This window comes from Nerophis lumbriciformis, linkage group LG23 (assembly GCF_033978685.3).
Source record: "Nerophis lumbriciformis linkage group LG23, RoL_Nlum_v2.1, whole genome shotgun sequence".
NCBI classification, from domain to species: domain Eukaryota; kingdom Metazoa; phylum Chordata; class Actinopteri; order Syngnathiformes; family Syngnathidae; genus Nerophis; species Nerophis lumbriciformis.
Genome location: NC_084570.2, coordinates 18,901,148 through 18,973,236, shown reverse-complemented (window position 1 = coordinate 18,973,236; position 72,089 = coordinate 18,901,148). Strand labels below are relative to the sequence as shown.

Sequence of the window (72,089 nt, the reverse complement as noted above, 5' to 3'; positions counted from 1 at the left end):
GGGTGCTGAAGCCTATGTCATATAAATATAAATAATTTTATAATTTTGCCGTGCGTCACGATCAGTTACTGTCCATTGCAGTCAGGAGTTTTTCCGTGGTTAACATTTATACCGTTTATCGTTACATCCCTATAGGCTAAAGGCAACTAGGAGCTAGCAGCTACACAACAGCTCACAATAGCACAATAGCTTGACATACTGTATGTAATAAATGTCCTGAATTGAACAATATTGCAGTCTAAAAACGGCACATTTGTCAATAACAACAACTATCAAATAATTATAGTTGCACAAAATTGTTCAACATGTCTTCTTATTCATATTCTTTTCAAATATTCTTGTCATCAGACAATATTTTTGGTATATCAGATGGAATTTTTACCTGACATGTTTCGACTGTCATATAACAATTCTGGTAACACTTTAGTATGGGTAACATATTCACCATTAATTAGTTGCTTATTAAAGTAACTTAGACTTAATTTAGAGTTATTTGGACACTAGGGGAACATATAAGGGTTACGGTTAGGGTTAGGGTTAGGGTTAGGGTTAGGGTTAGAGTTAGGGTTAGGGTTACTAATAAGCAATAATTCTGAGGTTATTGAGGGAAGACTCTTAGATAATGACTTACTGGTTGTATAATCAGGCCATGCAGAATAAGGCATTTATAAGTACTTAAAGGGGAACATTATCACAATTTCAGAAGGGTTAAAACCATTAAAAATCAGTTCCCAGTGGCTTATTTTATTAAATTATTTAAAGTTTTTTTCAAAATTTTACCCATCACGCAATATCCCGAAAAAAAAGCTTCAAAGTGCCTGATTTTAACCATCGTTATATACACCCGTCCATTTTCCTGTGACGTCACACAGTGATGCCAATACAAACAAACATGGCGGACAGAACAGCAAGCTATAGCAACATTAGCTCGGATTCAGACTCGGATTTCAGCGGCTTAAGCGATTCAACAGATTACGCATGTATTGAAACGGATGGTTGTAGAGTGGAGGCAGGTAGCGAAAACAAAATTGAAGAAGAAACTGAAGCTATTGAGCCATATCGGTTTGAACCGTATGCAAGCGAAACCGACGAAAACGACACGACAGCCAGCGACACGGGAGAAAGCGAGGACGAATTCAGCGATCGCCTTCTAACCAACGATTGGTATGTGTTTGTTTGGCATTAATGGAAACTAACAACTATGAACTAGGTTTACAGCATATGAAATACATTTGGCAACAACATGCACTTTGAGAGTGCAGACAGCCCATTTCAGGCGCGCTAAGAACATATATTTTTCCACGATTTCAGCACTCAGGTTAACCATACCTAAATAGACACAAAATACTGCATTACACAAGACTACCCGAATGTACTCGAATGATTGAAAAAAATAAATGTTTTTAAGCTAAATTATTGGTAAACACAGTTTATGTATAATAATTTACGTAAAACCGCGAGTAATGAATAAAGTTTTCATCAATTAATATATTCTGTAGACATACCCTCATCCGCTCTCTTTTCCTGAAAGCTGATCTGTCCAGTTTTGGAGTTGATGTCAGCATCTGCTTTGAGTGTCGCAGGATATCCACACATTCTTGCCATCTCTGTCGTAGCATAGCTTTCGTCGGTAAAGTGTGCGGAACAAACGACTGACCATTTCGTCGGCTTTCCCCACAGCCTTGTATTTTGAACAAATTTCGTCCAATTTCTTGCCACTTTCGCATCTTTGGGCCACTGGTGCAACTTGAATCCGTCCCTGTTCGTGTTGTTACACCCTCCGACAACACACCGACGAAAGTGAGAAAATGGCGGATTGCTTCCCGATGTGATGTCACGCTTCGAGAGCGAATAATAGAAAGGCGTTTAATTCACCAAAATTCACCCATTTAGAGTTCGGAAATCGGTTAAAAAAATATATGGTCTTTTTTCTGCAACATCAAGGTATATATTGACGCTTACATAGGTCTGGTGATAATGTTCCCCTTTAATAATGACTAATTAAGAGCCAATATGTTAGTAATGTGCATGTTAATAAGCAACTAATTAATGGTGAATAGGTGTTCCCCATACTAAAGTGTTACCAAAATTCTATCTAATATACCGAAAATATTGTCTGATTACAAGAAAATTTGAAGAGTATGCAAAAAATTTATAGGTGCATATTACTTACACATACAAAATGTCCTAGGCAGAAGTGTATTAGAAAGTAACCAGTACCAAATGTGTCCGCATCAATCAATTTACTGAGCTGAAGCTCGTACTTTCGGGCTAAAAAAGATAAGGTTCTGGATCATCATTTGACCCAAAGTAGTCGTCGTCTCTAACAAAGTGTAATATGATTAGTAGAAAACACAAAACACACAATGTTGTTGGAAATAGTGTTCAGTGCTAATGCCTCTATGACATAATACCAGTATATTTTAATTTATCGTACATGTGCTTGTTCCAACATTACCATACAAACTTACATCATGCAAAATGTTGATGGGGGTTTTTTAGAGGGCTTCATAGACGAAATAGGTCGTTCCCCATTACCTGTATTGTTTTTCACTATTTAGAAAGAGGTGCGTTGTTAGACAAAATTCCAAAAGAAAGTTTTCGTTTCCCTTCAAAGAGATTTAATGTACCCATGTGATGTTCCTAAATGTGACTTGGTAAGCATGTCTGAAATTAATAAACCCTACCCTACCAGACCATACGTAACTTGGTCCTCCTGGGGGCACATTTGTGGACACCGTTATTGATTCAGAGATGCGTTTTTCCCCACCTCACAGTCAAGGAGCTCTAAGCAATTAGAAAGCAAGTACAACATCAATCACAGGCAAGCAATTGGTTGTGTGACTCAGATCAAAATTACTCAAGTGGGTTTATAGAGCTTATCGGTCTCCCTTATGATGCATTCTCAGACTGTCACGTGCATGTCTAAACAGTAGAGAATCCAATAAAAAGGGGAATCACTCTGCAGGTCTACTCTCCAATAAACAACCATTTGCCTGTTTTTTCCACAAACAGTACAAAAGTCAAGATGGCCTCATTCACGAAAGCTATTTTTGCTCTTGCCTTGTCTGAACACAAACGACTTATAGGAAAATATGCCGTCTTTCTGCAACCTTCAAACATGGTGGATGAAGAGGAAACACAGACGCTATTGCTAGCGATGTAAAATGTGTATATTTAAATAAATCAATTTACACTACATTTCTTTCAATATGCATCATAACAAAAAGGGTAATACTAAAAAAATGATAGATGTTGATAGTCATACTCATACTTACTGGTACACACAAGCTATGGAAATGATATCAGTAGAAAAAACTGCTAATAATGAGTCATATATTGGAATATGGGATCCATTATTTAAATTTGTTTTAACTATTAAATTAACCTAAAATATGACTTCTTTTATCTTTGTGGAAAATATTGGACACAATGTGTTGTCAAGCTTATTGTCATGATCTCTGGTCTGGATCATGTTTTTTGTTATTTTCTGTGTAAGACTCCATAGTTCCTGTTTGCGCTCCCTTGTTTGGTCACCATGGCGACTCATTGGTTTCACCTGCCTCATTTGACACAGGCACCCGGCTCTAATCAAAAAGACTATTAAAGCCTGTCGTTGCCAGTTAGTCGGCCTGGCGACATTGCTCTGTTGATGTTCTTTTCATGCTCTGTGCTGACTTGTTTCATGCTTTGTTCGTACTGCTTGTTTCATGCCTTGCCAAGTTTTTGTTTATTCATGTCACAGTTAGCAAGTTTTTGTTTCATGTCCATAGTTTACGCTAAGTGTTAGTTTTTTGTTTCCTGCGTTAAGTTGTGCCTTCGCCTTGAGCGCTTTTTGTTTGTACCCCTTTGAGAGTCATAATTAAAAATGTTCCTATCTTCAAGCCTTGTTGTCACAGCTCTGTATAACACAGTTTGAGAGGAACCCAAGGATGCAGACAAACGGTGAGTTGAACAGTTCTTTACTGAAGTTAGGTACTCACAAAAAGGCGCTCCTTACTGGAGGGAACAAAAGGCGACGGTGCAAAAAGGAGAACTCAAAAATGGGCACCGTGGAAAAAACAAAAACTAATATATAAATATAGAACAAACTTGGGTCGGAGTTGCAAGACGTGCTACCGCCGACGTAGACACCAAGCTGGATGGCACCGGGAGTGGCCGGAATGACAAGCTGCAAGAGACACGAAGCATGGAAGCCATCAGAAGTGGAGAGCCGAGGAGTGGAATCACCAAGTGCCATCCAGCTGCCAAGGTGCTGCTTAAATAGCATCAGGGTAAATTGGGAGCAGCTGTGCACCTCTCACAACTCCGCCCACAATGGGAACACAGGAACTCTAAGGGGAAGGAGAAATGAAGTTAAGGTCAACAAGGTCAACTGCACCAACAAAGGGAAACTTAATACAAACCACAAGGTGGCAGCAGGTGGTGACACTTGTCCGATATAGTCCGATTGCATCCCGGGAGAACAAATCTCGCAGTAAGCTGCGAAAACCTCCACGTTATGACAGAATGTCACCAGGATTCCGTTTTCCCGCAACGGCCATGGAGGAGATGGAGAAAGACACGTTGGAGGTGTTACGTGCCATGGAGCATCAGGACCTAGGGTCCTAGCGGCAAGTTGATCCCGATCAGCTCCGTGTGGCCCGGGGATGTTGCAGTGCTGGAAGCGCCGGCAGAGACGGAAGCCGTCAGGGAAGGCTTCTCCTAGCCAGCAGGACACATCACTCCCTCAAGCTCCTCCTCCGGATCAATGCAAGCTGCAGACAGCCCGGCCGCGCCCTGATGACGTCACGCCGCCGCCTGGTAATGATGTCATGGACCAGGATTTTTTTTTCTAAATTCTGTTTCTTTCGATCACCCGGCCCCAAAAGACACTAAAGCCATGATAGAACTTTACCAAAACATGTTTTTGAAAATTTGGTTTTGTCAATCCAAGCCATCTAAACTTCATGCTCCGCCCCCCAAGACTCAAGCCCCGCCCACGTCACAAAATGTTTCTTTTTATCCGCCCACACAACCTCAGGTGGGGGATACAATAAGACTGTTGGGACAATTTAAAGGGGAGGAGTCCACATCCCTCCTGTCCTCCCTCCACCCACCCCTAAAGACGGTTCCAGACCGCAGGGAGCGCGTCTGGTATCCGCTCCTTGAGGGGGGGGCTAGGGCCTGGAGCTGTGCTAGTGGGGTGGCTCAGCTGCGCCCAGCCAGGCAGCAACCTCCGGCCCGTCCACCACCACCGGTTCTTCGGCATGCCAAGCGGCAACCCCCAGCTAGGCCACCGCCGCCAAAGCCAAGGCTAGCGACGCTACCTGCTCCAAGGCTAGCACCCATTGCAGCTCCAAGGCTAGCACCCGTCCAAGTTCCACGCCAAGTTCCAGTAGCTGCACCACGGCAAGCTCCAGTACCTGCACCACGGCAAGCTCCAATACCTGCACCACCACGTCAAGCTCCAGTACCTGCACCACCACGGCAAGCTCCAGTACCTGCACCACCACGGCAAGCTCCAGTTCCTGCAGCTCCACGGCAAGCTCCAGTACCTGCATCTCCACGCCAAGTGCCAGTCACAGCTCCACGCCAAGTGCCAGTCGCTGTTCCACGGCAAGTGCCAGTCGCTGCTCCGCGTCAAGTGCCAGTCGCTGCTCCACACCAAGCCTCGCCGCTTTCTGCACCACGCCAAGTCTTTGTTACTTAGAATATGTTCCCCATACTAAAGTGTAAGCGAAGTAATATACTACGGTTTTTGTGTTGTATCGAGAATGGATTCCCAATGGAATCGTAATCGAATCGTGAGGTGCCCATAGTCTATCCTCGCTGACTGTGGCGAAGGGGTGGGGTATACCTTGGATTGGACCCCGGTCAGGCTATGTCTACACTAAATCGGATAACCCCTTAAAACTAATTATTATTTAGCCTAAGCCTCGTTTCAGCCACACTAATCTATTGTTTAAGGTCCCCCTCCTCTGACAATTTTTTACACAGGTAAGTCAGCCGTGTATTCCTTGAATCTCCGGCTCTTAGCTTTGTATGGATTCATTGATTGTTTACAAACTGAGTTTGGAGAGGAAGTGAAGTCAGAAAGAACGCGCCACAGCCCTCTTCATAACAACCGGAGCTAACTACTGGAAAGATGGAGGCGGGTCATTCAGACATGCCTGTGTTTCTCCTTCTTTTAAATGTACAGACGCTTGTGGAAATCACACATGAATACCTTAAGTGAAAGAAACGTGCAATTGCAGCTTTTTCGGATACTACACATCTCAGACGGCCAGAGAACTTTCGAATGTCCGGGTCAGCTGTGATTCTACTTACCGAAAAATTTTGTCCCTTCCTCCCGTGGATGCGATAAAAAAGGTAGCGTGTGCTTTGTATTACCTGGCCGTCGAGGGAAGACTACAGAAAACATTGAATGCATTTGGACTGGCAAAGCAGACTGTATCAGTTATTGTCCGCCATGTATGTCGCGGACTCAACGTCTAGGTCCGGAGTATATAAAGTCACCAAAAACGAATGGACAATGAAGGTGAAGGCAAAAGAGTGAAGAGTGTCCTGACCAGATATCTAGATCCCTAGATTGATTGATGTAAAATGTTCATTGTCACATTGTTTACTTTTATGTCATGTTCGTTAAAGATTTGATTAATTTATGATGGCTCAGGTGTGATTCACTACAATAGAGCCCCACAGCACACTGGATTCCAGTTAATTGAAATACCACAGCACTGGATATTGTTCAGATAAGTTCAATTTAATTCAAGAACTTGCACACACTGGAAGTGACTATGACGTGCGCATTTTCTGCACATGCTAGAGATGCGCGGTTTGCGGACACAACCGCGGGTCCGCGGATAATCCGCGGGTCGGGCGGGTGAAATTAAAAAAAATTAGATTTTAAATAGATGCGGGCGGGTTGCGGTTAAACCAATTCGGAAATATATATACATAGTTAAATGTTGTTACCCACATACAAAAAACGAGCAGCACTCTTTGAAACAGTCAATTATTCATCAGGCAACAAGTGGCGCAAGTGAGCGCTCCTTCAGCGCAGCAGGGCGCATTTTAGAGGCCAGGCGCTCTCGCATGAATCCTGGCACTGTAGATGCCATTTTATTCCTTCATAGTGCTAACAAAAAAAAAAGTAAGTAGACATACGGTTGGATATGTTAAACGAATTAGTCTACGTTACCTATAGGCTATACCAAATAAGCCCATGTCTAACCTATATTGAGTTCGGTCAGCTGAATAATTGTGATGGTTACATGTTGTTTGGGCGCACTACAATGCAAAGGAATTAAGGCAATTGCGTTGTTTATTGTGTTTTTTTTCTATTCGAGATATACTACTATGTGTGAATAATTATTTGGCCTCGCTTTCAAGTGAAGCGCATCTCCGATTGGCGACAATGTAAGGCTATTTAGCCTGCTTTGTTTGTCGCGACTGTCTATTTTCATTATAATTCAAGTTTGATGATAAAGTGCAGTCTGATGGGTTTGATTTCCCCCCTTCAGCTATTTGCCTTGGCCAATAAGTTGCAGGTAATTTGTTATTATTATTTATTTAATTTATTTTTGTTTAAATAGAGATGACATACATATGTTATTGTATAATTAAAGTTTGTGCGCATGATTGACAGCCTAAGGCTTATGAGGCACATTTTTTATTTATTTTTTTATTTCAACTTAAAAAGGTATGAGCCTATGCCTATGCCTACAACATAGGCTATGTGTTTATCTTTATTTTCCTGACTGTCGTTGACAATGGAGATTGTCTGATATTTTGTCATGGCTGCAGATCAATCAATAAAAGGTTAATCTTTGTCGCGAAATTGTTCACTGCTTCACTGTGCACCCCGCCCTCGTCCCTATTTGAGCATTATAACGTTAACAAGTTAATATTCATTGAAATAAATTCAGAACATTTTTTTTACCTAACGAAAATATAGGCCTAATCTTTCTAAAACATTTTTTTAACTTCTTAAAAGCCTCGTTCTGCTTGCTGCAACTGCGCACACAAAGTGCGAGGAATAGTCAACACTTTCTTAATGGAAATGACAATAATATTATAATAATGATAAATAATATTATCACGCATTAATATCTCTTAGCCACGAATGCGTGGCCAAGAGATATTAATTCGTGTGTGATGATATCGGGTAGAAGGAGACGGCACTGAGACAGGGATAGCGTTTAGCCTGGGGCGTATTTATTCAAAAGGGAATTATATATATCTCTATATAAATATATATATAATAAGAATAATATATATATATATATATATATATATATATATATATATATATATATATATATATATATATATATATATATATATATATATATATTAGATGTGTATGTAACCAAACAGGAAATGGGTGTCAGACTATGTGTGGAATTTATCTGGAGGGTTTTACCGTAAGTGTTGGAGGTGCGTGTTGAGAGGAGCGGTACTGTCAGACAAGGGCGAGGCAGGCAGGGTTTGTCCAGGGGCGGAAGCGTGGTCGGGAGCAGGGGCGCCGAAAAGGGGGGGGTAAAGGATACGGATTCTAGGGGCCCATGATGGAGGGGGGCCCAGAGAGGCCCCTAATGATGATGAAATTATAATACAGAAAAAATAATGATACTGTGTTGGGGGCTCTGTAAAGATTATTTTCATGGGGCCCAAAATCCCTAGCGGCGCCCCTGGTCTGGAGGCAGGTGGAGGATCTCTGGTGGCGGTTGTTTAAGTAGTCGTCCCTCTCATCAGTGCCGGGTGTGTTGATTGAAGATGGAACGCAGCTGCCTGCAGCAGTTTGAGTGACGCGCGCGCGAGCGCGCTTGGAGGTGCGCTCAGCGCGGTTCCCAGATGATTGCACACTGGTGTGCGTCTGGGCCGTGACAGCGTGGCACGCAATGAATGTCTCTGCTGCATTGGATCAGTCTCCTTTCTTTAACAGGCAAAAGCTTTATAACCTCACTAATGCCTTGCATCGTCTATATTAGATATATAACAACGGGCGGGTGCGGGCGGGTGCGGGCGGGTGCGGGCGGGTGCGGTTTTGATAAAATGTTGGTTCGGGTGGATGGCGGATGGTTGACGACTTTTGTGATGCGGTTGCGGATGAAATAATTGCCTATCCGCGCATCTCTAGCACATGCGTACTAGGTCGCGTTGCGGGGGGAGGTGGTCTTAAACGACCATTGCGTGTGTGTGGACACGGATAAGGTTAAGTGGGATTTAAGTTAAGTTGGATAACCGGCTTAGTGTAGAAGGAGCCTCAGTCACATAAGACCAACATTCACATTCACACCTCCGTCCAATTGCCGAATGTGCATATTTTTTGACTGTGCCAAAAAACCGGAGCACCAATGTGACTGCAGGGTGGACACCCCAGAGAGTCAAGATTTTCCTAAACTCCTGGCTGTGAAGCAGACACGTATTGAAAAAGTGTGGTACAAAGTGTTGAAAAAGAGGACTAATAGTGTTTATAATTAGGCCATTAGAAGGAGGTCAGAGTCATTAGGAGGCCTACAGAGGACTATACATGTAGTACCTCGGGATACAAGTTTAATTGGTTCTGTGACGCAGAACTCCTATTGTGAAACAGCGTCGCCCATTGAAATTAATTGGAATCAATTTAAACCAGGCTCAGCCCTCCCAAAATCACCACCATTTTAACATGAAACATGCCTTTTGAAAAGAAAAAAACAACTTTTAGATAAAAAATATTGTATGAAAAACAATACGATAGAATGTACGACGAACAACTACAGTAGTTTTGGATTAAAAATTTACAGCATTGATCTTGGAGAACGGACTGGTGTTATTTTGCTTCAGCAGTGCTTCGCTCCAACTGCTTCGCTAAGTTAGCTAGCTACATGCTTGGTCATCAATCAATCAATCAATCAAAGTTTATTTATATAGCCCTAAATCACGAGTGTCTCAAAGGACTGCACAAGCCACAACGACATCCTCGGTCGGCTCAGATTCCACATCAGGGCAAGGAAAAACTCAACTCAATGGGCTACAATGAGAAACCTTGGAGTGGACCGGTACAATGGACCTCGAGTGGATCTAGTTAATAGTGTGAGAGTCCAGTCCATAGTGGGGCCAGCAGGGGATCACCTTGAGTGGAAACAGGTCAGCAGCGCAGAGACGTCCCCAACTGATGCACAGAGGAGTGGTCCACCCCGGGTCCCGATTTTGAACAGCTAGCGCTTCACCTGTGGTCACCGAATCTGTGCCCCCCTCTCCACGAAGGAGAGACGGCAGATCAACTTAAAGACTTAAAAGCTTCTACTGAGGTAGCATCTCTAACTGTTACCGGGAGGGCATGTTTTTGATCATTTCTTTCTTACATCCAATTGTTATTTTTCACTATTTGTTCTATTTTACAATCACTTCTTTCCTTCAAAGTTATGTGGATCTCTAGCTATAAGCTAACCTAAAGCATTAACCAAGAGACGGCAAATGTACCACGACGTATTCAAATTCTACTTCACACAACGGCGCATGACCACCCCCGAACTGTGAACCATCACTGTAGACACTTTTCACCTTTGATCACTAAAGACACTTTTAACCGCCCTCTCATTTGCCGTAATTCCCTAAAAAATTGACCAACATTCGCGGCAACAACTTGCAACAACATGACCGCCCTTGACTTTTTACTTGATAATGGACAAGGCATATAATGGTCAACGGCATAATGATAATTGGCAATATTGTGGTTAGAGTGTCCGCCCTGAGATCGGTAGGTTGTGAGTTCAAACCCCGGCCGAGTCATACCAAAGACTATAAAAATGGGACCCATTACCTCCCTGCCTGGCACTCAACATCAAGGGTTGGAATTGGGGGTTAAATCACCAAAAATGATTCCCGGGCGTGGCCACCGCTGCTGCTCACTGCTCCTCTCACCTCCCAGGGGGTGACCAAGGGTGATGGGTCAAATTCAGAGAATAATTTTGCCGCACCTAGTGTGTGTGTGACAATCATTGGCACTTTAACTCTAACTTTAAAATTCCAGATGGTTAATCAGACAGCCTCCTTTAAAAATTACCGACATCCCGTCATTTATTTACGCATTTTGGGCAACACGAAGTCAGGTGCATGCGCATTAATGATGTTTGGTTTATTATTCCTGGCGGACCAACAACATGTTCACATAATTAATTTTGATATCTGTGTGCCGAGCGAGGGTAGGTCAGGTGACCTGGTGAGCCATCTTTGAACTGGAAGCACACTGGATGTTTTTTTTATTACCCCCTTGCTCTAGGGCAGGGGTCGGCAACCCGCGGCTCCGGAGCCGCATGCGGCTCTTTGATCACTCTGATGCGGCTCAGCAGCTTACTTGCTGAACCCCCCAATTTTCCCGTGAGACTTCCGGATTTCAGTGCCTCTCGCAGAAAACTCCCGGGAATAATTTTCACCGATTTTCACCCTTACGGCTATTATAAGGGCATGCCATGATGGTACAACATTTGGCACCGTCTACTATCTGTATCAACAGTGTGCCAGCCCAACACTTATTATACAATATACATCTTCTGCTTGCACGCTTACGTGACAACATGCATACTTGGTCAACAGCCACACAGGTTACACTGACGGTGATCATATAAAACAACTTTAACACTCTTACTAATAATGCGCCACACTTTTAACCAAAACCAAACAAGAATGACAAACACATTACGGGAGAACATCTGCACCTTAACACAACATAAACACAACAGAACAAACACCCAGAATTCCATGCAGCCCTAACTCTTCCGGGCTACATTATACACCCCTGCTACCACCAAACCCCGCCCCCACCCCAACCCTGCTCCCTCACACATAAACCCCCCCCCCCCCCTCTCTCGTCGGTTGAGGTGGGCGGGGTTTGGTAGCGGGGGTGTATAATGTATCCCGGAAGAGTTAGGGCTGCATGGGATTTGTCCTGTTGTGTTTATGTTGTGTTACGGTGCAGATGTTCTCCCGAAATGTGTTTGTCATTCTTGTTTGGTGTGGGTTCACAGTGTGGCGCATTATTAGTAAGAGTGTTAAAGTTTTTTTTTTTATACCGCCACCGTAAGTGTAACCTGTGTAGTTGTTGACCAAGTATGCCTTGCTGTCGCCTACCTGAGCAAGCGGAAGCCCCATACAACGTGTGGCTGCTCAGGCACGCTCGTTGTAGTGGGTGCTATATGCTGTACAATCACGGCACGCATGACGCTGACAAGTGTCATACATTTAAAACCCGTGTGCCGCACCAGCTTTCAAATTCCATATAAAGGTGTGGGCAGCGTGTCTGAGACCCCTGGTTTATACATAGCACAAAGCATAAAAAAAACTCTGCATGCAATGTTATCTCATTTAATATTTCAAAAAAATATTTTGCGGCTCCCATTGATTTCTTTAATTTGTGAAACTGGTCAAAATGGCTCTTTGACTTGTAAAGGTTGCCGGCCCCTGCTCTAGGGGTATTTCCTCGGAGTATACTTAGTCAGCAGGCCTACATGTCACATTAAGGGTGGCTGTATAAACAACGCCAACACTGTCATAAACCTGTCCCATATAGTGAGACCGCACTAAACAACAATGACAATTACATTTCGGGAGAATATTTGCACCGCAACACAACAGAAACACAACAGAAACACATTCCCAGAATTCCTTGCAGCACCAACTCTTCCGGGACGCTACAGTCATTTTCCCTCGCTTCCCGCCGTGTGTTTAGGAGCGCACTGCTGTTAGATGGAGACAGGTGTGGACAATATTGGAGACACTTGTCTCACACTAAAAGTATACAGCAAAAGAGAAAAACGATATGATGCTGCTTTCATTTTGACAATACAGCGTCCATCAGGTGTTAATGAGGTGAGGAAACACGCTGTCACTCCTGGTTTTGGTTGTTGTTGGCCAAACTGTTGTACTGAACCACAAGGGGGCGTTGGAGAAGAACACATCGTGTTTATTAGACTTTTATCTTCATTAGCCAAACTGCTTTTTGTTTTTTGTTTTATATCAAAAAGTAAATGCTATGTTTTTGTTTTACAAACCCCGTTACCATATGAGTTGGGAAATTGTGTTAGATGTAAATATAAACGGAATACAATGATTTGCAAATCATTTTCAACCCATATTCAGTTTAATATGCTACAAAGACAACATATTTGATGTTCAAACTGATAAACTTTTTTTTTTTTGCAAATAATCATTAACTTTAGAATTTGTTGCCAGCAACACGTGACAAAGAAGTTGGGAAAGGTGGCAATAAATACTGATAAAGTTGAGGAATGCTCATCAAACACTTATTTGGAACATCCCACAGGTGAACAGGCAAATTGAGAACAGGTGGGTGCCATGATTGGGTATAAAAGTAGGTTCCATGAAATGCTCAGTCATTCACAAACAAGGATGGGACGAGGGTCACCACTTTGTCAACAAATGCGTGAGCAAATTGTTGAACAGTTTAAGAAAAACCTTTCTCAAGCAGCTATTGCAAGGAATTTAGGGATTTCACCATCTACGGTCCGTAATATCATCAAAGGGTTCAGAGAATCTGGAGAAATCACTGCACGTAAGCAGCTAAGCCTGTGAGCTTTGATCCCTCAGGCTGTACTGCATCAACAAGCGACATCAGTGTGTAAAGGATATCACCACATGGGCTCAGGAACACTTCAGAAACCCACTGTCAGTAACTATTATGAGTTTGAACATCAAATATCTTGTCTTTGTAGTGCATTCAACTGAATATGGGTTGAAAAGGATTTGCAAATCATTGTATTCTGTTAATATTTACATCTAACACAATTTCCCAACTCTTATGGAAACGGGGTTTGTACATTACTTGTGTTTTTTTCATGTCACAAAGGTATTACTTTAAAAACCATCTGACACATCATTTTGTTAATGTTTTGTGTGTATAGTTAATTCCTATACGGCATATTTCTGCTCAAACTCTTAATGGATCTGTACCGATACAGCATCTACATGTACATAACATAAAAAATAAATAATTTAAAAAATACTTGCCTCTATCAAAAGGTAAAAATAGAGACAAAGGCATCATGAAATGACAAAAAGCTGACACGTTTATATTAATTATGAATAAAATAAAAAAAACTGTATATGTATGCATGCATGCTTTGGAGCCCCTGCCTGGAAAGAAAATAATGTTTGCCTTGGTGCCCTTCTAACTTGCCTTGGTGCCCTAAAATATGAGCCCTCCTTTAAGGCAACACTTCGCCTTGACTTTAAAAAGTTAAAATTCGAGGCCTGCAGTATACCTGTGTGCATCTTTCTAAACACACCATCATCACAAAATACGATTTTCTTTTCGAGGAAGCTAGCCAGCTTTGGTGTTGTTTCGATGTTTGTTTGTATTGCTGCTATTTTGACACTCCTTTGTTTACGTCAACATTTGATACCTTGTTTTTATCAGCACTCTGCCTGTCGTTGCTTTTTAAACCGACAAAAGCTCAAGCTATTTTTATTTTTGTAGCTGCATAATGAGCCGCACAGTTACAGCCTGAATAATCTTTATTTTTAGCTTACACCTAAAAATATCTTGAATTTATAAGTCGTTGGCTAAACTAGAGCCACTGAATAATTGTATTTTGATAGTACCAATAGCTAGGGTTTAACTGAATCGTCTTGTATTTAAATACAAAAAGTTACATGTTACATATTGCACTGTCAGAGATTACCCTTTGTCCTGTATTTCTATTACCATGAAAATAAAAACATGTCAATAAATTAATCGAATGACAACAGCTTCAAAAGTAAACTGTCACGGCACATGCCCAATCCCGCATGTCATCAGCAGCAAGCTCTGCCGGCACCTCCGCTAGAAGCGTGCCCCTGCTCGCTCTGCACGCATCGCGGCCACGCGCCTGCAAGGCTCCAGGCAATCTACAATCTGCGCACCTGGGTCTGATGAAGACAGACAGCATAAAGACCAGCGGACCTGAAGATCCAGTGCCAGAACGTAGTTCACTCCTCGTAGTAAGCATCCCGTCTCTGGCTTCCCTCCTGCGTATTTGCTCTCTCTCTCTGCCTTCCCTGTTCCCGCGTCTTATGACCTCTGTGTTACCCGCAGTGCTTCCCCTGTTCCCCGTGATCAAGCAGTGTGCCTCGACTTCCTTCTGGATTCCGGACTGCCTCCCTCGACCCTCGACCCCTGCTTGTACACAGACCTCGTTTCTTCTCTCCAGCCCCAGACCCCTTGCTTGCCCACGGACTGCCTTCTCGCATTGCCCTTTTGGTCTGACGAAGGATTCATCCAACACACACTTACAACAAACTCTGGTAACATTGACATTGTTAATCCTACACATCGTCTTGCACCATTCACATTTAGTAGCATACACACTCCACCACTTCATCAAGATCGAGTTCATTAAACCTATTGAACCGATCCCTGCCGTTGTGTCGTCTCCTTCCCCCGTCGTACGTAACATAAACAGGCTAAGCTAATCGATGCCAGAGTGCCTGAGAGCTCCTGTCAAGCTCATTGCAGATTGACTTTTCTGCCATCTGGGAATCAGCCTTGCCTTGACTGTCAGCGACTTTCCCTTAGTTCAGCGGCAGCTAGCTAGCTAAAGTTAACTGCAGAGTTTCTGGGAAATGGGACTCCAAATGTGACTTTTTACCACAATGCCATTTTTTGGTGAAACGAAGAAATTGGGAATGTTTGGAGATAGTTTTTGTCCGGCAGGGAAGCTACATGTGGCTACCACGCCTAAGAGGTACGTGCTAGCTTAGCTACTCTGCTACTCAAAACACTCATTGTTTATCTAAGTTGATAAACATAAACATAGTGTGTTCAGTTTTATGACAGTGACACTACACTTTATGATAGTGACCTTACACTTATGATAGTGACACTACACTTTATGATAGTGACACTACACTTTATGATAGTGACACTACACTTTATGATAGTGACATTACACTTATGATAGTGACACTACACATTATGATAGTGACACTACACTTCATGATAGTGACACTACACTTTATGATAGTGACACTACACTTTATGATAGTGACAGTACACTGATGATAGTGACACTCCACTTTATGATAGTGACATTACACCTATGATAATGACCCCACACTTTATGATAGTGACACTACACTTTATGATAGTGACATTACACTTATGGTAGTGACACTACACTTTATGATAGTGACATTACACTTATGGTAGTGACACTACACTTTATGATAGTGACATTACACTTATGGTAGTGACACTACACTTTATGATAGTGACACTACACTTTGATAGTGACACTACACTTTATGATAGTGACACTACACTTTAGGATAGTGACACTACACATTATGATAGTGACACTACACTTTATGATAGTGACATTACACTTATGGTAGTGACACTGCACATTATGATAGTGACACTACACTTATAATAATGATACTACACTTTACGATAGTGACACTACACGTATGATAGTCACACTACACTTTATGATAGTGACACTACACTTTATGATAGCAACACTACACTTTATGATATTGACACTACACTTCATGGTAGTGACACTATGCTTATTATAGTGGCATTAAACTTTAGGATAATGACACTACACTTTGTAATAGTGACAGTGCACTTTATGATTGTGACACTACACTTTATGATAGTGACACTACACTTTATGATATTGACACTACAATTTTTGATACTGACACTACACTTTATGATACTGACACTTAGGTCCCCAACAGGTAGGTAGTGATACAGTAGCCATAGGGTGAAATATTTGCGTCAACTCTTAGTATTTTTAAGTGTTTACAACAAAATAGCATAAAGACAATGACCACGTTTCTAAAGTGAAAAAAAAAAAGAAGAAAAAGAAAGGTTGCCTGTTATATAAATAAAAGACAAATATCACAGCTCTCGTTTGTTTTTGTCAAAATAATTTCCGTAGTGATAAAAAGTTGGAGACTGCTGCTTATCATAAAGTTGAACACTGAGTGTATACTTTTTGAAGTTAAGCAGTAGGTCATGCTAACGTTAGCATGATAACAGTTAGACTATTTCAAGTATTAAGTCATATGGTTGCAAACAATAGCTAAAATAGTTAGCATGCTAATGTTAGCATATGTAAAGTGTGAAGTTATATGACTGTGGAGTAAATGGTTACAAAATTAAATTGAAAAATTAGCGTACTAACAGTTAGCTTGCGTCACCTACCAAGTATAACTAAGGTGTATTTACAGATGTTTATTTTTATTCTGTTTAAATAAACAGGAAATACTGTTATTTAAGAAAAATATTAATTTGTATTAGTTAATTGTGTTATTTTAACAAATGATTTGCCTTATATTTGTATTATTCCAAAACCTGTGCACTTGTTTTCTGATTCTGGTTGAGATCATATAGTGTAAAATATGTGAGCAGGATGTAGATGTAGATTGTCAGTCATCAGGTCATATAATTAGGGTGACCATTTCCATGACACCAAAAAGGAGGACATTATGCGCCATATCAATAAATTACTATGGTGTACATGGGACTCTGGTATACTCTTATTTATAGTACAATTTTGAGTGGTTTAAAGATTATGTTTGTGTGGCTGAATAGGAAAAAATATTAAAGTCAAGTGTTTGTTAACAGTATTTGTATTTATTCAATACATTGTGGTGTTCAAAAAGTGACCACTGAGATGAATCTTTTCAAGTGCAGAGTACCACAAAGCATAACATGTGTGGACTTAAATGTAGTTAACATATATAATTTAAAAAAAATGCCACAAAAAATTTTCCACATCAACATCAAGGCTGCTTGCTGCATATCTGGTTGCATTATGCAGAATATGGGCCAAACAGTTTGCAGGGAGCACATCTTTTTGGCTCAGTTTCAACTTCTGATACACACTGTTATGTTTGCCACAATTGACACTGGCATTGTCTGCTGCATATGCAGACATGTTTTTCACCTCTAAGCCAGACATCTAAAGTTTTGCCAGCAGCTGGTTTGTTATGGCTTCTGACGTTTCGTTGCTGTCACTATAAAAATCCAACAGGACATGTTGGATGCCTTCATCAAAGTGAAAATACCTTACCACAATGGGAAAACACTTGTTTGTTCCTTTATTTGAGGCGTCGGTTGCCACGGAAAAGGGTAGGTTGTTTTCTTTTATGTAGTCGGTATGTTCCTGTACCGAATAGTGAGCGATGACGTTCTCGCACAATGCCTTGGCTTTTGTTCGGCCACAGGCCATCCCTTTAGCTGTGGGATAGTCACTGAAAATCTCCCGGTCCACTTTCATGCCGCAGTCTAAACTTCTGTAGGACTGGTGATGCTTTACAGCAGTGGTTCTCAACCTTTTTTCAGTGATGTACCCCCTGTGAACATTTTTTTAATTCAAGTACCCTCTAATGAGAGCAAAGCATTTTTGGTTGAAAAAAAGAGATAAAGAAGTAAAATATAGCACTATGTCATCAGTTTCTGATTTATTAAATTGTATAACAGTGCAAAATATTGCTCATTTGTAGTGGTCTTTCTTGAACTATTTGGAAAAAAATATATAAAATAACTAAAAACTTGTTGAAAAATAAACAAGTGATTCAATTATAAATAAAGATGTCTACACATAGAAGTAATCATCAACTTAAAGTGCCCTCTTTGGGGATTGTAATAGAGATCCACCTGGATTTAGGAACTTAATTCTAAACATTTCTTCACAAAAAAAGAAATCTTTAACATCAATATTTATGGAACATGTCTACAAAAAATCTAGCTGTCAACACTGAATATTGCATTGTTGCATTTCTTTTCACACTTCTTTTTGACAGACATTTTAGTGAGGGTCAAACCATCATGGCATGGGGGAAACTCTGGGTTTATGGTAATGAATGGAATAGCCGACTTGATTTGATGTTCAGTTTATGAACTTACATTACATTACATACCCCCAGGGTACCATTTGAGAACCACTGCTTTACAGCATGGTACACCTTGCACAGCTCGCAGCGGTTATCTTGTCATCCAGGGGCGACGAAACTTCACGAAAAAATGTCCTCATTGAAGAGGTGCCGCACGTTTATTACTTTTATGTTTATCCGTACCCGTATGCCGTTCAATTGCAGCTTTCCCCTGACTACTTACGTCGACATCACATCGACAAAGTGTGCAGAAGCCATGGAATGAGTCTCGACTGCTTTTCGTTATAAATTCGTGCTCTTTTGTCCATTCAGAATTACACGAGGTCTTGCGTTTTGGCATGATGTCAGCAGCACATGAACCCTTGTTTACTTTTTTAACCAATGATAAGCAGATTTGTATCCGACACCGCTCTTAGCCAATCATTTGATATGTTACTGCGTTGGGGGCATTTTTTACGGTCTTTGATTGGCTATCGCACTGCAGCCCAGCAAAGATGAAAAAACTCCGCTCTTCAAGCCTAGTGCCTCAAAAAGGAGGACAAATACATGTCCGGCTTGATGCTGCGCCGGACGCCGGACAGGGCATAAAAAATCCGGACTGTCCGGCCTAAATCCGGACACCTGGTCACCCTACATATAATCCACAGGGAGACGGCGTGGCGCCGTTGGAAGAGTGGCCGTGCCAGCAACCTGTGGGTTCCTGGTTCGATAACCACCTTCTACCAACCTCGTCACGTCCGTTGTGTCCTTGAGCAAGACACTTCACACTTGCTCCTGATGGGTCATGGTTGGGGCCTAGCATGACACCATCAGTGTGTGAATGTGTGTGTGAATGGGTGAATGTTGAAATAGTGTTGAAGCGCTTTGAGTACCTTGAAGGTAGAAAAGCGCTATACAAGTATAACCCATTTACCATTTACCATTTACAAGGGTTTAACTGATGCAACTGGACTCTTCTGAAACAAACAATAACCTTTGCGGATATTAAAAAAAAAAAATCCTTTCACACAAATAAAACAAGCAAAAATAATTGGGTCGGCCAGCCTTGCCAGGTTTCCCCTAAGCTTTTTTCAGGGAGTTGGCAACCCGACAATTAGTAGATGATTAATCAAGATCGTCGATGGCTCGGAGACTATCAAATTAGTCGTTAGTTGCAATCAACCTTGCCTGGTGCGTTGCCTGTGGAGGGGGGCGTGGCCTGCGGGCCTGCAGCGAAGCGGGGTGTGCCAGGACTGGCCTCGAAGTCAGCGACAGGTGTGTAGATGGACCACCTGGGCCTTGTTATCTGATCACCTGTTGCTCTGTATAAGCATCAACTGGGAGGAGAGACGTGGTTGGAGCTGGAGGGAGAGCGAGAGACAAAGGACAATTGCTGAAAAGCATCCTGCAGACATTTCGACAAAATAAACTATATTGTAACCCTGAACCGGGCTCTCATGTCGGTGATTGGTGGTCAGAAGGACCCCCTGGAGGGCAACTGCCTTACACAATTCTGAACTGTGACATTAAGAACAAGTGTGAATTAGTGAAGTGAAGTGAATGATATTTATATAGCGCTTTACATTGTGAAACCCAATATCTAAGTTACATTTTTAAAACAGTGTGTGTGGCACTGGGAGCAGGTGGGTAAAGTGTCTTGCCCAAGGACACAACGTCAGTGACTAGGATGGCGGAAGCAGGGATCGAACCTGCAACCCTGAAGTTGCTGGCACGGCCGCTCTACCAACTGAGTTATACCGCCCCAACAAGGCCAGGTAGCCAACACATGTTGGTGTGCCGATATACTCCTGTGTTTCCATGACAACAAGAGTTTTTCTAATTACAAGCCGGCAACCACCGGTGACATCAAGATGATTTTGAAGTTGTTTTACTTCGAGGTCAAATTACCACACAGCGATGAATAAAACATCGCATTTAATCATCTCGGGGTGCGAGCGGGTCTCGAGAGCCCGCGATTAAGCACACACAAAATGTCGATGGAGGGGTTTGAAGAAAGGCAAAGAGGCGATGAATCACGGTCGTGTCCGACGGTCAGCTGCAACCTTTCTTCCAAAGCAGACATTTTGACACATGGTTACAGGGAGTAGCGTGTGGTACCTTAATGCTTATTGAAAGCGAATCGTCACTGACTTGAATATTAGCGACACCTTTCCCAACACATGCACACGGTCATCTCCCTTTAATTGCATGCACCACAAACACCATTTGTGCATATGAACGAGTGTAGAAAATGCAGACTTTGGCATTTCCAACACTCCGTGCCTCTATGGTCCCTTGAGGCATGGGTGAAAGATTTTTAATATTGCCTTCCTGTATAATTTATGAAGGAATGACTGTATACTGCAATGTTTATCCTTAAACCAGCCATGAGAGAATATAATTGTGTCCAGTCTGTGGTTAGTGTTGTTGAACGTTCGCAGCCTGAGCCCATTATTGGGGATAGAAGTGCATTTAAAGACAGTGCTCCGCATTCTGACATCAAACATTAGAATAAGAATCCGTTTTATTGGGCAAGTATGTTTCACTTGGTAGACTGTGCTCTCTTTATTCAACGAAAACCACTGTTTTTTGCCACCTCAGAAAACACTTCATAATGACAAAATACAGTAGCGTAGTATGCCTAAGTATTCATTAAAAACAAGCCAGATGTTTTATTTAACAAGTATATTTAATATATTTGGCCATTAGCGTTGTCCCGAAACCAATATTTTGGTACCAAAATGTATTTCGATACTTCTTTAAATAAAGGGGACCACAAAAAATGGCACTATTGGCTTTATTTTACAAAAAAAATCTTACGGTGCATTAAACATATGTTTCTTATTGCAATCTAAGAACAATTTTGTCCTTAAATAAAATAGTGAACATACTAGTCAACTTCTCTTTCAGTAGTGAGTAAACAAATAAAGGCTCCTAATTAGTCCGCTGACGTATGCAGTAACATATTGTGTCATTTATCATTCTATTATTTTGTCAACATTATGAGAGACAAGCTGTAAAACTTTATTATTAATCCACTTGTTCATTTACTGTAAATATTTGCTTATTTTCTGTTTTCACATGTCATAGCTACACTTCTATTAAAATGTAATAATCACTTATTCTTCTGTTGTTTGGATACTTTACATTAGTTTTGGATGATACCACAAATTTGGATGTTGATCCGATACCAAGTAGTTACAGGATCATACTTTGGTCGTAATTTAAGTCCGCATGTGTCCAGGTACATATTTCCTGAGTTTATAAACATAATATGAATTCTTAAAAAAACGAAAAAAGATTTGGTGATTATAGAAAATATCGATATTATCATAGTAGTATCAACTAGATACGCTCTTGCACTTGGTATCCTTACAGTGCATGTCAGTTGTAGGTCCACCAATGGCGTTTGTTTACATTGTGAAGCGCCAGCTTGTTAGCGGTGACGCCGGTGAGCTATTGTATCCTCCTACGGTGTGTAGTGAAACATGTTTAGCTATTCCTCGTCCTGCAGGGATGATACTTGTAAGAAACGTACTTTATTTGTCGCAATGGACGCGAGGATTAGTGATTTAGAAGTAGCTAAAACACTGCGGATGGACGTTAGCTGCTAGCTAGCTAGCCATGTCTTGAAGTACCTCTTGCTGAGCAGCGTTTCGATGTGATAGCATCACTGTCAGGTTCAAACACTGAAAACATCTATTAAACAAGACAAGAAGCAAGGAATTAAACAGAGACAGAATTAAATTTGGCTCAATTGAGGAGAAACGTCTGGGCTGTACTCTTGCACAGTCTCCCAGCACGCTCTGACGAAAGATTGTACGCCTCCTCTTTTATTTGGACTTTCCCTGATTACATGGCAACAGCTGTTTCTAAGGGAGGGGGTCGTAAACAGCTACTGCCTTTGGTTACAAAACAGTTCAAAGAAAAGGTTGTAAAACAGTTCAAAGAAAAGGTCCCTGGAGCTTGGGCCGGTCCTGCTTCCTCTCCACTTTGTAGATCTCGGGTCAAGACAAAATCTTTCTGTGGATTACAATATGTATATGTGTGAAATTATTAACACATTACCGGAAAATATCAAATAATCTTATTTAGCTCATTCACGTAAGAGACTAGACGTATAAGATTTAATCGTATTTAGCGATTAGGAGTGACAGATTGTTTGGTAAACGTATAGCATGTTCTATATGTTATAGTTATTTGAATGACTCTTACCATAATATGTTACGTTAACATACCAGGCACGTTCTCAGTTGGTTATTTATGCGTCATATAACGTACACTTATTCAGCCTGTTGTTCACTCTTCTTCATTTATTTTAAATTGCCTTTCAAATGTCTATTCTTGGTGTTGGGTTTTATCAAATACATTTTCCCAAAAAATGCGACTTATACTCCAGTGCGACTTATATATGTTTTTTCCTTCTTTATTATGCATTTTCGGCCGGTGCGACTTATACTCCGGTGCGACTTATACTCCGAAAAATATGGTGTATATATATATATATATATATATATATATATATATATATATATATATATATATATATATATATATATATATATATATATATATATATACACACATATATGTAGGGACAAGTGGTTAAAAATGGATGGAGGTAAATTCCTGATCGGAACTTCCCTAATTTTTATACTTTTTTGATCAAACTTTAATTTAATTTGATTTATCTTTTGTATTAAAACAAATACATGGGGAAGGAATTGTTTAATAATTTATAATATATTAATGAATTTATTATTATTATTATTATTATTATTATTATTATTATTATTATTATTATCATTATTATTGTACTTATACTTATTTTTATTATTGTGCAAAATAACACATTTTACATAACTCAAACATAAATTTGCATCTCTTCCTGGCACATCACCGGCCAGGATTCGACCCGAGTGCACCGGGTCGAATCAATGAGAATATCTGGGGAAATTTACGATTATGCAGGAAGGTGCTAGAAAAACCTTTGCAGTAAAAAAAATCCTATTCGTTAATAGCCATTTTACATACAAAAATAGCAAATATAACAGATCTTTCTGAAACATCCCAGGGTGGGTTTCGATTCCCATATATGCCAATTTGCATACCTAAAGCATCACGGGAGGCAAAGAGCATGTTTGGGGAAATTTGACATTATAGTCTGATTGGTGACAAAGCAGGAAGGGGCTCGGAATACCTTTGCAGTAAGATTTCAAATTAAATGTCCTGTCAATCATTAATTGATATTTTACATGGTTTTTTTTCATGCAAAACGGGGCTCCAACTGGTTGCTGGGTAGGTAATCTGTTATAAGGCAGGGGGGAAAAAAGGTAGGGGTTTGCAAAGTACATTTTAGCCCAGATTCCCGTGTAAAAATTCTCAGCTTCCCGGCATGTGCTGCAAGAAGTGTTTTGCCGTCAAGCCTTAGTGGCGCTTTAGAGCGGAGTCGCATAGCAACAGCAGCTCACACGCAGTAAAAGTGTTGGGTGCCTCTCGTTAAAAAAAACAAAAACAAAGCACCTCACGGACACTGAAGATGAAACAGCTCATCATTGCATCCGTCCTGCTTATGTCAACACTCGTTGAAAGTGGCTGACCCTAATAGCTGACCCAAATAACCGCCTGCAAGGCCTGAAAGTGAGCAACGCGGCGAATCCTCTGCCCGTGTTGGGTAAACTCACTGAATGAATTCTTTCTGATGTCTTCCTCCTTCCTCCCCTGCCTTCTTGCCAACTGACATACTTTCTTTTAATTCATCAGCAGCGGGGCGAGCGACGGCGGGAGCGTGGGAGAGGGTAGGCGGGGCGGAGATGGCAAAGAAAGTGTTTCAGCATCAAACGCCAGTCTTGGGGTACCGGGGGGAATTTGTTGACTTTTCTATGTGCTTTTTGGTGACGCCTCTCTTGTTTTATGAGCTCTGTGATACACAGCATGTAATATTCCTCCCCCCTCTGTCTCATTAGCCTCTTATTTTGGAAGATCCACTTCCTGCCGTCGGCTGGCGGTCTCGGATGGGACTTTTCCAAATCTTTTTTTTTTGCTGCCAGATAATTAGCTTCCCTCAAAGAGGCAACCATTAAACATTTAAAGTGCTGTTTGCAAAGTCTCCATTTGACCCGTCATGTGTGCCCTAGAAACAACCAATCGGAGGGTGTCGCACCAAATCCTGGGCCCTTTAAGGCCCCCTAGCTCACCTTAAACCCAACGTCGCCGCCCCATACACACACATGTTTAAATGCGCTAAGAAACATACTACAGTAGAACCTCGATCTACGAACAAGGTTCGTAAATCGAAAAGTTCGTATATTGAAGCAAATTTCACCACAAGAAACAAAGTAAATATGAATAATAGGTTCCAGCCTCGACAAAAGTCCATATTTTAGACTTAGACTTAGACTTAGACTTAGACTTCCTTTTTATTGTCATTCAAATGTGAACTTTACAGCACAGATAAGAACGAAATTTCGTTACATAAGCTCATGGTAGTGCAGGATAAAAAAGCAATAAGGTGCATATATAAATAAATAAATAAATATATATAAATAATATATATATAAAATAAATAAATATATATATATATATATATATATATGTATATATATATATATATATATATATATATATATACATATTTAAATAAATAAATAGATTACTGTACAGATAAATATATTGCACTCTTTTAGTGAAATATTGTACACTTTGAGCACGATTTAAAGTGCTATACAGCAATGTTTTTCAACCACTGTGCCGCACACTAGTGTGCCGTGAGATACAGTCTGGTGTGCCGTCGTAGATTATCTAATTTCACCTATTTGGGTTAAAAATATTTTTTGCAAACCAGTAATTATAGTCTGCAAATGGTGTGTTGTTGTTGAGTGTCGGTGCTGTCTAGAGCTTGGCAGAATAACCGTGTAATACTCTTCCATATCAGTAGGTGGCAGCCAGTAGCTAATTGCTTTGTAGATGTCGGAAACAGCGGTAGGCAGTGTGCAGGTAAAAAGGTATCTAATGCTAAAACCAAAAATAAACAAAAGGTGAGTGCCCCTAAGAAAAGTAATTGAAGCTTAGGGAAGGCTATGCAGAACGAAACTAAAACTGAACTGGCTGCAAAGTAAACACAAACAGAATGCTGGACGACAGCAAAGACTTACTGTGGAGCAAAGACGGCGTCCACAAAGTACATCCGAACATGACATGACAATCAACAATGTCCCCACAAAGAAGGATAAAAACAACTAAAATCTTCTTGATTGCTAAAACAATGTAGATGCGGGAAATATCGATCAAAGGAAAACATGAAACTGCTACAGGAAAATACCAAAAAAAGAGAAAAAGCTATTAAAATAGGAGTGCAAGACAAGAACTAAAACAGTACACACAGGAAAACTGCAAAAATCTCCAAATAAGTCAGGGGGTGATGTGACAGGTTGTGACAGTACACCTACTTTGAGACAAGAGCTATATTGATGCATGCGTGGTTATGGTTTAAAGTCATATCCAACAATTGCGACAACGACTTTTTACTGTCAACTGAGTTCAGTTTTTTAATGATGTCTGCTGGTGGTGTGCCTCCGGATATTATCAACGCAAAAAATGTGCCTTGGCTCAAAAAAGGTTGAAAAACACTGCTATGCAGTTCTGTACGGTTGAACCTTAATTTACGAACGTTATTGGTTCTTGACCAGGGTTCGTAGATTGAAAAGTGTGTATATAGAAGCACATTTCACCACAAGAAACACAGTAAATATGAATAATGGGTTCCAGCCTCGACAAAAGTCCATATTTTAGTGAAAGTTTGTACACTTTGAGCACGATTTAGAGTGCTATACAGTTCTGTACAGTTGAACCTTAATTTACGAACATTATTGGTTCTTGACCAGGGTTCGTAAATTGAAAAGTTTGTATATTGAAGCAAATTTAACCACAGGAAACACAGTAAATATGAATAATACGTTCCAGCCTTGATAAAAGTCCATATTTTAGTGAAAGTTTGTACACCTTGAGCATGATTTAAAGTGCTATACAGTTATGTACGGTTGAACCTTAATTTACAAACTTCACTGGTTCTTGACCAGGGCTCGTAAATTGGAAAGTTTGTATATTGAAGCAAATTTCACCACAGGTGACACAGTAAATATGAATAATAGGTTCCAGTCTCGACAAAAGTCCATATTTTAGTGAAAGCTTTTACACTTTGAGCACAATTTAAAGTGATATACAGTTCTGTACGGTTGAATCTTAATTTACGAACGTTATTGGTTCTTGACCAGGGTTCGTAAATTGAAAAGTTTGTATAGTGGAGCAAATTTCACCACAAGAAACACAGTAAATGTGAATAATAGGTTCCAGCATCGACAAATATTTTAGTGGAAGTTTGTACACTTTGAGCACAATTTAAGGTGCTATAAAGTTCTGTACGGTTGAACCTCAATTTAAGAACTTAATTGGTTCTTGAACGGGGTTCGTAAATCCAAAAGTTTGTAAATTGAGGCAAATTTCACCAGAAAAAAACTAAGTAAATATGAATAATAGGTTCCAGCCTCGACAAAAGTCCATATTTGAGTGGAAGTTTGTACACTTTGAGCACAATATAAGGTGCTATACAGTTCTGTACGGCTGAACCTCGAGCTACAAACTTAATTGGTTCTTGGCCAGGGTTCGTGAATCGAAAGGTTTGTATAGCGAAGCAAATTTAACCATAAAGAAACAAAGTAAATATGAATAATAGGTTCCAGCCTGGTCAAAAGTCCATATTTTAGTGGAAGTTTGTACATTTTGAGCACAATATGAGATGTTCTGTACGACTGAACCTCAATTTCCGATCTTATTTGGTTTTGACCGGGGTTCATAAACCGAGAAGTTCGTATAGTGAAGCAGAGTTACCCATAAGAAAAAAGATAAGAAAAAATTATATATATATATATATATATATATATATATATATATATATATATATATATATATATATATATATATATCAGTGTTTCCCACACATTCATTTATTTGTGGCGGCCCGCCACGAAAGAATTATGTCCGCCACAAATGGATTTTTCGGCTTTTGACTCGCTCGACCGCTCATAAAAGCAATGGGACTGTCTGTGAATGTTGCTTGTAGTTACACCTCCGGTGCAGTAGGTGGCGGTATGCATTGTAACTCCGCCAAAAGCACTTAATTCACCTGGTGGGCCAGAAGAAGAAGAAGAAGAGGGACGGACGGACGGACGGACGGGACCAAAATACTCGCCGACTACTTTTCATAATGATGGCGCTTCCTACGTTTCTACCTCAAACGTCCAAAAGCTGCTGAAAGCCTTGATCCAGGATGCCATGGGGAAAAAAACTTAAATGGTGCCTTTTGGCGATAGTTAGCAGCTTGGTGGCTCATAGCCGGCTAACTAACGCTTGCTAGCGTGGTAGCATTGCTTCATTTTTACAGGTGTTATAGGTAGATAGGTTATAGCTGCATCGCTCGCGGCTCGTCATATATTTAATGTTAATCCGCGATTTCACCGAGCGTTTCACTGACGGTTTCGCCTGACGCTGCTTCATTAACACCGCCGCTGTTTGACTCGGTCACCTGTTTTCATACCGACGAGCTAACGTGCCAGGTTATAACCCTGTTGTCAATAAACACACATGGACTGAAGCTAAATTGTCCACTGTCCACTGCAGCATGTGAATGCAATGAAAAGAATAAAATCTGAGCCAACCAGCTGTTAAAATGTTGTCCAGGTTAATGTTTTATTAAAGGCCCTTCATTTCAAGATTTCAACTGTGATTGGGCTTTAAACAGGTGGATGACCTGTTCAGATGGGTGTAACTGCTACTGGTCAAATAATGTGAAATAGCATTTAATTTTACACGTATGCAATGCCATTTAAATGTAATTATAGATAATAATAATAATAATAAATACTGTGTAGTGTTGTAAATAGTCAACGGGAAGGATTCTAGTAAGATATAAGCCATGAGCTCTACACAGCCAGAAAAAAACCTAGGCAGGACAAGTAAAAATATTGGGGCAAGTAGATTTGAGAAGTCGGGCAAGTAGAAAAAAACCTTAACGTTGAACCCTGCATGTGTTGAGCTGCTGGTTAGACGGCACTGTACATAGAGCGCTTCTGCTCGTTAGTAATAAATTCTAATGTTGGATGTTCACTCCTTCACACAGATGAGTATAGAAAAACATTTTCAACGGCCGAAAAGGGCTGGACTTGGAGAGGAGGTAGGCCTACAGTCCGGACCACAGGTGCGACCTGTTCAGCAGGAGGAGGAGGAGGAGGTTGACTGACTGTGGCAGGACACCTCTGCCTCTGTTTCACTTCATGTTGCTGGTAAATAATATGGTTGTAGTAGTAGGCTAAAGTTAAATTATTTAGTATTCACTAATTAAAGGGGCAGAGCTTTTAAGAGACATTTTAGCTTTTATATTTTATAAGATATATTTTTTGTAAGAACCACAATTAATAAATATATTTCAGTGAATCACTAATTGTTCAAATCTGTATATAAATATGTACATAAAATGTTGTAATTATATTCCAACTCCGCGTTCTTCTTGGTCATCGCCGCTGCCGAAAATAAAAGAGCTATGGTTGAAAACAACAAAAGAAGCAATCACATTCCTAAATATAAACATCCCAATGACACTGCAAACGTGTATTCTTGGTGATCTACATCAATTTATTAACGTGTCATCAAAGAGTAAAAATGCATTTCTTTCAATATGCATCGTAACAAAAATGGTAATATTACAAACATGGATAGATGTTGATAGTCCAACTCTTACTGACTGGTATACACAAACTATGGACATGATATCAGTAGAAAAAACTGCATTTAGTTTAGATAATAATGAGTCATATATTGGAATATGGGATCCATTATTTAAATGTGTTTTAACTATTACAATATGACTTCCTTTATCTTTGTGGAAAATATTGGACACTGTATTGTCAAGCTTATGAGATGTGATGTAAGTGTACATTATTGTTCATTTTTTTAAATGTTTTTATTTTTTTTATAAATGGCTGTGATAATGTAATTGAGGGATTTCTAATCACTGCTATGTTGGAATTCTTATTAATATTGATACTGTTGTTGATATTATTAATTTTTGTTTGACTACTTTTGGATTGTTTTGTGTCATGTTTGTGTGTCCTCTCACTTGCTCCGTGGATTTCTATTCTGAATGTTGCTGGGCCGGGTTTGGTTTTGGAATTGGAATTGTATTATTGTGGTATTATTGTGTATTATTTTGTTGGATTGATTATTTTAAAAATATATATACCGGTATATACAAATAATAATAAGCCCTCAAAGTGAGTGCTATGACACATGTATCTTTTTTTTTAAAGGGTAAAAAAGTGTTTAACATATATGTCTCTTGTTTTAGTTATTAGTAGCATCAACATACAATATATCATTTTCCCAAAAATAATTTCAGTTCAACATAAGCATGGGTTAAAAATGTTTTCTTTCCACTCTCCCATCTACTCTTCTACTTCCGCTTTTACGAAAAGCTGAATCGTGCAGAATTTGGGTTGCTATTTTGGTTTACAGACTATTCCTAGTCTTGCACCCATCACTGCTAATCATGCTTTCACTCCCTCTCTTGTCAATAATGCCTGTTTGCAATGCTCAAGTCTGGGTATCAACATTAAAGATTGTTGATACCTCTTTCCAGCAACTTTGTGATAAATGTTCACTCCCTAATGAACACTTTTTTTTTTAGATATCTACAGATCCATAGTTTTGTTCGTAATACTTTTCCGAGGTTTCCAAACTTACCGACTGACACAGTTTTAGATGGTCTTTTTGACACCACTTCCAACTTTAGAAGGATCAAATACTCGTATTTACAATAACATTTTTCATTTACGCTCTGAGTCTCTGAATTCAAATAAGTCACTTTGGGAGGGTGACTCCGGAGTAGAATTTTAAGTAGAGTTAATAAGTCTTCTATTTGTGCTAGACCAGGCCTCATCCAATGCAAGCTAATAGATCGTACTTATTATAACAAGGTCCAGCTGGCTAAGATGTATGACGGAATATCAATATTGTGTGATCGGTGTCAACAGTCTAACGTATCATATGTTATGGCTTTGGACTGAAATTTGTATATTTTGTCTTTGGTAATTGACGAAAAGATCGAACCGAATCCTCCACGTGGACCTCAGCCATCTTCTCTTACCAAATCCCAAAAGAACCTTTTAGCATTCACTACTTTCTTGGCTAGAAGACTCATTGTGTTAAATTGGAGAAAATGATGCTGACATTGAATGGTTGTTCTGTTAAGTTTCAGGAAGTATGGGGTGGGGGGGTGGGGTGGGGGGGGGGGTGGGGGGTGGGGGGGGGGGTTTCCTAATATATGTAAAAAGAGACTGATCTCAAAACTAACCCTGATTGAAAAGTAATTGAAAGGTAGGTAATTGATGAGCCTTTTGTCTGCTTTTGTGTATTGCTGCACCGTGTTGGGGACATTCAGGACTCAGTGCAGTTGTCTGTGGCTTCATGTCAATATTTGCCTGTACTTATTTGACTCATGCGTGTTTTTTTCCTTTTTCTCAAGCTCATCTGCACTATTGTTATAACATATACTGCAAATGTGTTTGTCACACGTCAACTGGCTTCTTTGGAAGTCATGCACTGTACAGTACAGTGTGCGTGAAAGAAAGTTCCTCAAATTATAAACTAGACTTTTCTGCCCTCTGCTGGACATGACAATGGCCTACAGAAGGGATTTTTTCTATGAACTTGCCATTTTCTTGAAATCCAGATTTAAATAATTGTTATATATTTAAAACTTAATCAGAAACACTTGAAAATATACTTCTTAACATATTCTAATTCGAACAACAATTTTTAAAGCTCCTTTAAAATCAATGCCTTTTTGAGACTTTGTGTCAGTACCAGTTGGACACATGTTGTCTTGCTTTTGGATAGAAAGTGTGCACAAACCTTTGACTGGCACTGCATTTATATTTTGCATACTTCACAAAATGTCAGTGCAGCCATTGAAAAAGTCTTAATCTGATTACTCAAAGGGACAATGCAGACTAATTTTGATTACTTATAATAAGACTTAGACTTAGAGACTTAGACGTAGACTTCCTTTATTGTCATTCAAATTTGAACTTTACAGTACAGATAAGAATATTTTGTTGCATTAGCTCGTTGCAGTGCAGGATAAAAGAGCAATAAGGTGCAGATATAAATACATTTACTGTACAGATAAATATATTGTACTTTTGCATATGCATCCATGTTTACGGATGTATTTATATTGTCTTTATATTCCAGCCAGTTAATCTGTTTTTTGGGGGAATTCAAGGGATTATTATGATGCGTTCAAGAGTCTTATGGCCCGAGGGAAAAAGCTGTTACAGAACCTGGAGGTTCTGCTACGGAGGCTGCGGAACCTCTTTCCAGAGTCCAGCAGTGAAAACAGTCCTTGGTGGGGGTGGGAGGAGTCTCTACATATTTTCTGAGCCCTGGTCAGGCAGCAGCTTTTTGCGATCTCCCGGATAGGAGGAAGAGGAGTCCTGATGAACTTTTCCGCCGTCCTCACCACTCTCTGCAGAGACTTCCAGTCTGAGGCACTGCAGGCTCCAGTCCAGACAGAGATGCAGTAACTGTCCTGTGTTTTAATGTTCGTTATTTCTTCATTTCCTAAACTGTACACCCGGTGACTTTGACTTTGACTTTTTCATGGTTTGGTTGATACATTGTGGCCAGTGTTGACGCCTCAAATACTATAGGTCGAAAGCTATCACAGCAATCAGAGTCGAAGGCTAAGTCAACTCAGATTTACTCACTATTTTTTCCATTTTGTCATTTACATATTTATAGTGAAATAAAATATGTCTCAGACTTTTGGCCTGCAAATAAGGTTTCCAACCATCCCTTGAAAAACGAAATTGTGCCATATATAGAAACGTTGTCTGGTGTTTCAGTGAGACTCAACAGTAGTCTGTAAAATATGTCATTAGATTCCACTGACAACAGTTCTTAACAGCTTACCACAGACCAATTAAAAAAACAATTTATGGCAGCTTGTCTGATCGCTCGCCAATCAAGCTCACCAACGTTCGACTTTTCCTGGCATCCTTTTTCCCCTTTGCCTTGACTGCTAGTCCGATGGTGCGTTCCATTAAGACCCGGTCTACATTAAGCCGGATAACTCATTAAAATAATAATTATTTAGCCTAAGCCCCGTTTCGGCCACACTAAATCATCGATTAAGGTTCCCCTCCTTGGATAATTTTTACACGGGAAAGTGCGCCGTGTATTTCTTGAATTTCCGGCTCTTAGCTTTGTATGGACTCATTGATCGCTTACAAACTGAGTTCGGAGAGGAAGTGACGCCAGAAAGATTGCGCCCCACACAGGAAGTGACAGTCTTGGCTGAGAATGACGTCACAGCCAGGCTATGAGCGTTCCAGTTACGAGGTCGGAAATCAAGATGGCCCCATCCATTAATGCTAGTCTTGCCTTATCTGAATATAAACAACTTATTTGAAAATATGCACTATTTCTGCACCCTTCAAACACAGTGGAGGAAGAAGAAACACAGACGCTAGCGATGTAGGACGTATACCACATGAAAAATGTTTTATTTACACCACAGTAACGTTACTGTATATAAACGCCCATCCATTGTACATGGCTGATTTAGTGCGACAAAAACTAATCAGAAGTGTTAATAACGTATATCATAGAAGCTAGTATCATTGTTTACATTCAGAGCAGCCCTATTTGAAGCCAACGTTGGGGTGGTGAGACTGCTCCGACTTTCCGAGTAGGAAATCCGACCTCGAGGGGCGTTCCATCTGAAACTTCCGACTAGGAACTCGGAACCATTAGTGTACCATAGCATGGCAAGCTAGCGATCAAGAGTTATCCAACTAGCTTTGTCACGACAGGGGGGTCGCAGCTTACTGCGGGGTTCGTTCCCCCGGGATGCAGACGGACCACTCCGGACAAGGCGTGCAGGTAGGAACATGATTTAATCTTCAAAATTAAACACGTACCAAAATCAGAAAACAAGCAGAAGGAACAACGTGCCGAACGCACGGGAAGCTAAGGCTACCACTTAGCACAGGAAGCATAGACTAGGAGACAAGAAATACTAACGTAACAGGTTGCGTGTAGCAAACAATGAAGCCAGACTGAGCGTGGCGAGAAAGGTGAATAAATAGCTCTTTGATTAGTGGTCGACAACAGGTGAGCGTGCCGGACCACTAACCAGAGGGAGGTGAACCCAATTAATCCCCATGGAAACTAAAACAAACCCAGAGGTGCACAAACAGGAACTAAGGGAGTCCAAAACTAACAGAAAATAACAAAACATAATCCGGGCCACGGATCATGACAAGCTTAGACTTAGACTTCCTTTTTATTGTCATTCAAATTTGAACTTTACAGCACAGATAAGAACGAAATTTCGTTACATAAGCTCATGGTAGTGCAGGATAAAAAAGCAATACGGTGCATATATAAATAAATAAATATATATAAATAATATATAAATATATATATAAAGTAAATGAATGTATATAAATATATATATAAATAAATAAATAGATTACTGTACAGATAAATATAGTGCACTTTTTCACATGCGTCCACGTTTATGGATGTATGTTATATTGTCTTTTTTATTCCAGCGAGTTAATCCATTTTGGGGGGAGTTGAGGGGATAATTTAATTATGATGCGTTCAAGAGTCTTACGGCCTGAGGGAAGAAGCTGTTACAGAACCTGGAGGTTCTGCTTCGGAGGCTGCGGAACCTCTTTCTAGAGTCCAGCAGTGAAAACAGTCCTTGGTGGGGGTGGGAGGAGTCTTTGCAGATTTTCTGAGCCCTGGTCTGGCCTGGCTTTTTGCGATCTCCTGGATAGGAGGAAGAGGAGTCCTGATGATCTTTTCCGCCGTCCTCACCACTCTCTGGAGAGACTTCCAGTCTGAGGCATTGCAGGCTCCAGTCCAGACAGAGATGCTGTTAGTCAGCAGGCTCTCTATAGTGCCTCTGTAGAATGTGCTGAGAATGGGGGAAGGGAGCTGTGCTCTTTTCATCCGACGCAAAAAGTGCATGCGCTGCTGAGCTCTTTTTACAAGAGCTTTATGGTTTTCGAACTCAGAATGTGACCTTTTAGCACAGTGATTCCCCATCCTCTTTAGCTATGCTAGATAGTCCCTCAAAAGATACCTGAGAAAAAAAATCTTCAAACGCGGAGTGAAAAATTAAAGACATAGTGAAAAAGAAAAACACTGGGAGCGGGGCTAAAAAAACTGTGCCGTCTGGTCCCTAATAAATTGGCCGGAACGTACTGTTATGTGCGGTGCGGAAGGAGACGGCACTGAGACAGAAGCGTCGCTTAGCCTTGGGCGTGTTTATTACAATAAAAGGAATGACGTGTGCAAGTAACCCAAATATGTATAGTGTGACTTTGTGTTGAGTTTAGCTGTGTTACTAGCAGTGTTGGGACTAACGCGTTACTAAGTAACGCGTTACTGTAACGCCGTTAGTTTCGGCGGTAACTAGTAATCTAACGCGTTATTTTTTTATATCCAGTAACTCAGTTACCGTTACTACATGATGCGTTACTGCGTTATTTTTTAATGTAGTATCGGCTAGAAACAGAAGAAGTGTCGTCCTTCTGTCTCACAAGGAAAAGAAAAGGCGTGCTTTCCTCGACCGAGGAGCGGAGCGCAGGGGAGACGTTCCTCCAGGGCCTATGTACTTCGGGGCTAACACCCTTCACTTTACCCGGCAGTGGGTCTTTACAGCTCCGGACTCGAGGGTGAATGACGAGGCCGGCGGTTTGTTGCAATTTTGTGACTTTATTGGTGTCTTGCACGCAGCCATCCACCAAGCTAGAGCACCTGCACGTACTCACTGTTGCGCTCCCTCACCTTTCTCGCCCACTCACTCACTGACGTCACTCACCTCACATGCTGTGATTTCTTAAAGGGCCACACACACACACACACACACACACACACACACACACGCTACTCTCATAACAACTAAAAAGACATCATGGCGAAGCCAGAAGTCGAGTTACATGGAGACATTGTCACTACTTTTCTTTTGTCGAGCACAAAGAAAATAACATTTTAGTTAAATGTAAGTTGTGTCTTGGATCAAAGATCCCATCTACTTGAATTTAAAGTGTCAATGATTGTCACACACACACTAGGTGTGGTGAAATTATTCTCTGCATTTGACCCATCACCCTTGATCACCCCCTGGGAGGTGAGGGGAGCAGTGAGTAGCAACAGTGACCGCACCCGGGAATACTGCCCAAAACAGCAATTCAAATCTGCTGAAACAGCTACATAAATGTAAATGGGTTATACTTGTATAGCTTTTCTACCTTTTTCAGGAACTCAAAGCGCTTTGACACTATTTCCACATTCACCCATTCACACACACATTCACACACTGATGGAGGGAGCTGCCATGCAAGGCACTAACCAGGACCCATCAGGAGCAAGGTTGAAGTGTCTTGCTCAAGGACACAACGGACGTGACTAGGATGGTAGAAGGTGGGGATTGAACCAGTAACCCTCAGATTGCTGGCACGGCCACTCTCCCAACTTCGCCACGCCACATAAGCAACATGCTTTGACGAAGCTAGTAAAGAGAGACACAGACTCCGATGCCACTTCACCTCCACCTAAGGATTTTAACGGAGGCAATGCTAGCCAGGACAACATTGATAGAGCCATTGCAGCGTATGTGCTAGAAGACATGCAGGCTATTTCTACAGTGGAGTCACCCGTTTTCTGGCAGCTAAATAGCATGATACCGGCATCAAACAACAAATGGCACAGAAAACATGTTCCAAGTACCTGGACAGTGAGTACATAAACATGGAAAGCGAGCTAAAGAAAACACTCCAAACTCTGCCTCTGCTCATCATTGAAGGTACACACTGTCAATTCTCTTATATACTATTTCATTCTAGACTTCTAGAGTGTTTGATTATCACATCACTCTAAATGTATAGACTATAAAGTTCACAAACATAAAGAGGGATGCTAGTGGGCCAGGCCAATCTTTCATTTTCTCTAAACTAAAACTGGGGAAATGTGTAGTCTTCTGGGCTTCACTACAGTGTTGATCTCCTGAATACATGATTTTATTTCACAATTCCTTGAGAGAAAAAAAATGCCTGATTAGGCTTTGTGTATGTCATGTGTGCCTTCCTTGGGTGAAGCCAGCTTTACATCTATGTTGTTATTATGCGGTTTGTTACTTATGTATGTTATGTTGCAGCTATTTCAAATAGTTTTGTCAATTTGTTGTGGCCTGAAATAAATTGGCCCTTTGAAACATATCTTTGTCTTTGTGTGTTGTATGTAGACCACATTGCTTAGCAGAGTTGAGTGATGCAAATGCATGTCAAGTTGATCAACACATTGTATTATTCTCCAGTGCAATAACAGTACTGAAACGAAGGCTAAAAGGGCATTAATGGGAGCCTTAAAAAAAAGGAGAAAAAAATAAGTAACTAAATAGTTACTTTTCACAGTAACGCATTACTTTTTGGTGTAAGTAACTGAGTTAGTAACTGAGTTACTTTTGAAATAAAGTAACTAGTAACTGTAACTAGTTACTGGTTTTCAGTAACTAACCCAACACTGGTTACTAGTTGTTGAAGGGTCTGGACCGGTCCCCTTCAAGGTTTCTCATTGTATTCCATTGGGTTGAGTTTTTTCTTGCCCTGATGTGAGATCTGAGCCGAGGATGTTGTTGTGGCTTGTGCAGCCCTTTGAGACACTTGTGATTTAGGGCTATATAAATAAACTTTGAAAATAGCCCCATGAGAATAGTAAATATTTTACACTGTCTCTTAAAATAATCGAAATTGAGGAATCGAAACAAGAAACCGAAAATCGGAACCAGAACGTCCAAATCCAAATGATGCCGAACCCTATTAATGACTTAAAAATGCACTTTTTGATTGGCAGTGTATGTTTGAGGGTCCAATTCCCTAAAATGTTCTAATTATGTAAAAAACATCAATATAAGTTCAAGTTTCTTGTAATTATTATGGCTTTTTTTTTAACCAATAGCTTACTCAACCCTGTGGTTAAATATGTATTAGTTTACTGCGTGTTTGCGTCATCTGGTTAATTTTATTGCTCAATGTTCCGGAACTGGCAAGAATGAGACCGATGCCGGAAATGCGGCACTCATACGTCAAAATAAAATATCATCAAGCGTCAAAACGAAACACAATTAAAAGTAAACTATTTACACGGGTAAAAAATAACGCATTTGTTTGTTATATGAAGATAATCCAGTGTTTAATGACCATGTCGTTTAAATACCTCGAAAAAATGGCGGTATTAGACGTGTATTTTGAAATATTGAGACGGAAGTGGAAAACTTTGAACGCGCTTGAGTCTTGCCAAGATTACTAGCAACAACGAAGCGAGTGTTGTGTGGACTGCAGCCATTACTGTCAGCGGCCGTTTACTTTGTACTCGTTTGAGAGATTGTTAGAAACTCTGTTATTCACTGTCTGAAGTCATCAAGACAGGGTTTTACGTTTCTTGGCCGGCTTGCTATTCACAGAATGGACCCAGCGAGCCGATACCAAGTGGTAAGTATCAACACTGTACGGCAGTTGGCCTACCTTACAAGTCACAGCTAACTAACAATGTCCTGTCTACCATTTTACTTTTTAATACAATTACTTGTTATATTTGTTATGGTTGCCTCCATTCGAAAGTCGGTAAGTTTCTTGAATTTTATTAGGCAAACTCACGACGACGTCTCATGTACTTCCGCATATGCTAAGCTAACGTTAGCAACTATTTGCGTCACTAGCATTATCACTGTTTTATGCCGAACGTATGTAAAATGTGAACATATTATTATAAAGAATATCGAATGCCATACGCTTACAATCAAAACAAATAAAATGTTGTTCAAATTGGTATCAGCAAAACCGACTGGGTATTTACTTTGTATCGGATCGATACCAACATTTCCAGTATCGCCCTAGACATGTCACTGTAAAGGGCAAAGATTATTGAGCAATGCTCCCAGGTTTATCAAAATGCAGCAAAGGCACGACCTGAAACATAAACAGCAACGGTGCACGGTTGATATGTGACATTAATGGTGTATTTTTAACAAACATAGTAATATATTTACTAATTTCTCTTCAACAAAACAGATACTTGCACATTTCGAGCACTTCCGGCAAGCTCACGTGATGTTTTTAGGTATATGTTTTCTCAGGCGTAGGCTTGTAACTATGCTGCGAGGGTTTGTTATGTAATAATGGATGCACTTTCATTCATAAGCAAATGTAGTCTCAGTGCATCTGATTGTCCGTCTGTAGGTGATTAGTCGTCCCTCGTTTATCATTTGTCAATCTAAAATATCAAAAGTTGCATATTACTTACACTTAAAAAGTCTCCATGGTGGAAGCATATTAAATAGTGTCCAGTAGTGATGGGTTGATGAGGCGTCATGAAGCGTTTCGACACATTGCAAAACTGTATTGATACTGTGTCGATAGTGTGTCACTAAATACTGACATCTGCTGGACATTAAAAATCCCTACAGGCAACCTATGGACCGACTCAACTGACACTGATTTTATGATCTAGTATATACAATAATATAAACCAAGTCATTGTATTTCATTTAGGATTATTTCATAACTTCATTTAAATAAAAATATATTTTTTATATTTTTTAGATGCAGTCAATAAATAATGTGAACATGTATTATAACATGGAAATCTAAGAGAACGTGTTGTGAATGAGGATGCTTGTGGACTGGGAAATTATTATTATATTTTTTTAAACATTTTTATTAAAAAAAAACAGTTTTTCCAACGTATTCAATTTTAGACGCTTTCTCTTCTTAGTTATTATTTCTCCGGCTGTAGAAAAGACCCGCTCACAGGACACAGAGGAGGCGTCAGTGCGACACAGTTCGCGTATCAGTCTCGTGACCAAAACAGCTCATGATCGGTCACGTGACTTTCTAAAAGCGGTACGCGCACCGACACAGGGTTTTGCTCTAAGAGCTCGACGCATGCGCCGATGCATCGGTGTTGCCGGACCCATCACTAGTGTCCAGTAACTAACGTGTCCGCATCATTCCCTAAATCATGAGCTTAACTTGATCAGTGTTGGTGCTAGGAATTTTCAATATGGGGAACCCCATCAAGTCATAAAAATGGGGTGCCACAGTACATTTCTGGGGTCCCACTTTTTTGTAACCATTTTGAAAACAAATGATAAATGTATTTATTATTCTGTTGTATCTCGCTGTCATAAAGGTTACGGGGCAGCATGGCGTAGTGGGTAGAGCAACCGTACCAGAAACCTGAGGGTTGCAGGTTCGCTCCCCGCCTCTTACCATCCAAAAATCGCTGCCGTTGTGTCCTTGGGCGGGACACTTCACCCTTTGCCCCCGGTGCCACTCACACCGGTGAATTGAATGATGAATGATAGGTGGTGGTCGGAGGGGCCGTTGGCGCAAATTGCAGCCACGCTTCCGTCAGTCTACCCCAGGGCAGCTGTGGCTATGAAAGTAGCTTACCACCACCAGGTGTGAATGAATGATGGGTTCTACATGTAAAGCGACTTTGGGTACTTAGAAAAGCGCTATATAAATCCCAGTTAAGTAAGTAAGTTAATTCATCAAAAAAGATAACACAAAAGAAAACACATTTTTATGCATATGTTAATTTATTCAGTTATAAACATTCATTCACTTTCTTCTTTCCTCCATGGATCTAAACTTAACCGCTGCCGGTATTTTTTTCAATATTTTTTATTTAATAAGCTGTAGATGTGGGCAGCACGGTGGTAGAGGGGTTAGTGCATCTGCCTCACAATACGAAGGTCCTGAGTAGTCTTGGGTTCAATCCCGGGCTCAGGATCTTTCTGTGTGGAGTTTGCATGTTCTCCCCGTGACTGCGTGGGTTCCCTCCGGGTACTCCGGCTTCCTCCCACCTCCAAAGACATGCACCTGGGGATAGGTTGATTGGCAACACTAAATTGGCCCTAATGTGTGGATGTGAGTGTGAATGTTGTCTGTCTATCTGTGTTGGCACTGCGATGAGTTGGCGACTTGTCCAGGGTGTACCCCGCCTTCCGCCCCAATTGTAGCTGAGATAGGCTCCAGCGGCCCCCGCGACCTCAAAGGGAATAAGCGGTAGAAAATGGATGGATGGAAGTTGTAGGTGTATTTATTTCAGTATAAAAGTGTAAAACGTTCTTTGCTTCAGTCATGAAATGATGATAATGGTGTGCCAGGGCATACAAGCATCTGACAAATGTAATTGATTATTCTCACCTATATGTAGATCATCAGTCCTTTAAAAACTGCCACATCTACACTTTAATGGCAAATAATGCCAACAAACTTTGAATTTTGCAAGTTAGTTTCAATGTCATTTAATACAGTGGCACTCAAAGCCTCTAGCATTTCATTTCTGGCTTCGTGATGGCTATAGGCTGTGTGTTCCCCTTTAAGAATGGCGGTATGTGGGGTGAGTGACTGTGTAAGTGAGTGGGCAAGTTAGGAGAGGGAGCGCTAGCATGTTCAGAAGTGTTACTAGCATGGTGGATGTCCACTTTGCTTTGTGGAAAACATCAATAAAGAGTTGTAACAAATCGACGGCCTCGTCATTCCGACCAAACAGCGGAACTGTAGGGACCCACTGCCAGGTAAAGTGGAGGGTGTTACCCCCGACAATACATCGGCCCTGGAGGGAACGTCTCCCCTGTGCTCTTCGACCACGGTCTGGGAGCCGACAGGCAAGATGTAACATGATGTTGGTGAGGCTGGATCGTTGAAAATCAGTGCACCCGGTCGTAAAGGTGTTCTTTTTCTTAGCCCGTTTACATGGCGTGCAAAACATCTTACCATCTTCATAAGTGAGCCATTTGCTGAAAAGTGGCTTCGCTTCTTGGGTTTATTGCTCGCCATGACGGGAACAATAACACGTGGGAGTCCTAATACCGGAAATGCAGTATTTGTGATTGATAAAACTTTCGGCGAATCAAAATTTAAGAAATTCTACCGGAAAGTTCATTACTTTGAAGTCGACCAATAAAAACGCAATAAACGGGGAAAGTAATTTGACTCACCAAATATTAAAAAAAAACAGTTTTAACACAGAGAAAGCAGGGTCAGTAAAAAAATAAAATTTCGTCCCTAGGGATGCGCGGACTTCTGAAAATGCGCGTCCTTTCTGATTTCATGTGTGTAAACAGACACAACAAGTGCGTTAATGCCAACACTGTTAATAATAATAATAATAATAAATGTTATTTATAAGGCGCCTTTCTGGGCACTCAAGGACACCGATGTGTGTTGATGAATTATTGTGGCCACTGGGTGTGTCTAAAAAAACCCCATTATTACTCCACTCCCAACTTAAAGGCGGCATAATCAATTAGAGATATAGCAATCCGAGTAAACTGTTACCGTCAAATTGTTTCCCTTGTGGAGAAGAGTATTCTTTCGATCTTGAGTTAATTTGCGTATTTTCTTACTAAATACATTAAACTTTCCAGTTTGACAGAATAAAAATACATGTACTGCAAGCAAATTCATATCTTTGAAACTTGATCTTTGGCCATGTCCACATGGAGAGTTTCAAAAACACATATTTGGGGTTAAAACGATCTCCAGCCACACATGTGTAGTTTCACCAGCTGTCATGCACACTTTGTCCAATCAGAAGCCTGGAAAAAGCAGCAATACTGACTTGGTGGCATTACACCTTTTGTTAATATAATGTTTATTTTGATACACTAGATGTACAATGAAATGTACATTATCTTTAAAACCAGCATGCACTTACACAGAGTCCTGAGAACATTGTGAATCTTCTTTTTTTTTTTTGTGTGTGTGTGTTAAAAGCGCGACACCAGACACTCCTAGAATAAAAACATGTTTAGCAACATGGTGATATATTACATGTGCAGTGAAGTGTACATTATTTCTAACATCAGCATGCACTAATGAGCCGAGAAAACCTTTTTGCATATGTTTAAGTGCCTAAAGTGCATGCTGCAAAACTCGTGGAATTATAAAGCATTTATTCATAGATAGTGATATCTTACATGTGCAATGAAGTGTATATTGTCTTAAACATCAGTACACACTAACAAGGAGAATGTGACATGTTTTTTTGTTGTTGTACGGTCGCTTTTTACGCGCGTGCTTGGTTGCCCCTGGTTCAACACAAAAATGAAGCAAAACACGCAAGTTAACTTCATGATCTGTCGTTAAATAAGGACTAAAAACATGAGATAATGTTGCATCTTTCTTATGACACAAAGCACAAAGTCAATGTTGAGTGAAAATAGCAGCATATTTATGTTCAAACATACAGTACGTCCTCTTATTTGGTTTAAAGGCAGCAAGGCAGTGTTGTTGAGCTTTGGTAACGACAGTGCACAACTGTGTCATCATCAGAGGAGTACAAGTCTCTGTTTGTGCCATGTGCACGCATACGCTAAGCGGAGCGCTTTGGAACTCTACACTTGGGCCAGCGTTTGCAAAAGCCTGCGTTTTTAAGGACAAGAGTATGCAGATGAGGCCTAAATTCAGATATAAATATGCGTTTATTAAGTATCCGTGTTCGTGTGGACAAGGCCTAATATTGCATCCCAAACATTTTTTTGGTTAAAATCAAAATAAGTACTTAAATATCGTCTTGACTCATGATTTTAAAGCAAGTTATCCATCAAATTGTACACTGTAAAATGGTTTGTCTTGGAAGACGTTTCGCAGCTCATCCGAATAGGCTTCATCAGTTCGTGCTCATAGACTTAGATTAGTCAGATCTATTTCAGTGGCTGGTGCCAAAACCCCAAAAATGTATACTCCTAGCCTGGGCAAGGATGGTTTCGCCCTCTCTACCCGGATGAGTGGCAAAACGTCTTCTAAGACAAACTAAACAGTCCAGTTGCGATCGATTGAATGCCCTGAGATGACCTGGATGAATGAGAACCTTCACAGACATGCACTGTAAAATTATAAGAAAAAACTGGTAGCTCAGTCACCAAATTTTACCGTAAATAAAAACAAAACTGTGTTATTGTTTTTCCATTTACCATAAAACATACATACATTTTACAGCAAAAACTGTGGTACCGTTTTTCCAATTTAATTTATATGCTGTAAACAAACATACATTTTACAGTGAAATTTTGGCACCGGAGATGTCAGGTTTTTTTTTTACTGTAAAATCTACCGTTTTTATTACAATGTACATAAAAAACAATTAATAAATAATTGCAATTATTGGACACGCTAACAACCAATTACGTAACAGTATTCACTGAGCAATCAATCAATCAATCAATCAATGTTTAGTTATATAGCCCTAAATCACAAGTGTCTCAAAGGGCTGCACAAGCCACAACGACATCCTCGGTACAGAGCCCACATAAGGGCAAGGAAAAACTCACCCCAGTGGGACGTCGATGTGAATGACTATGAAAAACCTTGGAGAGGACCGCATATGTGGGTCACCCATCCCCCCCTCTAGGGGAGACCGAATGCAATGGATGTCGAGTGGGTCTGACATAATATTGTGAGAGTCCAGTCCATAGTTGATCCAACATAATAGTAAGAGTCCAGTCCATAGTGGGGTCAGCAGGAAGCCATACCGAGCGGAGACGGGTCAGCAGCGCAGAGATGTTCACAACCGATACACAGGCGAGCGGTCCACCCCGGCCGACTCTGGACAGCCAGCACTTCATCCATGCCCACCGGACATGTGTGTCTCCCCCTCCACAAGGGATAGGGGGGAGCAGAGGAGAAAGGAAAAGAAACGGCAGATCAACTGGTTTAAAAAAGGGGGCTATTTAAAGGCTAGAGTATACAAATTAGTTTTAAGATGGGACTTAAATGCTTCTACTGAGGTAGCATCTCTAACTGTTACCGGGAGGGCATTCCAGAGTACTGGAGCCTGAATAGAAAACGCTCTATAGCCCGCAGACTTTTTTTGGGCTCTGGGAATCACTAATAAGCCAGAGTTCTTTGAACGCAGATTTCTTGCCGGGACATATGGTACAATACAATCGGCAAGATAGGATGGAGTTAGACCGTGTAGTATTTTATACGTAAGTAGTAAAACCTTAAAGTCACATCTTAAGTACACAGGAAGTCAGTGCAGGTGAGCCAGTATAGGCGTAATATGATCAAACTTTCTTGTTCTTGTCAAAAGTCTAGCAGCCACATTTTGTACCAACTGTAATCTTTTAATGCTAGACATAGGGAGACCCGAAAATAATACGTTACAGTAATCGAGACGAGACGTAACGAACGCATGAATAATGATCTCAGCGTCGCTAGTGGATAAAATAGAACACATTTTAGCGATATTACGGAGATGAAAGAAGGCCGTTTCAGTAACACTCTTAATGTGTGACTCAAACGAGAGAGTTGGGTCGAAGATAATACCCAGATTCTTTACCGAGTCGCCTTGTGTAATTGTTTGGTTGTCAAATGTTAAGGTGGTATTATTTAATAAATGTTGGTGTCTAGCAGGACCGATAATCAGCATTTCCGTTTTCTTGGCGTTGAGTTGCAAGAAGTTAGAGGACATCCATTGTTTAATTTCATTCAGACACGCCTCCAGCTGACTACAATCCGGCGTTTTGGTCAGCTTTAGGGGCATGTAGAGTTGGGTGTCATCAGCATAACGGTGAAAGCTACCACTGTATTTGCGTATGATGTCGCCTAGCGGCAGCATGTAATAACTAAGAGTACAGGGCCAAGAACCGAACCCTGAGGAACTCCGCACGTTACCTTAACATAGTCCGAGGTCACATTATTATAGGAGACGCACTGCATCCTGTCAGTAAGATAATAGTTACACCACGACAAGGCTAAGTCTGACATACCAATACGTGTTTTGATACGCTCTAATAAAATATTATGATCGACGGTATCGAAAGCAGCGCTAAGATCAAGAAGCAGCAACATAGATGACTCATCAGAATACATTGTTAGCAGTAGATCATTAGTCATTTTTGCGAGGGCTGTCTCCGGAGAGTGATTTGCCCTGAAACCGGATTGAAAAGGTTCACAGAGATTGTTAGACACTAAGTGTTCATTTAGCTGCTGTGCAACAATTTTTTCAAGGATTTTCGAAATAAACGGAAGGTGGGACACCGGCCGGTAGTTTACCATGAGGTCAGGATCAAGGTTATGTCTTTTGAGCAGAGGATGAATAACCGCTTTCTTGAATGCTAGGGGAACAGTGCCAGAGGAAAGTGATACGTTTATAATATTTAGCACTGATGGACCTAATAATACAAAAAGCTCCTTGATAAGTTTCCCAGGAAGTGGGTCAAGTAAACATGTTGTGGGAGGTATCGACTACCAAGAGTTTGGTTGCACCGTCTGCTGTGGATTCACTGCATGGAGGGAAGAGAAACATGTAATAATAATATCTTGATATATCAACTCAATAACAGAAACTTGTCTTTTGTTTGATTGGTTTTAAATGCGGACATCCTGACACTTCCAATGTGTCCGTTTTAATTAGTTGCTTCCTCAACTGTGTAGTGTTCAATAGTTTAAACACTACCACCATATAGCCTGCAACTACCTTGAAATCTACTTTAATTATTGTATTACCTTAGCTGCACTCATCCTACCTGGTGACGAGACACTCTTTCCACTGATAAATAGCACCCTTGGTAAGTTGGAAATTGTTTTACTGTATTTTTGGCAGGCTTTAGGTCATAAAAGATATCAATAATTATTGATATCAATCAATACAAAAAATGTACATCGTGATAGTTTTCAGCCACATCGCCCAACCTAGGATGTAGTGTAAAACAAAATACACAAATATTGGATTATTTTGTCAAAATACTCTTAGTCATCTTCAGATGGGACATTCAACAGGTTCTTGGATTGGGTCTGACCAGGAGACGGTAGGCGTTATAGGTAGGGATGATGTTTGATAAGAAATTTTCGAGCCTATTATCGAATCCTCTTATCGAACCGATTCCTTATCTATTCTCTTATCGAGTACAGATAGGTTGTTGTATGTGGAAAAAAAACACAATATTTGGTTTAACAAAAGCTCACTTTAATTATATAAGAAAAAAATAACATCTAATAAATAAATAAATATTGACTGTTACCCCCCTAAAAAATAAAATAAAATAAATAAATATTGACTGTTGTTACCCAAGGTATATTAAGTGGGATTTTTAAGAAAAACAAATATATACAGTAACACAAAAACAACCTGTCTCTGTGATCACTATAGGTGTATAAATAATACTATAGTGTTAAATAAAATCAGTCCCTTGGGCACAAAAGTGAAAATAATACAGCTCTCCAAAAAGTGCACTTCTGCTGCTATTTGACATAACTGTTTGTTATGATGCTTTGACATTTTTTGCACTTTATTTCTTTATTGAAAGAAAATTCTAAGAAGAGAAAAGTTGTTTGCAAATGTGGTTACAATGCTAAAAAATGAAAAGTTAAAGCTCAAAAAATGAATACACTTTATTGAGTTAACATTATTTCTTTATAGAGGGAAAGATGTGATGTTATGAGCTAGGAATATAACAACTACACTACCCAGCATGCAGCGGGAGTGACGAGCATGTGCGGTAGCCCCGAAAAGTGTTGTCATGTCACCACCCGGCAGGTAAGAATGAGGTTATGAGCACGCTGTGAAAGTAAACGTCAAGAACTCAGCCAACACGCCTCGTCTGCATTATTTATAATTAGACAGACAACACATATACAGTGTGATTTTGTTTTGTTTACAAGGAAAGAAAAACAAAAGTTAAAAAAGGGAGATGTCATATATGTATGTGCTGCGGTTGCTTTAAGAATGTTGCGACAGCTGCCGTAAAGGAGGTGCGTTGCTAGCCTGGTTGCTATGTTTCCGGTTGGTCGTAAAAGTGTTCGTCATGTGTTTGTACCCTGCTCAAATCTCTCAGTAAAGTTATTCATTGGATTATACCTTTTTGTTTTGAACTTTATTACACTTTGGAGCGCTTTTTCCGGTCCATTGTTTTTCCTGCTTTCGCTATCTGCGCCTAATGACTGAGCTACGTGACGTCATTTCTTGTGATGTCTCACGGGGCAATTCTGGTCGGGACGGGATTGGTCCCAGGGATTCGAATAAAGAACCAACTCTTTTTCTTTACTATAGTGGTCTCGATAACGGGTACCGGTTCTCAAAAAGGGATTAGAGTCCGAGGACTCGGTTCTTTTCTTATCGAACAACCGGGAAAACCGGTTTCGAGTATCATCCCTAGTTATAGGTGACCAATCAGAAATAAATGTGTTTTAGTCTGCTTTAGCGTTTTGGTAGACTGTGAAGATACACCAACACAGAAGTCATCAGATTATTCATGCAGATGTATTATTTTGTTCATAGCAAGGCTGATGTTATCTTGCTTTACTTTGGTTGCTCGTCACTTGTACATTAAGTCTCATACAAGAAAGGCAAATTACTTTAGTCTGAGTTTCTTTTGAAGATAAATGGCCGTGCATCGCTGCCTTTGTGTCCCTACGATATACAACCAGTGCCAGAGCTTAACGACACCCTTAAGGATTGCGTTTTCATACTAACCCTCTTGTCTTCTCTTCCAGCTGCACAATGAAGACGACTCCTCCGAGACGTCTGTCAGCGAGCAGCCGTCGTGCTCAGCAACACAAGCCGGAACGTCACAGGGCCAAAACCCGGCACAGAGCAGCGTGCCGCCCACCACTCCACCAAATGAGGTTCTAGAAACGGGGGGTGCAGATGCGCCGCCGCCTCCTTACGCCTCCATTGAACTGGGTGCGACCGCAGCAGCTCCCGGTGTGTATCGAACAAACTGCCCTGTGCACCACTTTTTCGTTGAACATGTAAAAATAGCACGTCTTGTGGTTTAAATTCCTCTCGACTGTTTGTAGGTTTTGGCCGCACAATGATCTGAGTAGCCTAACCGTGCCTCCTGTTATTTTTCCACAGAAACCAGTTTCCAAAGTGACTTCCCAGTACCGCCGCCCTACAGCGTGGCCACCTCACTGCCCACGTATGACGAGGCAGAAAAGGCCAAAGCTGCCGCCATGGCCACTTCCACTGTGGAGGTGATGTCACGGGTGAGGAGACACACTGCCATGCATCGATTCTTACTGCTAATGCACATGTGCTTTTAACAAGAACTGCACTTTTTTATATTTGTTTTGTTTTTTTAATGATTATTTCTGCACGTATCACCAACAGGATGATGAATTCCTTCCCAGAGATGATTTCAGCGACACGGATCAGCTGAGAGTTGGGAATGATGGAATCTTTATGCTGGCCTTTTTCAGTAAGTCAAAGACTGCACCTGAACAGTAACAACAAACCAGATTTTACTCTAGTCTATTCAGTTTTTGACTCAATTTCACAACATTATAGTCAAACTAAAATTGCAGTAAATGTAGTCTTAAAATACAAAAGATAAGGCATCTTTAACCAATAGGGCTGTGAATCTTTGGGCACCACACGATTCGATTCTTGGGGGTAACTATTCGATTCAAAACGATTCTCGATTCAAAATTTATTATTTTTAAGAACATTGGGTGTCAGTTTATGATTAACTACATTTCTCCATAAAATACATTACAGCTATGATACATTTCTATATTTCTGAAAAATAAATATGGTTTTGTTTAATAAAATTCTGACCAAACATTTAATAAAGTCAAATACAAATAAGGCAGCAAGAGAAGTATCCCACACTTCTCTTTTCGAAAGTAAATCTGTACAGCAGATATAGGCATGTACATTAACAATATGATAAAAAAAAAAATTCCTGTCAAGTCTACGCAGGGAATTTTGGGGATGTAGTTTACTTACCACACCAACCAGGTTTTCATTTTATAGCGTCACACGTTACGGCACTATTGTGATAATTTTGTTACAGAAATACAGTTGTATTTATAATGCCGTTTCACCCCTACCTTGTAATAGTTACTACTGGATGTGAGTGGTTCTTTAACCTGATTCTAAACACTCCCTTTCTTCGTCCTAAACTCTCTTCACTGTATTTTGTGTCCCTCTAGTGGCCTTCCTGTTCAACTGGATCGGATTCTGTCTGTCCTTCTGTTTGACCAACACCATCGCAGGACGTTACGGTGCCATCTGTGGCTTTGGCCTCTCCCTCATCAAGTGGATTCTCATTGTCAGGGTGTGTGCATGTCTGGAGTGTAATGCGTGTACAAAAGTGTAAATAACATGATTATTTGTCTTTTCAGTTCTCCGACTATTTCACCGGCTACTTCAATGGCCAGTACTGGCTCTGGTGGATCTTCCTGCTGCTTGGTGAGTTCTGCTAATTTACTTTGTTTCACTATTTAAGTATTTTTTGTCATATCTTTTTCACACCTTTTTTAGGATACAATTGTTATTCTAGTATTTTAGTCATCCTGCTGTGTTGAAATATACATTTGACACTGTATTGCACTATTTGTATTTTGTTTTATGTACAGCACTTTGGTCAACTGGAGTCATTTTAAATGTGCTGTATAAATGACTAAACTACAATTTAAACTTGGATAAATATTCTATACATTTTTGGCACAGATGCACCGATCAGTGTCGAACAAATTTTGATTAAGGCCTTTTAATGCCGATCACAAACATCGATCCCCTCTGATTGCCACTGTATTTATTTTTAGTCCCCCGGCTGACAAGTGGCTAGCAGTTAATTATGTCTCCATACACAATGTAGAGCCACTCCCTAAGTTCATAATAATCACCTTTTGTTACGGCAAATAAACTGAATTTATTAGTATCTTAAGTAACATTATCACCGGAGGACGAGGCTAAACTTGTTACACACCGGGAGCAAGCCAGGAGCAGGCATGCTAATAGTTAGGCTATCCGCTAAGCTAGCGTTAAACAACACAATGAAATAAGTGCTTAGTAAAGTTTAAGAAGTGTAGATGCAAGTGCGTTGCAGCACAAAGTAAGGAGTTATTAACAGGAAATTAACAATTGGATTAATAAGAGTCGAGAGTAGTGGTTCTCAAACATTTTCTATCAAATACCCCCTCAGAAAACACTTGGCTCTCCAAGTACCACAATGTCAACCAAAATTAAAATACAGTAGCGTCGTAGGCCAAAGTATTCATTAAAAACAACGTAGGGGTATATAAGTATATTTAATTTATTTGGCCACACAGTTTGAACAGTAACAATGTCTTTGAATATAGAAAAAATAAAGCACTGTACTTAAATAATGAATCAAATATTTGGTGTACCACTAGATAGAGCCTGCGCACCACTAGTGTTACGTGTACCACAGTTTGAGAATCGAAGGTCGAGAGCAGGGGTGCCAAACGTATGGCCCGTGGGCCGTATCAGGCCCGCAAACAGGTTTAATTCGGTGATGAGTTTGCTCAGTATAAAAATGAGCTGCATTTTTTTTAACCAATAAAACTGCTGTTCTAAATTTGTCCACTGAATCTCACAATAGCAATTCAAGTGTAACCCACATCACACATGACACTGTTTAAAGATGACGTGTCAGCTGACTTTATGCGCTCTCTGGAATGGCTGGCGCTACTCTAATCCGCGCAGGTGCAAGCAATCAGCTGCTTCTGTTGTGGCTGGCCACAGACTGATGCAGTATCAAGACACAATACCTTCTTTAATTGTAAATTATCCACTCAACGGATAAAATAATGAAACGGAAAGATGCAAAGACTTAAGTCAACATGACCATCATCTTTGTACTTTGGGAGTGCTGCACGTAACTCTTATTGGTTGACTGCAATGCGCACCCTTTTTTTTTTTTTCATGTATATATTCATTTCACACCATATTCATTGCACTTCTACATTTTTTATATTTTTATATATTTGCACATTGTTTTTCTAGCATGCACACATCACACTGTATGGAATGGCCTCAATCTCGTTACCTTGCGTAATGACAATAAAGCTGATTCTGAACTCCATTGTAAAAAATGTGTTTCTACATTTGTTGTTTATTCTGTTTTATTTTATGCTTAAATCTAGCATGTTCACTTTGATTAGGTTTGTAGTTATGTTACCTTGATTTTGTCTATGGTGTCATTTTAAAAATAGTTTTGTTTATATTGTTATTGTAATATTTCAATGATGATAAATTAATGTGTTGTGGCAGTTGCGGATGCCACCAATGCGGCGGTACAAGGAAACACTCGATAGCTTTTCCAAACGCGTCTTTAATGAACTGCCAACATGAGAATGCTAAACAGGAAGTGCTTAAAGTGTAATGGTTTTGTAAATATACTGAGACAAAGTCTTAGTTCATTGTGTTCTTCATAGTGTTTATTGAAACTGCACAATTTTTTCTTCAGAATTTGTTTCTCTACTTTTGGGCAAAGTAAACAAAGAAAACAATCTGAAGTTGTCTTTATTTTTAAGTTATTATGCTATGATTTTACCAGCCCGGCCCACGTGGGAATAGATTGTCCTCCATTCAGCCCCTGAGCTAAAATGAGTCTGACACCCCTGGTTTAGAGAGATATAACTAAATAGGATAATGATAAAATAATTAAACAACTGTTGGTTGTGTCAGCATTGTTATAGTCAGTACACAACACGTAATGGGAAGGCGGATCAATGAAAAAACTTGGTTGTGTGGATACAAAAGTATCAGTATGTGATTGATATAGAGTCGATATTTTTAATTTCTCAAAAATAATTTTTCAGTTTTTTTTGTCAATGTTTACAAACTTGGGGAAAAAATCCCTGGACACAAGGACTTTGAGGGGAAAACAATTTAAGGAAAAAAAATAAAAATAATAGTAGATAGAATTTTTTACTTTTGTTTAGTTATTTGTTATTTGTTGTTTAGTTAGTTCAACTGTGGAACAGCTTGGATGATTCCTTAAAATGTTCCAGTTCTATTCACACATTTAAAAAACACTTTAAGACCAATGTCTTGAAAAAAATATATCACTCTTGAATCAACACTGTAGTTAATACTATGATCAATGTTAATTAAAAACCAAATGTGGGATATAAATAATAATGGAAGTATAATTGTTTGTATACAGTATATAATTGGTCCAAAGGTTTAACACGTGTACAAGGATATTTCACATGCCTTTACTGTGTATATAATTGAACGGTGTTTATGTTGTGTGTAATGTGTATTTATAATATGTTGTGCAAAGGACATTTCATAATTTTCGGAAGTTCATCTTGTACTTGACATTGTTTATAGAGTTAGGTGCAATAAGTGTTCAACTTCAGTCTAAACCCTTTCAGTCTGCAACATTTTCATTTTCAATCTATGAATGTACATCTGTTTCTTTATTTTGTTGACCATTGACCGAAGAATAATAATAAACTAATTGTATACTATTAACTTTATTTTGATCCAACAGTTGTAACAAAGGATAATAAGAAACTAGTTTAAATATTATGTTGATATTCTCAATAGCACTCCCAATAAATACATTGAAAAAAATTACAGTTAAAACATGTGATTGGTATCAGCCGATATCACTCATAGATGAGTTCAATCGGCAGCATAAACCCCGAATCAAAACATCACTCATTTTTGCGGACCGAAAACCTTTCCTGCTCATCTTTTGCAGGTCTGCTGCTGTTCTTCAGAGGTTTTGTCAACTACCTAAAGGTCCGCAACATGTCCGAAAATATGGCCACCTCGCACAGGACGCGCCTCTTCTTCCTGTACTAACAAGGTACAAGAAAACGCGACGTGCACATTCCGAATCAGTCAGTAGACCTCAACTCCGTTTGTGATTCTCAACAGTGTTCGCCGTGCCGTTCCCCATCACCCCCCGCCCTCAAATAACCTGCCAGGACATTGTTGCAGTGAAGAGAGGAGAAAGAAGGGCAGTAAGAGTAAATGTAGAGAGAGAAGTGTATTTAAAATGCATGGCAAATACTAGATCTAGATGTAGGTTTAGAGTTGTGCCGATAAGCCAATATCAACCAGGATCAAGTCTTACTCCAACCAGGGTGTTGACCCCCCCTTACATCATTCATAATGTCTTATATTTCACTTAAATTGACTTTTATAAGTACATATTAGACCAGGTCACATATTGTATGATGGCTCGCCACACAGGACTGAGTATGTATCTTCTTTTAGGCAACAGCCAGTTGAATTGGAACGAGATCCAAAGAGTGAACAAAAAGCATTTTAGCACATCTGAGCCAAACTGTCAAGTTTTCATTTCCGGATGTTTCTGTTTTATGCAGACATTTATATCGGAGAAAGGCTGCACTTGTTTTAAAAAGGAATCAAATAGAAACGTAACCATCAGCTCAGGCCATAGTCCTTAAAATAAAGTGTTGAGCTGCTCAAAGAGGTCCCGTTTAGATATGGTCAAAATGCAGCATTTTTATAGCACTATGCAACGCAATTACTTAACAATCATAATTCTGGATTATGAAGTCCTGTGATGAGGATTGAGATCCAATGCAAACGTTGGGCAATACAATGAAACGAAACAACGTGACCGGCCATGCAATACTGCAGATATTTCTCTGCGGTTTTCTAACTATATTTAAATTTCCTTCACTTCTTTCAATGGAAGTGTTCCGTGTTGATGGGAGCATCTTGAGTGACATTAACTGGTGATATTTGCTAGCCTGTTGGAGAGTGGCGGCGAAGCGTCGTTTAGGGTGCACAAGCCGTGCGAGTTGAGTCCGACTGGACAAAGCGAACCCGTCAACCTGGAAATAAGATGTAAATACCAGCTTAATACCAATTCATGATATTTGCACTTTGGACTTCTGTACAGTATAATTTGTGAATCTGCTTAACTTGATGTGGTAGCGAGGTTTAAAAAACAAAAACAAAAAAAACAGCCTTCCATGTTTTTGGACTGGAATTCTTAATCATGCGAAATATTGTGCTGTTTTTTTTTCTCATTTTCTTTGCACTTTTTGCTTTTCATGTTGATTTTTGTCTTCTCTCGTCTCTGAATTATGACCGTTTAAGGTATTTCCAAACTTTATTCTTTCCCCCCACCCAGCCTTTTTCAGCCATATCCAAACTTGCTGCATGATTTAAGTGCTTGAATGAGTAGCAAGGATATCAGGAGCCCATGGTTTATTTACAAAGCCATGAACCAGTGCAAAGAACAAACATATTGAATTACTTTGGAAAATAATGTTACGGTTATTTACTGTTAACTGGAATTAATTGATGTGTTGAAAAATGCCAATAAAAAAAGCAACATGTACTTTAAGGTTTTATTTTTTTTGGCCTTCTTAAGTTATTAGCATTAAAGGCAATTATTACTGTCACAAAAGATGTTGGACAACAAAATGGTGAAAAAATGGATGCTCTGGTTGTTGATTTTGAACCCGTAGATATAAGTAGATACGTAAGCGACGTGCCTACTGTTAAATAAATCATAACTTGCTTATTGGTTTTCATGCCATTTACTTTATTCAAGTAAAACATGTACAATAATAAAAAACAAATATATATTTTAAAATTTCTAAGCAAAATAGAATAAACATCACATTATTGAACATTGAGATGTTAACAGTCCTAAATTGGTGAGGTAAACAAATAAAGAATATACAAATAATAATATGGCACAGTTGCAAATGCAAGCTTATTTAGTTACGGCAATGTAACCATGATATGTCACCCGAATGCGAGGCTAAGTTGCACCGCTTCCAATTTGAATATTGAACAATGTGGATGGATAAGTTCAATGTTTTAGTGTATTTATTATTTGAGGTTATCTGTAGATATTTATGTGAACTGTTTATTAAAAAAAAAAAAAGATAAATCCCTTTTCTGTATTTTGGGAAAAAAAATGTTAAGTAGAGAACGACAGTTGCTGACTCGTGGCGCATTGCATTTTTTGACATTTTTTAAATTATTTAACTGTCATCAGATACGGAAATAAAACCTTACAAAATATGCTACATTGTGTAATACGAGACTTGCATGTGTGCAATAGGCTTGTTTTTACTATTGTTTACATGATACTTCTTTATAGTATGTAACATTATCTTCCATGTATTTCCAGCATACTTAGACTTATAAACTCTAATTTTATTATCTACCAGCTTGGAATTTAAACGAAACGTACTAGTATTCTCGTTCTGCAGTACATCTTTGATGTAAATGGTTTGAATGGCAATGATAAATCTGAATCTGATGCACAAATATCTAGCATTGTGCGCAATTCCTTCTAACAAGCTACTGTACTGAACATCCATACAAAAAGTTATGTCTTGATCATGAATGTCAGAAATGTGGAATTCAAAAGTCACTTCTTAAACTATGCATAGTCTGTTTTGAACGCCTTAGAAAGTCTTTGATTTTAAGCAATAATGCTCACCAAACCTCCCCAAATTGTAGTAGTGTGTTAAATTTACCTAGTTACATTTCCTTAAGTCACTTTTTGGATACATTTTGCTTGTCAGAGTATTTTTAATGCAATATCCTTTTTACATGAGTATTTTTGTAAGGAAGAAACGCTGCTTTTACTTTGTAACAGTAAGCTTAAAGACATACATTTATAGATTGAGACTTCTTCCAGTGGGCACTGTCACATGATTCCGTTTCACCAATCCAACTTAAGCACTAGTGACTTCGATCAAACGGAGCCTGGCAGCCAAATGACCGCACTCTAACTGCACACTGTGAAAAGTGACATGACGCCAGACGAGGCAGCACAACTCTTCAATGTTTACTTATAAAGTATGAAAAATAACATTTATATCATGCAGTGTCATCTGTGTCAGTAGAAATGGTCACATTTTAGCCTACAAGAATTCCACTTCCAACTAGAGAAAACATTTTGTGGTAAGTTGTAGAAGTTTTTGTTTTGGTTAGCATTTTGCTAACATTAGCCTTGTAATAAAATCTTAAGTGATTACAAATGTGCTTACCATATTTTCCGCAGTATAAACCGCTACTTTTGTCCCACGTTTGAACCCTCAGGTTATAAAACGGTGCGACTAATTTATAAATTTTTCTTTGCCAAAGGCCATAATGTTTTGTATTCAATGAAAAGGTGTGTTATTGTTTGTGCTATGGCGCCATCTTTTGGACACGTTCGCTCACTGCAGGTGCTCCATGTTGAAAATGTATTTCCTGTTTTGTTCCTTGAATCAAAAGTATTCATCAGCTTTTCTGCTCGAAAGGATTCTATATTCATCACTCCAAGCAACGTTTGTAAGTTTTACAATATAACTAAAGCAATTCATACTTACTAAACCGTTTTGTGTGATGTCTGTAGGAGTGTTTTCACGCATATTTGTACGTGCTATTGTAATGTAATTAAGCTAGTGTCGTTAGCATTAGCCAATATGCTAACATGTTTACAAGTGTCTGTGTTGGTATTATTAACTTAGAATGGCATTGTGTTTTTTATTGTTTCAGTTTTGTAAATTCACCAAATTTTATTGAGTCTGTTTAGCTGATTGGAGAGCTAGCTTCCGCAGCTAGTGTATCCATGACGATGACTTCTGTTTTGTTCGTTTAGCCGTTTTACTTCAATGTCACAGGCACAGTTTGGAAACAAAGGATCTAAATATACATATTCAAATATCGTTCATACCTGTGTGTATATATCTGTGACTTATAGTCCACTGCAGCTAAGATATGGAGACATATTGTTTTTTTTTTGTAATTTGGTGGGTGCGGCTTAAATACCGGTGCTCTCCACAGCCCGGAAAATACAGTATTTACTTGTAGTTTTTTCACTAAATACACTAATTCTTTTATATTTCTTATTTTATTGTTGTGCTGTTATAAACGTAGAAATCTTCAGTTATGCTACACTCCCTTTGTGATGTTTGATGTTTGACTTGCAGTCTTATTGACGTTTGAACAACAGGACTGAACCACTAATGTCATGGATAGGTTCATCGGGCTGGAGAAGGCCCTGGAATGCATGTTGCAGTCTGATCAATGTGTCCTCACGCCCCACTACCCCAAGCTGTTAAACAACCCCTCGCTGGCCCTGCTGCTGCCCGTGTTGAACATCTGAGGTGCAATGCTCGCAGCTTTATGAGGCGACGGCAAAATCAGTAAGTCATTAAGTGATTTGTGGTTTAGGAACGAATAAAAACACTCAGCGAATGCTCCAAGAGTCAGAGAAAACTTTCTTTAAAAGTAGGTCGCATAGCTCTTATTAAAGCAGCTGTCCAGAGAAGGAAAAGTTCTCAAAATAAAATAATACAAAGTTTAGTTAGTTAATAAAAAAATAATGAATTAATTTGAAAAATTACAACAATAATAATAATAAACACTGTTAAATGCGTAACTGAAAATTATTTTGTACATGCAGAATTTTTGACACGAGGTTATGCACTTACACAATTGTAATATTCTATTCCTACAGGGAAGAACACCAGAATAAATGTAAGAAAGAGCAAAAAATTAATAATAGTCACCTGTAACATGGAGCTGACACAACGTTTTGTTAGTCATCTATTTTTTTTTTTTACAGAATAAAATATGTTATCAAAATGGCCCCTGCATACGTTGACTTTTCATTAAGCGGCTCTTGATGGAAAAAGTTTGGACACTCCTGTACTAAAGCATGCTATTCATGTTACCATTTACCCTAATTCGCCATTGCTCTGCCTGGGGGGTTAGTGCGTCTGCATCACAATACGAGGGTCCTGGGTTCGATCCTGCGCTCGGGATCTTTCTGTGTGGAGTTTGCGTGTTCTCCCCGTGACTGCGTGGGTTCCCTCCGGGTACTCCGGCTTCCTCCCACCTTGAAAGACATGCACCTGGGGATAGGTTGAATGGCAACACTAAATTGGTCCGAGTGTGTGAATGTGAGTGTGAATGTTGTCTGTATCTGTGTTGGCCCTGTGATGAGGTGGCGACTTGTCCAGGGTGTAACCCGCCTTCCGCCCGAATGCAGCTGAGATCGGCTCCAGCCCACCCCTCAACCCTGAAATGGATAAGCGGTTGGAAATGGATTGATGGATGTGCCAGTCAGCTCGCTCGCATCTCAAGTAAATGAGCAGTATCACCAACCCGTGAGTTAATTGAAGTACAGTTATCAAGCACGGTTTTACAATAGTTTTATTGTAAACCACTAATACTAATTATCTGGAGTTTTACGGCCGTTTATCGTTACACGCCGAAGCGGAACAAAATGTGCTTGAACGAACGCAGTTAAGTGTGTTCGTTAAAGCGGTGTATTTAGTTTTCTTTGTTAGTCATATTTAGATGCAAGTAACTTAAAACACTTTGTGTGCTTTAATAAAAATAAAAAAATATATTTTCCTTAAAACAGTGATCACAGCGAAAAGCAAACATCTATTTGCTAACTTTTCGGTTTATGAACATTTAGATAGCGCTAAATATGGTTTTGTATACGAATGCTTCGTTCATTTTGTGTACCGCAAGAAGCCTTAGGGGGCTGCCATTCAATCAATGTTTACTTATATAGCCCTAAATCACAAGTGTCTCAAAGGGCTGCACAAGCCGCAACGACATCCTCTGCTCAGATCCCACATCAGGGCAAGAAAAAACTAAACCCAATGGGATAACAATGAGAAACCTTGAGGGGACTGCAGACCACCCCACCGGGCGACCGGTGCAATGGACGTCGAGTGGATCTAGCATAATATTTGGGGGACATCACTTCCTGTTGCCTCTTCGGGCTGTGACTGGTGGCGGGGACAGGCCCGGCCACCAGGCGCTCGCCATCATGCCGCAACTTCGGGCCTGGCTCCAGAAGGGGGCTCCAGTGACCCGCGTCCGGGCGAGGGAAATCGTAGTCTCGGTTGTTGCATTTTCGTAGGGGTCTTCGATCTGGCTCCTCCACATCGAGAGGAGCCAGATGAGGTGGTTCGGGCATCTGGTCAGGATGCATACCTGCCAACTACTCTGGTTTTCCCGTAATTAGTACGGTTTTCATCAACCTATTCCGGGTTACGGTTGCAGTGATAAAAAATACGGTTTTTCATTAATTAAAATATTTTTTTTTTTTAAAAGTTTTATTCACGAAATCGCGTAACAACAATGACAATCGACACTGCTTCCCGTAACTTCCTATCGAGCCATTCCGAATGCCATGCCGAATGCCATGCGCGAGGCTATTTATAGCACCGCTGCCAAGCACGAGGCACCAGTTGCCATTGTTGCCAAACGAGCGAACGATCATGGAATCAGCCGGAGAAAAATCGCAAACGAGTCTTAAACCGAAAAGAAAACTGCAGTCATTCCGTGAAGAATATTCAAAAGCCTATCCGGGAATAATTATCCGTTCCAAAAAGGGTGAAAACTACGCGAATTGCACCTTGTGCAGACAAGATTTTTCGATCGGACACGGAGGAATTAGCGATGTAAAAGACCACATTGGGACAAAAAAACACAAGTCTAATGCTGTTGCTAGCGATACAAGTGGAAAATTTTAAACGTTTTTCGTCGCCCAAACAGATTCTTTGGATGTGATAAATGCTGAAGTTTTATTTACGGAGGCAATACTTGAGCATGGACTTCCAATCGCACTGGCTGATCACATGGGACAATTATTTCGGAAAATGTTTCCCGACTCGAAAATCGCCAAAAAATATGGATGTGGTCGAACCAAAACATCAAACATTATTCAGTGTCTTGGAACAGAATCCTCAAAAAGTATCGCCGATGTCATGAAGACGGAACCATTTAGCATGTCGACTGACGGCAGCACCGATTATGACGATGTAAAACTGTACCCCATTTGTGTTCGATATTTCGATGACGACATTGGAAAAGTATTGTCAGTACTTCTGTCTTTGAGGGAATGCAATACGGCTTCCACAGGCGAAAACATTTACAAAATACTCGCGGAAGAAATAGACTCAAACGAAATTCCTTGGCAGAATTTGGTTTGCTTTGCTGCCGATAATGCTGCAGTGATGATGGGATCTAAAAAGGGTGTTGCAGCTTTCATTACGGAAATGTCTCCTTCGGTTTACATCGCCGGTAAGTACAGTTCGTAGCATAAAAAAACTCACAAAACATAAAATTTTAAGTCAATCTTTTATTACATAAACAATAAATCAAATCAAAAATAATTTCAGTATACAGTATATCTTTTTATTTGTGATAACGATAACATGTTCAAAACAAAATAATTTCAAACTATTGAAGTTAGCTTACAGAATAAACATGTCAATCAACCCATATGATCTTTGCTGTAATATTTTTGTTTTGAAAAGTCACTGTGACTGATAGAAAAGTGATGGTTTTAGCAACATTTTAACCTGTCTGAATGCTAATAATCATTTTGCGTCGAACCCCCCACCAGGACTTTGTCCTGGACCTACCGGGGCCTGCGGCCCCTGGACCCTGGCTAATAGGTTTTTCTGATTTCAAAAGTTGGCAGGTATGAGGATGCCACCCGAACGCCTCCCTAGGGAGGTGTTTAGGGCACGTCCGACCGGTAGGAGGCCACAGGGAAGACCCAGGACACGTTAGGTAGACTGTGTCTCCCGGATGGCCTGGGAACGCCTCGGGATCCCCGGGAAGAGGGAAGTCTGGGCTTCCCTGCTTAGGCTGCTGCCCCCGCGACCCGACCTCGGATAAGCGGAAGAAGATGGATGGATGGTTAAATCACTTCCTGTGCAGTCGACGACACAGGGGGCGTGGCCATTTTTTGAGAGGCGCAGCTTCCTATGTCACCTGTTTACACAGTCCGTTACTTGTCTGAGAGCTTCAGCGTGTTTCTTTTCACCAAGCAAAGTAGGATTATGATGAATAAATCAAATATATAGCATAACAATCTGGTAACTGTATTCCAAATATGTTTTGTAGGATTATTAGAGCCCTCTAAACATGAAGTAACACCCATATAATCACCTTGAGTTTGATTTGCCGGCAGTGAGAGAATCTCCGTGCTGGGCACTGTAAATAAAAAATAAAAAGGCAGATTTTACATTAAAATACTGGAAGCATTTTTTAGCAGTATTTACCATTCAAACATAAGTAACTCAGTTTTTCCATTTATATTATAGCACTGTAAAAATACATTTAGCAATTCTTAGCAACCCCAAACTCAATATATGTGAACAGCTTAAAAAGTGTCCAAAATGTTAATATTGTGAACTGGTTTAGGCTCTAATCAACACATAAAGACAAAAACGTGCAGCCATTTTAAATTCAACACCTCACTGCTCAATGTATTTATTGAGCTACCGCGCATGCGTGGTGCAAATGCATCGCCATTTACTAACGTCACTTCCTGCCGTGCATATACTGTTTTACATGAGTTTTTATGTCCTAAAAATTACAAAGCTAGGGTAAAACGGGAACCTTCAGATTTGTTTAATGAACACTGAATGAATACAAGTTTTTTTTCCCCACGTGTAAAGAGGGGTTAAGGAATATCTGACGTTATCGAAACTTTCGCGAACTGATGTTTTTGAAAAACAAAATAGTAGGGAGCATGCGCAGACTGATCGCACACTCAGTGACAAGGCACGCACGTTTACTACTGAGCTGCTGCTGTACGTGCGACCCTTTTTATGTCTTCTATTGCTGAATAAAGCCGCACTAAATTCCCCATTGGTGCTGGCAGTGTGCAATAAAGAGACACAATGCATGGAGTATGATGTGCAATAAAGAGACACAATGCATGGAGTATGATGTGCAATCTGTAATAATTGTCTTTAGCCACAAGATGGCACTGTCTTCACGTGTATTTCATGTTTTAGGTGAATCTATACAAGATACAATGAATATGCAGTATATTATGGTTTTCACTTGCCACCCACTTGATGTATATGTCCTATATGTACATATACATTTTTTTTTACTCTTAATATGCAAGGAAACCTGTTGGATTCTCTCTGGGTTCAAACAATGTTTATGCAACCAACAGACGGCATAAGAGGCTACCTCGTGACATTAGTTGGTTGTATAACTCACAAAATGAAAGTAACTCTAAAAAAAAAAAAGTATGGTTAGAGCAGGAGTGTCAAACTTGTTTTAGTTGGTGGCCAAATCGCAGTTACTTCTGTCCTCAGGGCCGCTTGTATCTGAATAATATTTGAATATAAATATATAAGAAGTCGCCTCATTATAACGTCACACAATTGCCTATGCGTTTTATTATTCTATATATTTGTAAAGTATACTGTAAAAACATTTTTAAAAATCTGTCACATTTTCATAGTATTGTCAGAGTCCAGTTCATTGGGGGCAAGCAGAGGGTTGGAGGAGGTCTCCATCCAGGTCATTGAGAAATGGTCCACACTAGGTCGTGACTTAGAACATCTAGCATACTAAGAATTCTCCAGAGATTAACCGTGGCCGTCTGGTAACGGGGGCAAGAAATACAGAGAAGCGGCAGGTCAACTGGTCTTAAACATAGTCAATTTAAAAGCTAGTGTATATAGATTAGTTTTAAGGTGAGACTTAAATGCTTATACGATAATATACAAAGCCCGTTTCCATATGAGTTGGGAAATTGTGTTAGATGTCAATATAAACGGAATACAATGATTTGCAAATCATTTTCAACCCATATTCAGTTGAATATGCTACAAAGACAACATATTTGATTTTCAAACTGATAAACATTTTTTTTTTTTTGCAAATAATCATTAACTTTAGAATTTGATGCCAGCAACACGTGACAAAGAAGTTGGGAAAGGTGGCAATAAATACTGATAAAGTTGAGGAATGCTCATCAAACACTTATTTGGAACATCCCACAGGTGAACAGGCAAATTGGGAAAAGGTGGGTGCCATGATTGGGTTTAAAAGTAGATTCCATGAAATGCTCAGTCATTCACAAACAAGGATGGGGCAAGAGGGTCACGACTTTGTCAACAAATGCGTGAGCAAATTGTTGAACAGCTTCTCAAGCAGCTATTGCAAGGAATTTAGGGATTTCACCATCTACGGTCCGTAATATCATCAAAGGGTTCAGAGAATCTGGAGAAATCACTGCATGTAAGCAGCTAAGCCCGTGACCTTCGATCCCTCAGGCTGTACTACATCAACAAGCAACATCAGTGTGTAAAGGATATCACCACATGGGCTCAGGAACACGTCAGAAACCCACTGTCAGTAACTACAGTTGGTCGCTACATCTGTAAGTGCAAGTTAAAACTCTCCAAGCAAGGCGGAAACCGTTTATCAACAACACCCAGAAACGCCGTTGGCTTCGCTGGGCCTGAGCTCATCTAAGATGGACTGATACAAAGTGGAAAAGTGTTCTGTGGTCTGACGAGTCCACATTTCAAATTGTTTTTAGAAACTGTTGACGTCGTGTCCTCCGGACCAAAGAGGAAAAGAACCATCCGGATTGGTATAGGCGCAAAGTTGAAAAGCCAGCATCTGTGATGGTATGGGGGTGTATTAGTGCCCAAGGCATGAGTAACTTAAACATCTGTGAAGGCGCCATTAATGCTGAAAGGTACATACAGGTTTTGGCGCAACATATGTTGCCATCCAAGCAACGTTACCATGGACGCCCCTGCTTATTTCAGCAAGACAAATCCAAGCCACGTGTTACATCAATGTTGCTTCATAGTAAAAGAGTGCGAGTATTAGACTGGCCTGCCTGTTGTCCAGACCTGTCTCCCATTGAAAATGTGTGGCGCATTATGAAGCCTAAAATACCACAACTTAGACCCCCGGACTGTTGAACAACTTAAGCTGTACATCAAGTAAGAATGGGAAAGAATTCCACCTGAGAAGCTTAAAAAATGTGTCTCTTCAGTTTACTGAGTGTTGTTAAAATGAAAGGCCATGTAACACAGTGGTGAACATGCCCTTTCCCAATTACTTTGGCACGTGTTGCAGCCATGAAATTATTTGCAAAAAAAAAAAAAAAAGTTTATGAGTTTGAACATCAAATATCTTGTCTTTGTAGTGCATTCAATTGAATATGGGTTGAAAATGATTTGCAAATCATTGTATTCCGTTTATATTTACATCTAACACAATTTCCCAACTCATATGGAAACGGGGTTTGTATTAATAATATAAGCATTTGTTGCATAAATAGATAATATTGAATAAAATATATCAAACTGCATGCAGCACATGTATTTTTAGTCAAAATGGAAAGAATGAGTACATAAACAGTAAAAAGATTAAGTACTTTATTGATGCATAGTATTTCCAGGCTTTGGTGGGCAACATTAAATGATGTGGCAGGTTAGATGTGACCCCCGGGCCTTGAGTTTGACACCTAAGGGTTAGAGTAATTAGTAACATAAGCAGGTTACATTATAAAAAATAAATAAATAGGGGTGTCCCAATTCAATATTGACATCAGATATTGTTCCGGTATCAGCAATTTAGATTATATTGGCTTGGCATGTAAAATGTCCGATACAAGCAGTCCTGCAGTGTGTTTACTTGCGCATAGCTGGACAGCCTGTTAACATCTAAATGTCCTCCAATAAGCTCATAAGTTCTTCTATTTTAGTCAAGCCATTTACAAAAGGTGAACAGAGTAGGCTATAGGCTACTAGACGCTAGCAGCTACACAACAGCTAAGCACAAAATAGCACACAAGCTAGACATATGTCATAAATGTCCATAATTTAATATTGACATCACGTTTGTCAATATAAAGGATTATCCAAGTATTATAGTTACATATTACTTACACATACAAAGTGTCCAATGCAGAAGTGTATTAGAAAGTATCTAGTAACAAATGTGTCCGCATCATTCAACTTACTGTGTCATGAGCCTAACTTAATTAAATTACTGTGGCCACTACGTGTCGCCAAAACAATTACCACTCCACCTCAAGTTAAAGACACCACAAGTCTATTCCAGAGTATAAATAATAAACAGGTTGTTGTTTTTCATTCCTACCATTTTTCTCCGTTTGACTCATTTATTTTGATCAAACCTTGTCTAACATGCCACACTGCAAAAATAATAGCAGTAAGTATGATTGGTGCTGATATCACGCTGAGATAAAGCAATCCGAGGTAATTGTTACCATGGAACTGAGTCCCTTGTGAAGAAGAGTAAGTAGTCATTAGAGTTGAAAGTTTAGACAAAATAACCCATGCTATCATTCCTTTATGAAGTAAAATGCTTAAATTGAGAACGATAAAATAACACTAGTTTGATCACTTTGTGAGGGCATCACACACGCAAGTTTGGCATTGATGAGCTACTTTTTTATCGTATAAAGTAAGTCTATATTATGTAACATAGCATATACCCAGAAATAAAACATCAGTGAGTTACTCCAGCCACTAGATGTCGCCTAAAAAAAAATCAATTACCACACCACTTTAACTTAAGAACATTGCAGACAGTTTAATAATAAAAAGGAATTTCAGTTGATCAAACAAAATTCCTGCTGATATCGGATCAATATCAGTATCGGACGTCGGGACACCCCTAGGCATACTTGCCAACCCTCCCGAATTTTCCGGGCGACTCCCGAAATTCAGCGCCTCTCCCGAAAACCTCCCGGGACAAATATTCTCCTGAAAATCTCCCGGTTTTTAGCCGGAGCTGGAGGCCACGCCCCCTCCAGCTCCACGCAGACCTGAGTGAGGGCAGCCTTTTTTCATGACGGGAGTACAACAGGGTGACAAGAACTAAATCATCCAGACTAGAGATAAATTGTATTATTATGTTTATCTTACCTACAAATAAATATATTTGTTAATAAAAAAAAACAAAAAAATTTAATACATTTTTACTATATTTTGCTAAAAACATCAAAATTAATTGTATTTTTATTTGTATTTTTTCTGACTCCTTATTACATCCAGCCATATAATTATACATTTAAATAAACATGTTTGAAATAATAAATTTTTAATGATCATAATAATTAATTTAAAATGACCATATCTAATTATTAAAATAATTGCTTGTTTATCAACAACTTTAGCATTTTATTCATTACATTTTGAAGCTCTCAGAAGCCAAGTTATGTTATATTAAGATTTATTTATGCAAGTTTGAAGTATCAATTATCTAAACACAGTTTTGTTTGCATATTTTCAGGATGTGTATATATATATATATATATATATATATATATATATATATATATATATATATATACAGGTAAAAGCCAGTAAATTAGAATATTTTGAAAAACTTGATTTATTTCAGTAATTGCATTCAAAAGGTGTAACTTGTACACAGTGTTGGGACTAACGCGTTACAAAGTAACGCGTTACTGTAACGCCGTTAGTTTCGGCGGTAACTAGTAATCTAACGCGTTATTTTTTTTAATTCAGTAATTTAGTTACCGTTACTACATGATGCGTTACTGCGTTATTTTACGTTACTTTTGATGTAGTATCGGCTAGAAACAGAAGCGCTGCGCGGTGTCGTTCTTCTGAATCTTCCTCTGTCACAAGCCGGAGAGAAGAAAAGAGGCGCGGTCTATGTGTGTGTGTGTGGGGGGAGGTGATCCGCGGTTTGATACATGAAACAAACAAAAAAAGTTGTTGGCACGTTCAGTCCACACACAGCGTGGTCATGGCGAGCGGAGTAACGGAGGAGCTTGAACACCCCCGCCATTGAATCGGTGTGTTTATAAGTGCAGACTCGGTTGTGCAAAACGAGGGTTTTAAACACATGCTGAACGTGCTTGAACCACGTTACGACATCCCGTCGCGCACCCACTTCAGCAATAAGATTGTGCCAGATCCTTATGAGCAGGAGAAGAATAAAGTTGTGGATGAACTATCCCGAGCATCATCTGTTGCGCTCATGACAGACGGGTGGACGTCCAGCGGAACTATAAGCGCTCACTTCATCACAGCAGACTGGGAGATGAGAAGACACGCCCCCTCTACGAGAGTCACCTTGCGCAGGTACTGACACAAGCAGTGGAGGAATGGAAGATAAAGATATCCCAGTCACACGTGATGATGCCAAAAATCAAATAATTACAGAGAATGAGGCAGGACTGGGACCACAGATAGGTGCTTTGCACATGTAGTGAATTTGGCATCACAGAAGGGAATCTCAGTCAATAGGATGGAGCGCCTCTTTGGGAGGATCAGGAAGGTTTCTTACTTCCACCCAAGCACAACAGCTGCTCATGTGCTTAAGACAAAGCAAGAAATGCTAAAGCTGCCTGCTCATACATGATGTCCCAACGAGGTGGAACTCCACTTATGATATGTTGGAGCAGCAGGCAGCTATATACTCTGCATTGACCCACAACACCCTGAAGACAAATGTCACCCTGTCTGATGATGATGTGAGAGTGGCAGATGAGGTCCTCCAGGTGCTTAAAAGTGTTCCATCTCTACTGAGCACTGAAACTTCACCATCTGTGTCAATGATCCTGCCACTGAAAACAAGGATTCTACAATCCATGGCTCCAAGTGTGGAAGACAGCAGCATCACTCCAGATGTCAGGCTTTATTTCACTACCTATGTTTCAAGGAAGATGATGTTTCTTCTTATGTTGCACTTAAACTTGTTTTTTATTAATGGTCATTGGTCCAAGTTTAAAGAAAGGAGGAATGCCTTTTTATGTTGCACTGTTTTTCATTATGTTAAAAGGAAAATAAAAATGTATGTCAAGTTGATCAACAGATTGTATTATTCTCCAGTGCAATAACAGTACTGAAATGAAGGCAAAAAGGGCATTAATGGGAGCTTTAAAAAAAAAAAGAAGAAAAAAAGAAGTAACTAAATAGTTACTTTTCACAGTAACACATTATTTTTGGTGTAAGTAACTGAGTTAGTAACTGAGTTACTTTTGAAATAAAGTAACTAGTAACTGTAACTAGTTACTGGTTTTCAGTAACTAACCCAACACTGCTTGTACATTATATTTATTCATTGCACACAGACTGATGCATTCAAATGTTTATTTCATTTAATTTTGATGATTTGAAGTGGCAACAAATGAAAATCCAAAATTCCGTGTGTCACAAAATTAGAATATTACTTAAGGCTAATACAAAAAAGGGATTTTTAGAAATGTTGGCCAACTGAAAAGTATGAAAATGAAAAATATGAGAATGTACAATACTCAATACTTGGTTGGAGCTCCTTTTGCTTAAATTACTGCGTTAATGCGGCGTGGCATGGAGTCGATGAGTTTCTGGCACTGCTCAGGTGTTATGAGAGCCCAGGTTGCTCTGATAGTGGCCTTCAACTCTTCTGCGTTTTTGGGTCTGGCATTTTGCATCTTCCTTTTCACAATACCCCACAGATTTTCTATGGGGCTAAGGTCAGGGGAGTTGGCGGGCCAATTTAGAACAGAAATACCATTGTCCGTAAACCAGGCACGGGTAGATTTTGCGCTGTGTGCAGGCGCCAAGTCCTGTTGGAACTGGAAATCTCCATCTCCATAGAGCAGGTCAGCAGCAGGAAGCATGAAGTGCTCTAAAACTTGCTGGTAGACGGCTGCGTTGACCCTGGATCTCAGGAAACAGAGTGGACCGACACCAGCAGATGACATGGCACCCCAAACCATCACTGATGGTGGAAACTTTACACTAGACTTCAGGCAACGTGGATCCTGTGCCTCTCCTGTCTTCCTCCAGACTCTGGGACCTCGATTTCCAAAGGAAATGCAAAATTTGCTTTCGTCAGAAAACATGACTTTGGACCACTCAGCAGCAGTCCAGCTGGTGTCGGTCCACTCTATTTCCTGAGATCCAGGGTCAACGCAGCCGTCTACCAGCAAGTTTTAGAGCACTTCATGCTTCCTGCTGCTGACCTGCTCTATGGAGATGGAGATTTCAAGTTCCAACAGGACTTGGCGCCTGCACACAGCGCAAAATCTACCCGTGCCTGGTTTACGGACTATGGTATTTCTGTTCTAAATTGGCCCGTCAACTCCCCTGACCTTAGCCCCATAGAAAATCTGTGGGGTATTGTGAAAAGGAAGATGCAGAATGCCAGACCCAAAAACGCAGAAGAGTTGAAGGCCACTATCAGAGCAACCTGGGCTCTCATAACACCTGAGCAGTGCCAGAAACTCATCGACTCCATGCCACGCCGCATTAACGCAGTAATTGAGACAAAAGGAGCTCCAACCAAGTATTGAGTATTGTACATGCTCATATTTTTCATTTTCATACTTTTCAGTTGGCCAACATTTCTAAAAATCCCTTTTTTGTATTAGCCTTAAGTAATATTCTAATTTTGTGACACACGGAATTTTGGATTTTCATTTGTTGCCACTTCAAATCATCAAAATTAAATGAAATAAACATTTGAATGCATCAGTCTGTGTGCAATGAATAAATATAATGTACAAGTTACACCTTTTGAATGCAATTACTGAAATAAATCAAGTTTTTCAAAATTTTCTAATTTACTGGCTTTTACCTGTATATATATATATATATATATATATATATATATATATATATATATATATATATATATATATATATATATATATATATATATGTATGTGTGTGTATGGAATGCTTGACTTGGTGAATTCAAGCTGTCAATATACTCCTCCCCTCTTAACCACGCCCCCAACCACGCGCCCACCCCCCACACCCCACCCCCCACCTCCCGAAATCGGAGGTCTCAAGGTTGGCAAGTATGCCCCTAGGTTTCCTGGTAAAGTCTTATTCTAAAAGCAGGTACAGCCAACACACGTGCAGTGTTAAAGGTACTTTAAATTTATATTTTAAGTGGTATTCATTAAATATGCCACCGGGATGTGCATGACACCTTGCTCAGTGAAAAAATAACAAAAATCCAGTTATTTAATTTCCTGGGCTCGCAGGACTCGTACGTGGAGAGCTTTGACATGTAGAAGTGCAGAACTCCTGGAGAGCGACTTCGTCTTGTTTGGAGAGTAAACAAACCCGACGCGAGTCCTCCTGCCTCTCCTCCACCTCGGAACACTGACCTCCTTTCACGGCTGTCACTTAAGGGTCCCCATTAATAATTTGACACCTTGCCTCAAAGATTAATTACGAGCATCTTTCAGGCTGCAATTACACCGGGTGGAGAGCCTTCACTCCATCAACCTTCTCCACCGCCCAATTTTCCACTTATCAAGACCAGCAGGGGAGTCTGTCTAAATTCTGAAGTAGGGCGTATTTCCAGTACCTGTAAGTGCTCTAAAATCACCAAGCAGAACACGGTGTTACTATCGAAGTAGGTACCAGAACTTAGTCCTATGTTAGCACAAGTAGCAAACAAACACAAAAAGAAACACACTGATTCCAACACTCTTTTTAAACGTTTTTGCCGTTTTTGTTTTATTTTAATGATCATTCACAAACTGTAAGTGAGACAAGAACAAACACGCACTTCCGTTTTCTTTGCATTCTAAATAGTGATAAACTGCTTTTAAGAGGCAGCTCTTAATAGTTCTGTGGCAGAGGGCTTAACTCAAAATACCTTGTATCTCAAAACGTTTCCCATTGAATCAACCAAAACAGCACATTTTTAACATGTATCATGTCCTCTGAAAAGAAAAGCGTACTTTTCGATAAAATTATTGTATAAAAACAATACCAACAAATGTAGTACAAACAACGTAATGTAATGATATAGTCCAGCATTTACCTTGGAGAGTGAATTTTTGTGGCATCTCCTTCCAGCTGCTTCTTTATGTTTTCATGGATAAATGTCTACCAAATTAGATATTATTTTACCATCCTTGGCTCAATTTGCTTCAATATGGTCCAGACTAGCAATGATACAATCAAATTGCTTTGCCAAGTTGTGTATATATATGTATGTTTATATGTATATATATGTATGTATGTATGTGTGTGTGTATATATATATATATGTATGTGTGGGAAAAAAATCACAAGACTATTTCATCTCTACAGGCCTGTTTCATGAGGGGGGGTTCCCTCAATCATCAGGAGATTTTAATGGGAGCATTCACATACCATGGTTTATATAGGGCACAGAGTGGGTGGGTACAGGCTGGCGTAGGGGCGTGGTGATTGGCTCATGTGTTACCTAGGAGGTGTTTCCGTCTGTGGCGGCATGCTGTTACAATTTCGCTGCGCTTGTTGAGGGATGACAGGTCTGGACGGTAAATAATAAACAGTTTCTCTTTCAAGCATAGGTTGCATCTTTTATTACCACTATTGTAAGGTGTGCTGGATGCAAGAATTTGCCATGTTATTGAATATTCAACATTATTGTCTTTGAGGTCCCAAATGTGTTTGCTGAGTTCTGTGGTATTCCGCAGGTTTTGGTTCCTGAAAGAAGCCTTGTGATTTTTCCATCTGGTTTTGAACTCCCCCTCGGTTAATCCTACATATGTGTCGGATGTGTTAATGTCCTTGCGTGTTACCTTAGATTGGTAGACAACT

At 39.9% G+C, this 72,089-nt stretch overlaps 1 protein-coding gene across 1 annotated transcript; it reads left to right on the top strand.

The window, feature by feature from the left end:
* Positions 1-38,260: 38,260 nt before the first annotated feature.
* ndfip2 (Nedd4 family interacting protein 2) lies at positions 38,261-55,081 on the top strand. Its single transcript, XM_061984993.1, has 8 exons — positions 38,261-38,471; positions 48,489-48,699; positions 48,853-48,983; positions 49,108-49,195; positions 49,932-50,056; positions 50,124-50,190; positions 53,462-53,569; positions 53,641-55,081. Exons 1-7 carry the CDS (start codon positions 38,445-38,447, stop codon positions 53,563-53,565), a joined length of 753 nt encoding a protein of 250 aa, XP_061840977.1. The 5' UTR covers positions 38,261-38,444; the 3' UTR covers positions 53,566-53,569; positions 53,641-55,081.
* The last annotated feature ends 17,008 nt before the right edge of the window (positions 55,082-72,089 follow it).

Bases quoted from the DNA above. Each gene is read 5' to 3' on its own strand.
- ndfip2 (XM_061984993.1), top strand. From the start codon at position 38,445: ATGGACCCAGCGAGCCGATACCAAGTG. The intron at 48,984-49,107 runs GTGAGGAGACAC...TATCACCAACAG, and splicing joins CTGTGGAGGTGATGTCACGG to GATGATGAATTCCTTCCCAG. The intron at 50,057-50,123 runs GTGTGTGCATGT...TTGTCTTTTCAG, and splicing joins AGTGGATTCTCATTGTCAGG to TTCTCCGACTATTTCACCGG.